A 72,089-nucleotide genomic window follows, 5' to 3' on the forward strand; every position below is an offset into this window, starting at 1 on the left:
CACCCATGCTAAAGGAGGCCGATACCGATATTTTATACAGTCCTCACTATCACCCATGCTAAAGGAGGCCGATACCGATATTTTATACAGTCCTCACTATCACTCATGGTAAAGGAGGCCGATACCGATATTTTATACAGTCTTCACTATCACCCATGCTAAAGGAGGCTGATACCGTTATTTTATATAGTCCTCACTATTACCCATGCTAAAGGAGGCTGATACCGATATTTTATACAGTCCTCACTATCACCCATGTTAAAGGAGGCTGAGACCAATATTTTATACAGTCCTCACTATTACCCATGTTAAAGGAGGCTGATACCAATATTTTATTTTAGTCCTAACTATCACCCATGCTAAAGGAGGCTGATATCGATATTTTATACAGCCTTCGCTATCACTAATGCTAAAGGAAGCTGATACCGATGTTTTATACAGTCCTTACTATTACCCATGTTAAAGGAGGCTGATACCGATATTTTATTTTAGTCCTAACTATCACCCATGCTAAAGGAGGCTGATACCGTTATTTTATATAGTCCTCACTATTACCCATGCTAAAGGAGGCTGATACCAATATTCTATTTTAGTCCTAACTATCACCCATGCTAAAGGAGGCTGCTACCAATATTTTATACAGCCTTCACTATCACTAATGCTAAAGGAAGCTGATACCGATATTTTATAGTCCTCACTATTATCCATGGTAATGGAGGCTGATACCAATATTTTATACAGTCCTCACTATCACCCATGCTAAAGGAGGCCGATACCGATATTTTATACAGCCTTCACTATCACCCATGCTAAAGGAGACTGATACCAATATTTGATACAGTCCTCACTATCACCCATGCTAAAGGAGGCTGATTCCGTTATTTTATATAGTCCTCACTATTACCCATGAAAAAGGAGGCTGATACCGATATTTTATACAGTCCTCACTATTACCCATGTTAATGGAGGATGATACCGATAGTTTATTTTAGTCCTAACTATCACCCATGCTAAAGGAGGCTGCTACCGATATTTTATACAGCCTTCACTATCACTAATGCTAAAGGAAGCTGATACTGATTTTATACAGTCCTCACTATTATCCATGGTAAAGGAGGCTGATACTGATATTTTATACAGTCCTCACTATTATCCATGCTAAAGGAGGCTGATACCGATATTCTATACAGTCCTCACTATTATCCATGCTAAAGGAGGCTGATACCGATATTTTATACAGCCTTCACTATCACTAATGCTAAAGGAAGCTGATACCGATATTTTATACAGTCCTCACTAATATCCATGCTAAAGGAGGCTGATACCGATATTCTATACAGTCCTCACTATTACCCATGTTAAAGGAGGCTGATACTGATATTTTATTCAGTCCTAACTATCACCCATGCTAAAGGAGGCTGTTACCAATATTTTATACAGCCTTCACTATCACTAATGCTAAAGGAAGCTGATACCGATATTTTATACAGTCCTCACTATTAGCCATGCTAAAGAAGGCTGCTACCGATATTTTATACAGTCCTCACTATTACCAATGTTAAAGGAGGCTGATACCGATATTTTATTCAGTCCTATCACCCATGCTAAAGGAGGCTGCTACCAATATTTCATACAGTCTTCACTATCACTAATGCTAAAGGAAGCTGATACCGATATTTTATACAGTCTTCACTATCACCCAAGCTAAAGGAGGCCGATACCAATATTTTATACAGGCCTCACTATCACTAATGCTATAGGAGGCCAATACCAATATTTTATACAGTCTTCACTATCACCCAAGCTAAAGGAGGCTGATACCGTTATTTTATATAGTCCTCACTATTACCCATGCTAAAGGAGGCTGATACCAATATTCTATTTTAGTCCTAACTATCACCCATGCTAAAGGAGGCTGCTACCAATATTTTATACAGCCTTCACTATCACTAATGCTAAAGGAAGCTGATACCGATATTTTATAGTCCTCACTATTATCCATGGTAATGGAGGCTGATACCAATATTTTATACAGTCCTCACTATCACCCATGCTAAAGGAGGCCGATACCGATATTTTTTACAGCCTTCACTATCACCCATGCTAAAGGAGACTGATACCAATATTTGATACAGTCCTCACTATCACCCATGCTAAAGGAGGCTGATTCCGTTATTTTATACAGTCCTCACTATTACCCATGCTAAAGGAGGCTGATACCGATATTTTATACAGTCCTCACTATTACCCATGTTAATGGAGGATGATACCGATAGTTTATTTTAGTCCTAACTATCACCCATGCTAAAGGAGGCTGCTACCGATATTTTATACAGCCTTCACTATCACTAATGCTAAAGGAAGCTGATACTGATTTTATACAGTCCTCACTATTATCCATGGTAAAGGAGGCTGATACTGATATTTTATACAGTCCTCACTATTATCCATGCTAAAGGAGGCTGATACCGATATTTTATACAGTCCTCACTATTATCCATGCTAAAGGAGGCTGATACCGATATTCTATATAGTCCTCACTATTATCCATGCTAAAGGAGGCTGATACCGATATTTTATACAGCCTTCACTATCACTAATGCTAAAGGAAGCTGATACCGATATTTTATACAGTCCTCACTATCACCCATGCTAAAGGAGGCTGATATCGTTATTTTATACAGTCCTCACTATCACCCATGTTAAAGGAGGCTGATACCAATATGTTATACAGTCCTCACTATCAACCATGCTAAAGGAGGCCGATACCGATATTTTATTTTAGTCCTAACTATCACCCATGCTAAAGGAGGCTGATACCGTTATTTTATATAGTCCTCACTATTACCCATGCTAAAGGAGGCAGATACCGATATTTTATACAGTCCTCACTATCAACCATGCTAAAGGAGGCCGATACCGATATTTTATACAGCCTTCACTATTACCTATGCTAAAGGAGGCCGATACCGATATTTTATACAGTCCTCACTATCACCCATACTAAAGGAGGCTGATACCGATATTTTATACAGTCCTCACTATCACCCATGTTAAAGGAGGCTGATACCGATGTTATACAGTCCTAACTATCACCCATGCTAAAGGAGGCCGATACCGATATTTAATACAGTCTTCACTATCACCCATGCTAAAGGAGGCCGATACCGATATTTTATACAGTCCTCACTATCACCCATGCTAAAGGAGGCCGATACCGATATTTTATACAGTCCTCACTATCCTCCATGCTAAAGGAGGCCGATACCGATATTTTATACAGTCCTCACTATCACCCATGCTAAAGGAGGCCGACACCGATATTTTATACAGTCCTCACTATCACCCATGCTAAAGGAGGCTGATACCAATATGTTATACAGTCCTCACTATCACCCATGCTAAAGGAGGCTGATACCGATATTTTATACAGTCCTCACTATCCTCCATGCTAAAGGAGGCCGATACCGATATTTTATACAGTCCTCACTATCACCCATACTAAAGGAGGCTGATACCGATATTTTATACAGTCCTCACTATCACCCATGTTAAAGGAGGTCGATACCGATATTTTATACAGTCCTCACTATCACCCATGCTAAAGGAGGCTGATACCGATATTTTATACAGTCCTCACTATCACCCATGCTAAAGGAGGCTGATACTGATATTTTATTCAGTCCTAACTATCACCCATTCTAAAGGAGGCTGTTACCAATATTTTATACAGCCTTCACTATCACTAATGCTAAAGGAAGCTGATACCGATATTTTATACAGTCCTCACTATCACCCATGCTAAAGGAGGCTGATACCGTTATTTTATACAGTCCTCACTATCACCCATGTTAAAGGAGGCTGATACCAATATGTTATACAGTCATCACTATCAACCATGCTAAAGGAGGCCGATACCGATATTTTATTTTAGTCCTAACTATCACCCATGCTAAAGGAGGCTGATATCGATATGTTATACAGCCTTCACTATCACCCATGCTAAAGGAGGCCGATACCGATATTTTATACAGTCCTCACTATCACCCATACTAAAGGAGGCTGATACCGATATTTTATACAGTCCTCACTATCACCCATGTTAAAGGAGGCTGATACCGATGTTATACAGTCCTAACTATCACCCATGCTAAAGGAGGCCGATACCGATATTTAATACAGTCTTCACTATCACCCATGCTAAAGGAGGCCGATACCGATATTTTATACAGTCCTCACTATCACCCATGCTAAAGGAGGCCGATACCGATATTTTATACAGTCCTCACTATCCTCCATGCTAAAGGAGGCCGATACCGATATTTTATACAGTCCTCACTATCACCCATGCTAAAGGAGGCCGACACCGATATTTTATACAGTCCTCACTATCACCCATGCTAAAGGAGGCTGATACCAATATGTTATACAGTCCTCACTATCACCCATGCTAAAGGAGGCTGATACCGATATTTTATACAGTCCTCACTATCCTCCATGCTAAAGGAGGCCGATACCGATATTTTATACAGTCCTCACTATCACCCATACTAAAGGAGGCTGATACCGATATTTTATACAGTCCTCACTATCACCCATGTTAAAGGAGGTCGATACCGATATTTTATACAGTCCTCACTATCACCCATGCTAAAGGAGGCTGATACCGATATTTTATACAGTCCTCACTATCACCCATGCTAAAGGAGGCTGATACCGATATTTTATACAGTCCTCACTATCACCCATGTTAAAGGAGGCTGATACCGATATGTTATACAGTCCTATCACCCATGCTAAAAGAGGCCGATACCGATATTTTATACAGTCTTCACTATCACCCATGGTAATGGAGGCCGATACCGATATTTTATACAGTCCTCACTATCACCCATGCTAAAGGAGGCCGATACCGATATTTTATACAGTCCTCACTATCACCCATGCTAAAGGAGGCCGATACCGATATTTTATACAGTCCTCACTATCACCCATGCTAAAGGAGGCCGATACCGATATTTTATACAGTCCTCACTATCACTCATGCTAAAGGAGGCCGATACCGATATTTTATACAGTCTTCACTATCACCCATGCTAAAGGAGGCTGATACCGTTATTTTATATAGTCCTCACTATTACCCATGCTAAAGGAGGCTGATACCGATATTTTATACAGTCCTCACTATCACCCATGTTAAAGGAGGCTGAGACCAATATTTTATACAGTCCTCACTATTACCCATGTTAAAGGAGGCTGATACCGATATTTTATTTTAGTCCTAACTATCACCCATGCTAAAGGAGGCTGATATCGATATTTTATACAGCCTTCACTATCACTAATGCTAAAGGAGGCTGCTACCAATATTTTATACAGCCTTCGCTATCACTAATGCTAAAGGAAGCTGATACCGATGTTTTATACAGTCCTTACTATTACCCATGTTAAAGGAGGCTGATACCGATATTTTATTTTAGTCCTAACTATCACCCATGCTAAAGGAGGCTGATACCGTTATTTTATATAGTCCTCACTATTACCCATGCTAAAGGAGGCTGATACCAATATTCTATTTTAGTCCTAACTATCACCCATGCTAAAGGAGGCTGCTACCAATATTTTATACAGCCTTCACTATCACTAATGCTAAAGGAAGCTGATACCGATATTTTATAGTCCTCACTATTATCCATGGTAATGGAGGCTGATACCAATATTTTATACAGTCCTCACTATCACCCATGCTAAAGGAGGCCGATACCGATATTTTATACAGCCTTCACTATCACCCATGCTAAAGGAGACTGATACCAATATTTGATACAGTCCTCACTATCACCCATGCTAAAGGAGGCTGATTCCGTTATTTTATACAGTCCTCACTATTACCCATGAAAAAGGAGGCTGATACCGATATTTTATACAGTCCTCACTATTACCCATGTTAATGGAGGATGATACCGATAGTTTATTTTAGTCCTAACTATCACACATGCTAAAGGAGGCTGCTACCGATATTTTATACAGCCCTCACTATCACTAATGCTAAAGGAAGCTGATACTGATTTTATACAGTCCTCACTATTATCCATGGTAAAGGAGGCTGATACTGATATTTTATACAGTCCTCACTATTATCCATGCTAAAGGAGGCTGATACCGATATTTTATACAGTCCTCACTATTATCCATGCTAAAGGAGGCTGATACCGATATTCTATACAGTCCTCACTATTATCCATGCTAAAGGAGGCTGATACCGATATTTTATACAGCCATCACTATCACTAATGCTAAAGGAAGCTGATACCGATATTTTATACAGTCCTCACTAATATCCATGCTAAAGGAGGCTGATACTGATATTTTATTCAGTCCTAACTATCACCCATGCTAAAGAAGGCTGCTACCGATATTTTATACAGTCCTCACTATTACCAATGTTAAAGGAGGCTGATACCGATATTTTATTCAGTCCTATCACCCATGCTAAAGGAGGCTGCTACCAATATTTCATACAGTCTTCACTATCACTAATGCTAAAGGAAGCTGATACCGATATTTTATACAGTCTTCACTATCACCCAAGCTAAAGGAGGCCGATACCAATATTTTATACAGGCCTCACTATCACTAATGCTATAGGAGGCCAATACCAATATTTTATACAGTCTTCACTATCACCCATGCTAAATGAGGCTGATACCGATATTTTATTCAGTCCTATCACCCATGCTAAAGGAGGCTGCTACCAATATTTCATACAGTCTTCACTATCACTAATGCTAAAGGAGGCCGATACCAATATTTTATACAGTCCTCACTATCACCCATGCTAAAGGAGGCTGATACCGATATTTTATACAGCCTTCACTATCACCCATGCTAAAGGAGGCTGATACCGATATTTTATACAGCCTTCACTATCACCCATGCTAAAGGAGACTGATACCAATATTTGATACAGTCCTCACTATCACCCATGCTAAAGGAGGCTGATACCGTTATTTTATATAGTCCTCACTATTACCAATGTTAAAGGAGGCTGATACCGATATTTTATTCAGTCCTATCACCCATGCTAAAGGAGGCTGCTACCAATATTTCATACAGTCTTCAGTATCACTAATGATAAAGGAAGCTGATACCGATATTTTATACAGTCTTCACTATCACCCAAGCTAAAGGAGGCCGATACCAATATTTTATACAGGCCTCACTATCACTAATGCTAAAGGAGGCCGATACCAATATTTTATACAGTCCTCACTATCATCCATGCTAAAGGAGGCCGATATCAATATTTTATACAGTCTTCACTATCATCCATGCTAAAGGAGGCTGATACCGATATTTTATACAGCCTTCACTATCACCCATGCTAAAGGAGACTGATACCAATATTTGATACAGTCCTCACTATCACCCATGCTAAAGGAGGCTGATACCGTTATTTTATATAGTCCTCACTATTACCCATGCTAAAGGAGGCTGATACCGTTATTTTATAAAGTCCTCACTATTACCCATGCTAAAGGAGGCTGATACCGATATTTGATACAGTCCTCACTATCACCCATGTTAAAGGAGGCTGAGACCAATATTTTATACAGTCCTCACTATTACCCATGTTAAAGGAGGCTGATACCGATATTTTATTTTAGTCCTAACTATCACCCATGCTAAAGGAGGCTGATACCGTTATTTTATATAGTCCTCACTATTACCCATGCTAAAGGAGGCCAATACCGATATTTTATACAGCCTTCACTATTACCCATGCTAAAGGAGGCAGATAGCGATATTTTATACAGTCTTCACTATCACCCATGCTAAAGGAGGTTGATACCGATAATTTATACAGCCCTCACTATCCCCCATGCTAAAGGAGGCTGATACCGATATTTTATACAGTCCTCACTATCACCCATGCTAAAGGAGGCTGATACCGATATTTTATACAGTCCTCACTATCACCCATGTTAAAGGAGGCTGATACCGATATGTTATACAGTCCTATCACCCATGCTAAAGGAGGCCGATACCGATATTTTATGCAGTCTTCACTATCACCCATGGTAAAGGAGGCCGATACCGATATTTTATACAGTCCTCACTATCACCCATGCTAAAGGAGGCCGATACCGATATTTTATACAGTCTTCACTATCACCCATGCTAAAGGAGGCCGATACCGATATTTTATACAGTCTTCACTATCACCAATGCTAAAGGAGGCTGATACCGATATTTTATACAGTCCTCACTATCACCCATGTTAAAGGAGGCTGAGACCAATATTTTATACAGTCCTCACTATTACCCATGTTAAAGGAGGCTGATACCGATATTTTATTTTAGTCCTAACTATCACCCATGCTAAAGGAGGCTGATATCGATATTTTATACAGCCTTCACTATCACTAATGCTAAAGGAGGCTGCTACCAATATTTTATACAGCCTTCGCTATCACTAATGCTAAAGGAAGCTGATACCGATGTTTTATACAGTCCTTACTATTACCCATGTTAAAGGAGGCTGATACCGATATTTTATTTTAGTCCTAACTATCACCCATGCTAAAGGAGGCTGATACCGTTATTTTATATAGTCCTCATTATTACCCATGCTAAAGGAGGCTGATACCAATATTCTATTTTAGTCCTAACTATCACCCATGCTAAAGGACGCTGCTACCAATATTTTATACAGCCTTCACTATCACTAATGCTAAAGGAAGCTGATACCGATATTTTATAGTCCTCACTATTATCCATGGTAATGGAGGCTGATACCGATATTTTATACAGTCCTCACTATCCCCCATGCTAAAGGAGGCCGATACCGATATTTTATACAGCCTTCACTATCACCCATGCTAAAGGAGACTGATACCAATATTTGATACAGTCCTCACTATCACCCATGCTAAAGGAGGCTGATTCCGTTATTTTATACAGTCCTCACTATTACCCATGCTAAAGGAGGCTGATACCGATATTTTATACAGTCCTCACTATTACCCATGTTAATGGAGGCTGTTACCAATATTTTATACAGCCTTCACTATCACTAATGCTAAAGGAAGCTGATACCGATATTTTATACAGTCCTCACTATTAGCCATGCTAAAGAAGGCTGCTACCGATATTTTATACAGTCCTCACTATTACCAATGTTAAAGGAGGCTGATACCGATATTTTATTCAGTCCTATCACCCATGCTAAAGGAGGGTGCTACCAATATTTCATACAGTCTTCACTATCACTAATGCTAAAGGAAGCTGATACCGATATTTTATACAGTCTTCACTATCACCCAAGCTAAAGGAGGCCGATACCAATATTTTATACAGGCCTCACTATCACTAATGCTATAGGAGGCCGATACCAATATTTTATACAGTCTTCACTATCACCCATGCTAAAGGAGGCTGATACCGATATTTTATACAGCCTTCACTATCACCCATGCTAAAGGAGACTGATACCAATATTTGATACAGTCCTCACTATCACCCATGCTAAAGGAGGCTGATTCCGTTATTTTATACAGTCCTCACTATTACCCATGCTAAAGGAGGCTGATACCGATATTTTATACAGTCCTCACTATTACCCATGTTAATGGAGGCTGATACCGATAGTTTATTTTAGTCCTAACTATCACCCATGCTAAAGGAGGCTGCTACCGATATTTTATACAGCCTTCACTATCACTAATGCTAAAGGAAGCTGATACTGATTTTATACAGTCCTCACTATTATCCATTGTAAAGGAGGCTGATACTGATATTTTATACAGTCCTCACTATTATCCATGCTAAAGGAGGCTGAAACCGATATTTTATACAGTCCTCACTATTATCCATGCTAAAGGAGGCTGATACCGATATTCTATACAGTCCTCACTATTATCCATGCTAAAGGAGGCTGATACCGATATTTTATACAGCCTTCACTATCACTAATGCTAAAGGAAGCTGATACCGATATTTTATACAGTCCTCACTAATATCCATGCTAAAGAAGGCTGCTACCGATATTTTATACAGTCCTCACTATTACCAATGTTAAAGGAGGCTGATACCGATATTTTATTCAGTCCTATCACCCATGCTAAAGGAGGCTGCTACCAATATTTCATACAGTCTTCACTATCACTAATGATAAAGGAAGCTGATACCGATATTTTATACAGTCTTCACTATCACCCAAGCTAAAGGAGGCCGATACCAATATTTTATACAGGCCTCACTATCACTAATGCTAAAGGAGGCCGATACCAATATTTTATACAGTCCTCACTATCATCCATGCTAAAGGAGGCCGATATCAATATTTTATACAGTCTTCACTATCACCCATGCTAAAGGAGGCTGATACCGATATTTTATACAGCCTTCACTATCACCCATGCTAAAGGAGACTGATACCAATATTTGATAGTCCTCACTATCACCCATGCTAAAGGAGGCTGATACCGTTATTTTATATAGTCCTCACTATTACCAATGTTAAAGGAGGCAGATACCGATATTTTATTCAGTCCTATCACCCATGCTAAAGGAGGCTGCTACCAATATTTCATACAGTCTTCACTATCACTAATGATAAAGGAAGCTGATACCGATATTTTATACAGTCTTCACTATCACCCAAGCTAAAGGAGGCCGATACCAATATTTTATACAGGCCTCACTATCACTAATGCTAAAGGAGGCCGATACCAATATTTTATACAGTCCTCACTATCATCCATGCTAAAGGAGGCCGATATCAATATTTTATACAGTCTTCACTATCACCCATGCTAAAGGAGGCTGATACCGATATTTTATACAGCCTTCACTATCACCCATGCTAAAGGAGACTGATACCAATATTTGATACAGTCCTCACTATCACCCATGCTAAAGGAGGCTGATACCGTTATTTTATATAGTCCTCTCTATTACCCATGCTAAAGGAGGCTGATACCGTTATTTTATATAGTCCTCACTATTACCCATGCTAAAGGAGGCTGATACCGATATTTGATACAGTCCTCACTATCACCCATGTTAAAGGAGGCTGAGACCAATATTTTATACAGTCCTCACTATTACCCATGTTAAAGGAGGCTGATACCGATATTTTATTTTAGTCCTAACTATCACCCATGCTAAAGGAGGCTGATATCGATATTTTATACAGCCTTCAATATCAGTAATGCTAAAGGAGGCTGCTACCAATATTTTATACAGCCTTCACTATCACTAATGCTAAAGGAAGCTTATACCGATGTTTTATACAGTCCTCACTATTACCCATGTTAAAGGAGGCTGATACCGATATTTTATTTTAGTCCTAACTATCACCCATGCTAAAGGAGGCTGATACCGTTATTTTATATAGTCCTCACTATTACCCATGCTAAAGGAGGCAGATACCGATATTTTATACAGTCCTCACTATCAACCATGCTAAAGGAGGCCGATACCGATATTTTATACAGCCTTCACTATTACCTATGCTAAAGGAGGCCGATACCGATATTTTATACAGTCCTCACTATCACCCATACTAAAGGAGGCTGATACCGATATTTTATACAGTCCTCACTATCACCCATGTTAAAGGAGGCTGATACCGATGTTATACAGTCCTAACTATCACCCATGCTAAAGGAGGCCGATACCGATATTTAATACAGTCTTCACTATCACCCATGCTAAAGGAGGCCGATACCGATATTTTATACAGTCCTCACTATCACCCATGCTAAAGGAGGCCGATACCGATATTTTATACAGTCCTCACTATCCTCCATGCTAAAGGAGGCCGATACCGATATTTTATACAGTCCTCACTATCACCCATGCTAAAGGAGGCCGACACCGATATTTTATACAGTCCTCACTATCACCCATGCTAAAGGAGGCTGATACCAATATGTTATACAGTCCTCACTATCACCCATGCTAAAGGAGGCTGATACCAATATTTCATACAGTCTTCACTATCACTAATGATAAAGGAAGCTGATACCGATATTTTATACAGTCTTCACTATCACCCAAGCTAAAGGAGGCCGATACCAATATTTTATACAGGCCTCACTATCACTAATGCTAAAGGAGGCCGATACCAATATTTTATACAGTCCTCACTATCATCCATGCTAAAGGAGGCCGATATCAATATTTTATACAGTCTTCACTATCACCCATGCTAAAGGAGGCTGATACCGATATTTTATACAGCCTTCACTATCACCCATGCTAAAGGAGACTGATACCAATATTTGATAGTCCTCACTATCACCCATGCTAAAGGAGGCTGATACCGTTATTTTATATAGTCCTCACTATTACCAATGTTAAAGGAGGCAGATACCGATATTTTATTCAGTCCTATCACCCATGCTAAAGGAGGCTGCTACCAATATTTCATACAGTCTTCACTATCACTAATGATAAAGGAAGCTGATACCGATATTTTATACAGTCTTCACTATCACCCAAGCTAAAGGAGGCCGATACCAATATTTTATACAGGCCTCACTATCACTAATGCTAAAGGAGGCCGATACCAATATTTTATACAGTCCTCACTATCATCCATGCTAAAGGAGGCCGATATCAATATTTTATACAGTCTTCACTATCACCCATGCTAAAGGAGGCTGATACCGATATTTTATACAGCCTTCACTATCACCCATGCTAAAGGAGACTGATACCAATATTTGATACAGTCCTCACTATCACCCATGCTAAAGGAGGCTGATACCGTTATTTTATATAGTCCTCTCTATTACCCATGCTAAAGGAGGCTGATACCGTTATTTTATATAGTCCTCTCTATTACCCATGCTAAAGGAGGCTGATACCGTTATTTTATATAGTCCTCACTATTACCCATGCTAAAGGAGGCTGATACCGATATTTGATACAGTCCTCACTATCACCCATGTTAAAGGAGGCTGAGACCAATATTTTATACAGTCCTCACTATTACCCATGTTAAAGGAGGCTGATACCGATATTTTATTTTAGTCCTAACTATCACCCATGCTAAAGGAGGCTGATATCGATATTTTATACAGCCTTCAATATCAGTAATGCTAAAGGAGGCTGCTACCAATATTTTATACAGCCTTCACTATCACTAATGCTAAAGGAAGCTTATACCGATGTTTTATACAGTCCTCACTATTACCCATGTTAAAGGAGGCTGATACCGATATTTTATTTTAGTCCTAACTATCACCCATGCTAAAGGAGGCTGATACCGTTATTTTATATAGTCCTCACTATTACCCATGCTAAAGGAGGCAGATACCGATATTTTATACAGTCCTCACTATCAACCATGCTAAAGGAGGCCGATACCGATATTTTATACAGCCTTCACTATTACCTATGCTAAAGGAGGCCGATACCGATATTTTATACAGTCCTCACTATCACCCATACTAAAGGAGGCTGATACCGATATTTTATACAGTCCTCACTATCACCCATGTTAAAGGAGGCTGATACCGATGTTATACAGTCCTAACTATCACCCATGCTAAAGGAGGCCGATACCGATATTTAATACAGTCTTCACTATCACCCATGCTAAAGGAGGCCGATACCGATATTTTATACAGTCCTCACTATCACCCATGCTAAAGGAGGCCGATACCGATATTTTATACAGTCCTCACTATCCTCCATGCTAAAGGAGGCCGATACCGATATTTTATACAGTCCTCACTATCACCCATGCTAAAGGAGGCCGACACCGATATTTTATACAGTCCTCACTATCACCCATGCTAAAGGAGGCTGATACCAATATGTTATACAGTCCTCACTATCACCCATGCTAAAGGAGGCTGATACCGATATTTTATACAGTCCTCACTATCCTCCATGCTAAAGGAGGCCGATACCGATATTTTATACAGTCCTCACTATCACCCATACTAAAGGAGGCTGATACCGATATTTTATACAGTCCTCACTATCACCCATGTTAAAGGAGGTCGATACCGATATTTTATACAGTCCTCACTATCACCCATGCTAAAGGAGGCTGATACCGATATTTTATACAGTCCTCACTATCACCCATGCTAAAGGAGGCTGATACCGATATTTTATACAGTCCTCACTATCACCCATGTTAAAGGAGGCTGATACCGATATGTTATACAGTCCTATCACCCATGCTAAAGGAGGCCGATACCGATATTTTATACAGTCTTCACTATCACCCATGGTAAAGGAGGCCGATACCGATATTTTATACAGTCCTCACTATCACCCATGCTAAAGGAGGCCGATACCGATATTTTATACAGTCCTCACTATCACCCATGCTAAAGGAGGCCGACACCGATATTTTATACAGTCCTCACTATCACCCATGCTAAAGGAGGCCGATACCAATATGTTATACAGTCCTCACTATCACCCATGCTAAAGGAGGCTGATACCGATATTTTATACAGTCCTCACTATCCTCCATGCTAAAGGAGGCCGATACCAATATTTTATACAGTCCTCACTATCACCCATGCTAAAGGAGGCCGACACCGATATTTTATACAGTCCTCACTATCACCCATGCTAAAGGAGGCTGATACCAATATGTTATACAGTCCTCACTATCACCCATGCTAAAGGAGGCTGATACCGATATTTTATACAGTCCTCACTATCCTCCATGCTAAAGGAGGCCGATACCGATATTTTATACAGTCCTCACTATCACCCATACTAAAGGAGGCTGATACCGATATTTTATACAGTCCTCACTATCACCCATGTTAAAGGAGGTCGATACCGATATTTTATACAGTCCTCACTATCACCCATGCTAAAGGAGGCTGATACCGATATTTTATACAGTCCTCACTATCACCCATGCTAAAGGAGGCTGATACCGATATTTTATACAGTCCTCACTATCACCCATGTTAAAGGAGGCTGATACCGATATGTTATACAGTCCTATCACCCATGCTAAAGGAGGCCGATACCGATATTTTATACAGTCTTCACTATCACCCATGGTAAAGGAGGCCGATACCGATATTTTATACAGTCCTCACTATCACCCATGCTAAAGGAGGCCGATACCGATATTTTATACAGTCCTCACTATCACCCATGCTAAAGGAGGCCGATACCGATATTTTATACAGTCCTCACTATCACCCATGCTAAAGGAGGCCGATACCGATATTTTATACAGTCCTCACTATCACTCATGCTAAAGGAGGCCGATACCGATATTTTATACAGTCTTCACTATCACCCATGCTAAAGGAGGCTGATACCGTTATTTTATATAGTCCTCACTATTACCCATGCTAAAGGAGGCTGATACCGATATTTTATACAGTCCTCACTATCACCCATGTTAAAGGAGGCTGAGACCAATATTTTATACAGTCCTCACTATTACCCATGTTAAAGGAGGCTGATACCGATATTTTATTTTAGTCCTAACTATCACCCATGCTAAAGGAGGCTGATATCGATATTTTATACAGCCTTCACTATCACTAATGCTAAAGGAGGCTGCTACCAATATTTTATACAGCCTTCGCTATCACTAATGCTAAAGGAAGCTGATACCGATGTTTTATACAGTCCTTACTATTACCCATGTTAAAGGAGGCTGATACCGATATTTTATTTTAGTCCTAACTATCACCCATGCTAAAGGAGGCTGATACCGTTATTTTATATAGTCCTCACTATTACCCATGCTAAAGGAGGCTGATACCAATATTCTATTTTAGTCCTAACTATCACCCATGCTAAAGGAGGCTGCTACCAATATTTTATACAGCCTTCACTATCACTAATGCTAAAGGAAGCTGATACCGATATTTTATAGTCCTCACTATTATCCATGGTAATGGAGGCTGATACCAATATTTTATACAGTCCTCACTATCACCCATGCTAAAGGAGGCCGATACCGATATTTTATACAGCCTTCACTATCACCCATGCTAAAGGAGACTGATACCAATATTTGATACAGTCCTCACTATCACCCATGCTAAAGGAGGCTGATTCCGTTATTTTATACAGTCCTCACTATTACCCATGAAAAAGGAGGCTGATACCGATATTTTATACAGTCCTCACTATTACCCATGTTAATGGAGGATGATACCGATAGTTTATTTTAGTCCTAACTATCACCCATGCTAAAGGAGGCTGCTACCGATATTTTATACAGCCTTCACTATCACTAATGCTAAAGGAAGCTGATACTGATTTTATACAGTCCTCACTATTATCCATGGTAAAGGAGGCTGATACTGATATTTTATACAGTCCTCACTATTATCCATGCTAAAGGAGGCTGATACCGATATTTTATACAGTCCTCACTATTATCCATGCTAAAGGAGGCTGATACCGATATTCTATACAGTCCTCACTATTATCCATGCTAAAGGAGGCTGATACCGATATTTTATACAGCCTTCACTATCACTAATGCTAAAGGAAGCTGATACCGATATTTTATACAGTCCTCACTAATATCCATGCTAAAGGAGGCTGATACTGATATTTTATTCAGTCCTAACTATCACCCATGCTAAAGAAGGCTGCTACCGATATTTTATACAGTCCTCACTATTACCAATGTTAAAGGAGGCTGATACCGATATTTTATTCAGTCCTATCACCCATGCTAAAGGAGGCTGCTACCAATATTTCATACAGTCTTCACTATCACTAATGCTAAAGGAAGCTGATACCGATATTTTATACAGTCTTCACTATCACCCATGCTAAATGAGGCTGATACCGTTATTTTATATAGTCCTCACTATTACCCATGCTAAAGGAGGCTGATACCAATATTCTATTTTAGTCCTAACTATCACCCATGCTAAAGGAGGCTGCTACCAATATTTTATACAGCCTTCACTATCACTAATGCTAAAGGAAGCTGATACCGATATTTTATAGTCCTCACTATTATCCATGGTAATGGAGGCTGATACCAATATTTTATACAGTCCTCACTATCATCCATGCTAAAGGAGGCCGATACCGATATTTTATACAGCCTTCACTATCACCCATGCTAAAGGAGACTGATACCAATATTTGATACAGTCCTCACTATCACCCATGCTAAAGGAGGCTGATTCCGTTATTTTATACAGTCCTCACTATTACCCATGCTAAAGGAGGCTGATACCGATATTTTATACAGTCCTCACTATTACCCATGTTAATGGAGGATGATACCGATAGTTTATTTTAGTCCTAACTATCACCCATGCTAAAGGAGGCTGCTACCGATATTTTATACAGCCTTCACTATCACTAATGCTAAAGAAAGCTGATACTGATTTTATACAGTCCTCACTATTATCCATGGTAAAGGAGGCTGATACTGATATTTTATACAGTCCTCACTATTATCCATGCTAAAGGAGGCTGATACCGATATTTTATACAGCCTTCACTATCACTAATGCTAAAGGAAGCTGATACCGATATTTTATACAGTCCTCACTAATATCCATGCTAAAGGAGGCTGATACCGATATTCTATACAGTCCTCACTATTACCCATGTTAAAGGAGGCTGATACTGATATTTTATTCAGTCCTAACTATCACCCATGCTAAAGGAGGCTGTTACCAATATTTTATACAGCCTTCACTATCACTAATGCTAAAGGAAGCTGATACCGATATTTTATACAGTCCTCACTATTAGCCATGCTAAAGAAGGCTGCTACCGATATTTTATACAGTCCTCACTATTACCAATGTTAAAGGAGGCTGATACCGATATTTTATTCAGTCCTATCACCCATGCTAAAGGAGGCTGCTACCAATATTTCATACAGTCTTCACTATCACTAATGATAAAGGAAGCTGATACCGATATTTTATACAGTCTTCACTATCACCCAAGCTAAAGGAGGCCGATACCAATATTTTATACAGGCCTCACTATCACTAATGCTATAGGAGGCCGATACCAATATTTTATACAGGCCTCACTATCACTCATGCTAAAGGAGGCTGATACCGATATTTTATACAGCCTTCACTATCACCCATGCTAAAGGAGACTGATACCAATATTTGATACAGTCCTCACTATCACCCATGCTAAAGGAGGCTGATTCCGTTATTTTATACAGTCCTCACTATTACCCATGCTAAAGGAGGCTGATACCGATATTTTATACAGTCCTCACTATTACCCATGTTAATGGAGGCTGATACCGATAGTTTATTTTAGTCCTAACTATCACCCATGCTAAAGGAGGCTGCTACCGATATTTTATACAGCCTTCACTATCACTAATGCTAAAGGAAGCTGATACTGATTTTATACAGTCCTCACTATTATCCATGGTAAAGGAGGCTGATACTGATATTTTATACAGTCCTCACTATTATCCATGCTAAAGGAGGCTGATACCGATATTTTATACAGTCCTCACTATTATCCATGCTAAAGAAGGCTGATACCGATATTCTATACAGTCCTCACTATTATCCATGCTAAAGGAGGCTGATACCGATATTTTATACAGCCTTCACTATCACTAATGCTAAAGGAAGCTGATACCGATATTTTATACAGTCCTCACTAATATCCATGCTAAAGAAGGCTGCTACCGATATTTTATACAGTCCTCACTATTACCAATGTTAAAGGAGGCTGATACCGATATTTTATTCAGTCCTATCACCCATGCTAAAGGAGGCTGCTACCAATATTTCATACAGTCTTCACTATCACTAATGATAAAGGAAGCTGATACCGATATTTTATACAGTCTTCACTATCACCCAAGCTAAAGGAGGCCGATACCAATATTTTATACAGGCCTCACTATCACTAATGCTAAAGGAGGCCGATACCAATATTTTATACAGTCCTCACTATCATCCATGCTAAAGGAGGCCGATATCAATATTTTATACAGTCTTCACTATCACCCATGCTAAAGGAGGCTGATACCGATATTTTATACAGCCTTCACTATCACCCATGCTAAAGGAGACTGATACCAATATTTGATACAGTCCTCACTATCACCCATGCTAAAGGAGGCTGATACCGTTATTTTATATAGTCCTCACTATTACCAATGTTAAAGGAGGCAGATACCGATATTTTATTCAGTCCTATCACCCATGCTAAAGGAGGCTGCTACCAATATTTCATACAGTCTTCACTATCACTAATGATAAAGGAAGCTGATACCGATATTTTATACAGTCTTCACTATCACCCAAGCTAAAGGAGGCCGATACCAATATTTTATACAGGCCTCACTATCACTAATGCTAAAGGAGGCCGATACCAATATTTTATACAGTCCTCACTATCATCCATGCTAAAGGAGGCCGATATCAATATTTTATACAGTCTTCACTATCACCCATGCTAAAGGAGGCTGATACCGATATTTTATACAGCCTTCACTATCACCCATGCTAAAGGAGACTGATACCAATATTTGATACAGTCCTCACTATCACCCATGCTAAAGGAGGCTGATACCGTTATTTTATATAGTCCTCACTATTACCCATGCTAAAGGAGGCTGATACCGTTATTTTATATAGTCCTCACTATTACCCATGCTAAAGGAGGCTGATACCGATATTTGATACAGTCCTCACTATCACCCATGTTAAAGGAGGCTGAGACCAATATTTTATACAGTCCTCACTATTACCCATGTTAAAGGAGGCTGATACCGATATTTTATTTTAGTCCTAACTATCACCCATGCTAAAGGAGGCTGATATCGATATTTTATACAGCCTTCAATATCAGTAATGCTAAAGGAGGCTGCTACCAATATTTTATACAGCCTTCACTATCACTAATGCTAAAGGAAGCTTATACCGATGTTTTATACAGTCCTCACTATTACCCATGTTAAAGGAGGCTGATACCGATATTTTATTTTAGTCCTAACTATCACCCATGCTAAAGGAGGCTGATACCGTTATTTTATATAGTCCTCACTATTACCCATGCTAAAGGAGGCCGATACCGATATTTTATACAGCCTTCACTATTACCCATGCTAAAGGAGGCAGATAGCGATATTTTATACAGTCTTCACTATCACCCATGCTAAAGGAGGTTGATACCGATAATTTATACAGCCCTCACTATCCCCCATGCTAAAGGAGGCTGATACCGATATTTTATACAGTCCTCACTATCACCCATGCTAAAGGAGGCTGATACCGATATTTTATACAGTCCTCACTATCACCCATGTTAAAGGAGGCTGATACCGATATGTTATACAGTCCTATCACCCATGCTAAAGGAGGCCGATACCGATATTTTATACAGTCTTCACTATCACCCATGGTAAAGGAGGCCGATACCGATATTTTATACAGTCCTCACTATCACCCATGCTAAAGGAGGCCGATACCGATATTTTATACAGTCCTCACTATCACCCATGCTAAAGGAGGCCGATACCGATATTTTATACAGTCTTCACTATCACCAATGCTAAAGGAGGCTGATACCGATATTTTATACAGTCCTCACTATCACCCATGCAAAAGGAGGCTGACACCGATATTTTATACAGTCCTCACTATCACTCATGCTAAAGGAGGCCGATACCGATATTTTATACAGTCTTCACTATCACCCATGCTAAAGGAGGCTGATACCGTTATTTTATATAGTCCTCACTATTACCCATGCTAAAGGAGGCTGATACCGATATTTTATACAGTCCTCACTATCACCCATGTTAAAGGAGGCTGAGACCAATATTTTATACAGTCCTCACTATTACCCATGTTAAAGGAGGCTGATACCGATATTTTATTTTAGTCCTAACTATCACCCATGCTAAAGGAGGCTGATATCGATATTTTATACAGCCTTCACTATCACTAATGCTAAAGGAGGCTGCTACCAATATTTTATACAGCCTTCGCTATCACTAATGCTAAAGGAAGCTGATACCGATGTTTTATACAGTCCTTACTATTACCCATGTTAAAGGAGGCTGATACCGATATTTTATTTTAGTCCTAACTATCACCCATGCTAAAGGAGGCTGATACCGTTATTTTATATAGTCCTCATTATTACCCATGCTAAAGGAGGCTGATACCAATATTCTATTTTAGTCCTAACTATCACCCATGCTAAAGGAGGCTGCTACCAATATTTTATACAGCCTTCACTATCACTAATGCTAAAGGAAGCTGATACCGATATTTTATAGTCCTCACTATTATCCATGGTAATGGAGGCTGATACCGATATTTTATACAGTCCTCACTATCACCCATGCTAAAGGAGGCCGATACCGATATTTTATACAGCCTTCACTATCACCCATGCTAAAGGAGACTGATACCAATATTTGATACAGTCCTCACTATCACCCATGCTAAAGGAGGCTGATTCCGTTATTTTATACAGTCCTCACTATTACCCATGCTAAAGGAGGCTGATACCGATATTTTATACAGTCCTCACTATTACCCATGTTAATGGAGGCTGTTACCAATATTTTATACAGCCTTCACTATCACTAATGCTAAAGGAAGCTGATACCGATATTTTATACAGTCCTCACTATTAGCCATGCTAAAGAAGGCTGCTACCGATATTTTATACAGTCCTCACTATTACCAATGTTAAAGGAGGCTGATACCGATATTTTATTCAGTCCTATCACCCATGCTAAAGGAGGCTGCTACCAATATTTCATACAGTCTTCACTATCACTAATGCTAAAGGAAGCTGATACCGATATTTTATACAGTCTTCACTATCACCCAAGCTAAAGGAGGCCGATACCAATATTTTATACAGGCCTCACTATCACTAATGCTATAGGAGGCCGATACCAATATTTTATACAGTCTTCACTATCACCCATGCTAAAGGAGGCTGATACCGATATTTTATACAGCCTTCACTATCACCCATGCTAAAGGAGACTGATACCAATATTTGATACAGTCCTCACTATCACCCATGCTAAAGGAGGCTGATTCCGTTATTTTATACAGTGCTCACTATTACCCATGCTAAAGGAGGCTGATACCGATATTTTATACAGTCCTCACTATTACCCATGTTAATGGAGGCTGATACCGATAGTTTATCTTAGTCCTAACTATCACCCATGCTAAAGGAGGCTGCTACCGATATTTTATACAGCCTTCACTATCACTAATGCTAAAGGAAGCTGATACTGATTTTATACAGTCCTCACTATTATCCATGGTAAAGGAGGCTGATACTGATATTTTATACAGTCCTCACTATTATCCATGCTAAAGGAGGCTGATACCGATATTTTATACAGTCCTCACTATTATCCATGCTAAAGGAGGCTGATACCGATATTCTATACAGTCCTCACTATTATCCATGCTAAAGGAGGCTGATACCGATATTTTATACAGCCTTCACTATCACTAATGCTAAAGGAAGCTGATACCGATATTTTATACAGTCCTCACTAATATCCATGCTAAAGGAGGCTGATACCGATATTCTATACAGTCCTCACTATTACCCATGTTAAAGGAGGCTGATACTGATATTTTATTCAGTCCTATCTATCACCCATGCTAAAGGAGGCTGTTACCAATATTTTATACAGCCTTCACTATCACTAATGCTAAAGGAAGCTGATACCGATATTTTATACAGTCCTCACTATTAGCCATGCTAAAGAAGGCTGCTACCGATATTTTATACAGTCTTCACTATCACCCAAGCTAAAGGAGGCCGATACCAATATTTTATACAGGCCTCACTATCACTAATGCTAAAGGAGGCCGATACCAATATTTTATACAGTCTTCACTATCACCCATGCTAAAGGAGGCTGATACCGATATTTTATACAGCCTTCACTATCACCCATGCTAAAGGAGACTGATACCAATATTTGATACAGTACTCACTATCACCCATGTTAAAGGAGGCTGAGACCAATATTTTATACAGTCCTCACTATTACCCATGTTAAAGGAGGCTGATACCGATATTTTATACAGCCTTCACTATCACTAATGCTAAAGGAAGCTGATACCGATATTTTATACAGTCTTTACTATTACAAAACACGACATTTGTAGTATCCTTACTTGCTTCCTGATCCCGCAGATGTCTTATAGAAAAGCTGTGTTCAGAGTTGGCCTTTGGAAATTCCACAAGTAGTTTCTCCTACTATATTACTGATACATACGGAAAAGACCTTGAAAATGAAAACCATTCATAGGGCATACATGTCTCAGTGCCAGAGGCAACATTTCATTCAGGGAGAATGGGTGTTGTATAAGAGATGGACAGTAATTAGTTAGACAATGTCTAGATCAGTGGTCAGGGAACAGGGGTAAATTACCCCACAAGGGGTAAATATGAAATACCTGGGGGTAATGGACGAACAGCCAGGCATGCATATGAACCATGCTATAATATAGAATGAATCATATGCATGCCCGGCTGTTCCCCAGGGAAGCTCTAAGCCGGACGCCCGCTGAGATGTTATTACCAGCGGGCGCCCGGCTCCTTCCCTGCAGCGCCGCATTAGCCGGAGGCTGGAGTTCTCTTCTGAACTCCAGCTTCTGGCTCTCTCCATGTGCACTATGGGAGAGATGTCATGACGTCTCTCCCATAGTTCCGTGGAGCAGCCAGGCGGACAGGACGGCGGCGGATGCAGGAGCGGGGATTAAGGTAAGTGTTTTTTTTTTGTTTTTTGTACAAGCGGCACTATAGGGGCATTATATGGGGGCACTACTACAGGGGCATAACTATGGGGGCACTACTACAAGGACATAACTATGGGGGCACTACTACAGGGGCATTATGAGTTGTATCATATAATATTTCTGCCAGTTGCTAATTCAGACATGGTTCATTTGTTAATGCTGAAATGAATGGCACGATATCCTGTATAATTTATTTTTTGTGTCAATAAAAAATGTGTTGAAAAAAAAAAAAATATATATATATTCTATGAAAGATCTGTTTTGGGATCACCAATGACTGTGAAATAAATAGACATAAGAGTACAGAGAATAAAACACTGATCAATATTGGGGAATTTGGAATAAAGAATGTATTATTACAATATATAATGATATACAACAAGTGAGAAAGACACGTATATATAAACATAAATATGAGCAATTAATGGTACGACTCAGAATTTCCTTATTACCTTATTACACACGCTTCATTCTATATTCACATTTCTAATTCTATTAATGTATTACTGACTGCATATAATCTATGCATGTTACCGCTAACAATAAAAGTTATATATTATACATGTGCATCAATGACAGACAACCTCTTCTAGTTCTTCCTTGGTGTTAGCAGAACAAGGCAGTGACCCTCCTGATGAGTAGAGACCATTGGGAGCAGTGGTATAACTAGGAGGGGTCGAGCATGAAACATGAAGAATGATTCTTCCTTCCCCGGGGCTCTCTCTGCTCGAGTCACCGCAGGTATGTATTGGTGGGGCTAAGCTGTCGTGGTAAGGGGATGGGAGATCACCGCTCACCGCAAGTGTGTATTGGGGAAGGGGGACAGAGGGGAACAAGCTGCCGCAGAGGGGGGGGGGGGCAAACCTCACATGACAGTAGTTGTGTGTTAATTGTATCATGTGTGGTGCCAGGGAGGGGAGGGGGGCTACATTTGTGTGAAAGAGGTGTGTGTGTTGGTGTAGGCTTTCTCAATGTGTATGTGTGTATCTGTGTCAGTGCGTGTCTGTGCGCTGAGAGACAACGCAGGGGGGAGGTGATGGTTTGCTGAGAGACGATGCAGGTGGGGTAGGTGATGGTGTTATGAGAGACGATGCAGGGGGAAGGTGATAGTGTGGCTGAGAAACAACACAGGTTGGGAGGTGATGGTGTGCTGAGAGACGACGCAGGATGGGAGGCGATAGTGTGGCTGAGAAACAACACAGGTTGGGAGGTGATGGTGTGCTGAGACGATGCAGGTTGGGAGGTTATGGTGTGCTGAGAGACGATGCAGGGGGGAGGTGATAGCGTGGCTGAGAGACGTCGCAGGGGGGGAGGTGATAGTGTGGCTGAGACGACGCAGGGGGGAGGTGATAGTGTGGCTGAGAGATGATGCAGGGGGGAGGTGATAGTGTGCTGAGACGACGCAGGGGGGGAGGTGATACTGTGGCTGAGAGATGATGCAGGGGGAGGTGATAGTGTGCTGAGATGACGCAGGGGGGGAGGTGATAGTGTGCTGAGACGACGCAGGGGGGAGGTGATAGTGTGGCTGAGAAACAACACAGGTTGGGAGGTGATGGTGTGCTGAGACGATGCAGGTTGGGAGGTTATGGTGTGCTGAGAGACGACGCAGGGGAGGGAGGTGATAGTGTGGCTGAGAGACGCAGGGGGGAGGTGATAGTGTGGCTGAGAGATGAGGCAGGGGGGAGGCAATAGTGTGGCTGAGAAACAACGCAGGTTGGGAGGTGATGGTGTGCTGAGAGACGACGCAGGTTGGGAGGTGATGGTGTGCTGAGAGACGACGCAGGGGGGGAGGTGATAGTGTGGCTGAGAGACGTCGCAGGGGGGGAGGTGATAGTGTGGCTGAGAGATGTCGCAGGGGGGGAGGTGATAGTGTGGCTGAGAGATGATGCAGGGGGGAGGTGATAGTGTGGCTGAGAGATGACGCAGGGTGGTAGGTGATACTGTGGCTGAGAGATGATGCAGGGGGGGAGGTGATAGTGTGCTGAGAGACGACGCAGGGGGGAGGTGATGGTGTGCTGAGAGACGACGTGGGGGGGAGGTGATGGTGTGCTGAGAGACGATGCAGGGGGGGAGGTGATAGTGTGCTGAGACGATGCAGGGGGGGAGGTGATAGTGTGCTGAGACGACGCAGGGGGGGAGGTGATAGTGTGGCTGAGAGATGATGCAGGGGGGGAGGTGATAGTGTGGGTGAGAGATGATGCAGGGGAGAGGCGATAGTGTGGCAGAGAGATGATGCAGGGGGGAGGTGATGGTGTGCTGAGAGATGACGCAGGGGCAGATTGTGTGGCTGAGAGCCTCAGGGGGAAGTTACACTGGGGAACGAGTCTGGTTGAACCGCTGTTGTATGATAACCTTGTTAATATTCCTATACAAACAGGCATCATCCGGACGTGTGACCTACATGAATATTGAATACCGTCTGAAGACGCTGTCGTCCCAGGGAGGATACGTCAGAGGTTCCACATTGTGAGAAACCACCATATCGGTAAGGTGTATATGGAATGGAATGTTCCCAGAGTGACAGAAATGGCTGGCATGTCATGTTGGCGCACCCCTTCCGGTATGTGACCACTTTCATTTTTTTGCTGTATTTTACTACATGGTGGTGGTGGGGGGTGCCAATGTTAAACTTGCCCTGGGCTCCGAAGACCCTAGTTACACCTCTGATTGGGAGAGGCTGAGCGAAGAGGTTAGAGAGAGTAGTTTAGAGGCATGAGGTGATTGTGGGCTGTCAGTAGCGATACTGATATCACCCATGATGATGATGGAGATATCTGAGGATAGGAAGTGAGGGAGCCAGACAGAAATATGTTCCGGAAATTGTTAGGGTGGCCCAGGTGGGTGATAGACAGCAACAAGCAGAGAGAAAGGGGTAACAGTCCTGATAGAATGTACAAAAGATGTAATGTGAGTGATGGTACCTGTGGGAGAACTGTGTATGTGATAGATTGGGACAGTAATATTCCTACCCCACCTCCTTTACTATTACCAGGCCTGGAGGTGTGGGTGACGTGTAGGTCAACATGTGACAGTGCTGCAGGGGAGGGAGTGTCTGATTGTGTGATAGTGCTGCAGGGGAGGGAGTGTCTGATTTTGTGACAGTGCTACAGGGGAGGGAGTATCTGATTGTGTGACAGTGCTGCAGGGGAGTGTCTGATTGTGTGACAGTGCTGCAGGGGAGGGAGTGTCTGATTGTGTGACAGGGCTGCAGGGGAGGGAGTGTCTGATTGTGTGACAGTGCTGGAGGGGAGGAAGTGTCTGATTGTGTGACAGTGCTGCAGGGGAGGGAGTGTCTGATTGTGTGACAGTGCTACAGGGGAGGGAGTGTCTGATTGTGTGACAGTGCTGCAGGGGAGGGAGTGTCTGATTGTGTGACAGTGCTGCAGGGGAGGGAGTATCTGATTGTGTGACAGTGCTGCAGGGGAGGGAGTGTCTGATTGTGTGAGCCATGTTTCTGTTATCGCCAGAAGGTTGAGGTTCTATGAGATAGAGGTCATGGATGGATGTAAATTTGTTGCAGACAGAGCAGCATTCCATAAGGCACATTGTAGTGACTCGGAGGGTGATGGGAAGAACATGATGTTTATGAGGTTAGCTGGATTTATATTCCATAATGAGTGGGGCCTGGAATTGGAGATTTGTCACCAGCTAATAGAAGCAGGAGAGAGATAATTATAGTTGTAGGAGGTCTATGAAAGATTTTTATGGCGACAGGTTAAGGATGTTTGTCAGTGTATATAGATAAGAAAATAGCTCATGTGTGTATATAATAGGGGAGTATAGTAATGAGGAGGCAATGTGTACAGAGGGGTGAGATACAGGGAGAGTGACGGGTGTAATAGCCTTAGAGAAGATACCATGGAGTGATATAGGAAAAAGCTCATGTGTGTATATAAGAGGGGAGTAGAGTAATAAGGTGGCAATGTGTACAGAGGGGTGAGATACAGGGAGAGTGACGGATGTAATAGCCTTAGAGAAGATACCATGGAGTGATATAGGAAAAAGCACATGTGTGTATATAAGAGGGGAGTAGAGTAATGAGGTGGCAATGTGTACAGAGGGGCGATATACAGGGAGAGTGATGGATGTAATATCATTAGAGAAGATACAATGGAGTGATATAAGAAAAATATTTTAAACATGTTCATTTTGGAATAAAAGTTGAAATTTGCAGGATACTACATAAAGAAATGTCAAGTTTGATTATGAAATTACCTGGTCACAGATGGTGTTCAAAATTTAGAAAACCCACTTAGTTACTCCACACTCTGTGTATTACCAGTTAGTCGCCCCCTCAGCTAGCTGCCCCCTAAGACTGAATGGTAAGAAATAGTCTGGCTGATAAGACACAGGCCTACATCTGACCTAATTGGTCAGTGGAATGAAATGCAGAGTGATGAAAGGACATACATTGCACTGTGTGTGTGAGTATATAACAGGCAGTGTGCTACTATAATCTATGCTTCACTGATCCCCATCACACACAGGTAATGACAAATATAAGCAACTCTTTACATCACATACGTCTAAATCAGATGGAAGATGTGATGTTCTCTACGATGGACTGACATTGGGAAATTGTCTCCACATGGTTCTCTTGGCTAGAAGTTCAAGGACACTGAGGACTACTTGCTTTTGGTTAGCAACACAATAGACATCTTTCCCTCCCTGTTCTTTCTTTTGTCTGTTCCCTTCTGTTCTCCATGACTGTGTAATATATACTTCCCTTTATTATAGGTTGATTGTTGTTGGAAAATGTACCAATGTTAAGCTTACTGACTGCACTGTGTATTGTCCATTCTGCTACTGCTTGTACTCAGAACACAAAAGATTAGCCAAAAGATGTGAAGAGTATGAATTATTTAAGTATTGTGTATTATGTATATCAGCTCATTTATTTTGTGTTATTTGATGTGTAACAAGATCTGAATTCTTTGAAAAACATTTCTTACACTGAGAGCATGGAAATGGTTTCTCCCCTGTGTGACGTTTTTGATGTCTGACAAGATCTGATTTCTGTTTAAAACATTTTCCACACTCAGAACATGGAAATGGTTTCTCACCTGTGTGACTTCTCAGATGTTTAACAAGATCTGATTTTTCTGTAAAACATTTCCCACACTCAGAACATGGAAATGGCTTCTCACCTGTGTGATATCTCTGATGTACAACAAGATGTGATTTCTGTGCAAAACATTTCCCACACTCAGAACATGAAAATGGCCTCTCACCTGTGTGACTTCTCTGATGTATAACAAGATCTGATTTCTGTGTATAACATTTTCCACACTCAGAACATGGAAATGGTCTCTCACCTGTGTGATTTTTCTTATGTCTAACAAGTTCTGATTTGTGTGTATAACATTTCCCACAATCAGAACATGAAAATGACTTCTCCCCTGTGTGAGTTCTCTGATGTGTAACAAGACTTGCTTTGCTTGTGAAACATTTCCTACACTCAGAGCATGGAAATGGTTTCTCCCCTGTATGAGTTCTCTGATGTATAACAAGATGTGATTTACTTGTAAAACATTTCCCACACTCAGAACACAGACAGTTTTTATCACCTCTGTGAGCTGTACTGTGTGTAGCAGTAATGGAAGTATCAGGGGAACATTCCTCATGATAAGAGGGATCAGATGATATATCTGCACTGTGAGATATTGGATGCAAGTTTAGAGTAATAGGAATGTCTCCTGGAGAACCCTGTATGATGTTATTTTCTGTTTTAAAATGTGGACACAAAATGAGATCTCCCTCTGAGGAATTCTTGATTGTGCGTCCATCTGTTGGAAATAAAAAACAAAAATGTATGGAAATAGAATTATTTCCATTTTATTTTAACTAGCAACAGATCTTCCTACTATTACAAGTTCTCAATGCTTAGTGATTTTATTTAGTTTTCCAGATTACAAGTACTTACGATACATTAACAAAATTAAAAAAAAGATGACTCTCGTCTTAAAATATACAATACTGTGCAAAAATTTTATGCAGGTGTGAAACAAATGCTGCAAATTAACAATGCTTTCAAAAATAGTGTTAATATTTTACTTTTATTAAATAACAAAATGCAAAGCTACTGAACAGAAGAGAAATCTAAATCAAATCAATATTCAGTGTGACCACCCTTTGCCTTAAAAACAGCATCAACTCTTCTAGGTACACTTGCACAAAGTCAGAGATTTTGTAGGGTATAGTCAGGTGATTGATAAACAATCATACCAACATGTTATAATGATCATCATTTTCATATGTAGGTTGAAACACAGTCATTAACTGAAACAGAAATAGCTGGGTAGGAGGCTTAAAACTGGGTAAAATACAACCAAACTCTGCTACAAAGGTGACGTTGTGGAAGACAGTTTCATATCACAGGTCACACACTGGCAAGGCTGAGCACAGCAACAAGACACAAGGTAGTTATACTACATCAGCATGGTCTCTCCCAGGCAAAGATTTCAAAGCAGACTTGGGTTTCAATATGTGCTGTTCAAGCTCTTTTAAAGAAGCATAAAGAAACGGGCAACATTGAGGACCTTAGACGCAGTGGCCGGCCAAGGAAACTTAGTGCCTGAGATGAAAGACTCATTGTGAGGATACAGGGTTCTCTCAATCACCCAGACACCGAGCAGATGAAACCAAAGTGATGGTTTATTTTTTCACAGCACACAGAAATAGATAAAATATAAGGACAAGAGGTAAATACAGTGAACAAGCAATATGCAGGTAGCAGTCCAGATAGGGCCAGTCTCACTAGGGGATAAAGTCCCAAGACAAGTCCACAAAATAGCTAAAGACACACAGTAGAAACTATTACCAGATCCACATAGCGGTAATAGTGTAGGGTCCACACAGAATGTCCAAAGTATAAATCCACACAAGCGTTTCTTGGATACCCCCCCAGTCAAAATTATCACCGATCACACAGCAGTGAATAGCGTATACATCCCCACAAGTGTTTCCGGGATACCACAAAGTCAAAACTACCACACACAGCAGTGGAGAGTTCAAGTCCACACCAGAGAACGAAGATCTCCACCCAGGAGTTTCCAGTTGTATACGTCCATAAAGGACTGGCAATGCGTTCCACTAAGCACCTTGGCAGAAATTCCCTTCTTAGTCAAGGCCAGTGACTAACACAGAGCTGCTTCGGTGACTTCTTTTGAAAGCTTCCAATTTCCCACGGTCCTTGTGACCACCCAGGGGAGTTGCACCGTTTCTTGATTGGTGTGAGGCCCTTATCCTCTAACTTCCTCTTACCTCCCCCAGATATTACTTCCCTGACAAACATCTAGGTTGGCTCCGTGTAGTCTGCCAGACTCCAGTGAGGGACAAAGGCAGGCAAATGGAAGGAGGTGTAGGTCCTGAGTGTCCCCTGCAGAGGTGGAAAATTAACCTACAAGATGTTTTGTTCTGTGAGGTGTTACATTGCTCTACTGGTTATGAATAAAACAGGCATATGGACAAGGCTAAACATCAATGCTTACAAAGTATTAAAAATGACATTTCCTTACATTATTACAGTATAGAATATACCTGCTACTGCAAAAGTCCTGTGAATGAACACACATACACTAGCAGACAGATAGGAGAACACAAAGGGCAAAAAAGTTCATTAATTGCTGCAGGGACTGAGATGCTGCAAATACATTTTTAACACACATCTCATGTCCTTACATTCATCATGCTTACTGCAGTTCGAAATCAGAAGATGTCCAGCATTGCCATCAGCTCAAAACTGGCAGAAACCACTGGGATTCAGGAACACCCATCTACTGTTCGGAGAATTCTGTCCAGAAGTGGTCTTCATGGAAGAATTGCGGCCAAAAAGCCAAGTGACTCAACTATGCATGAAAACATAGGAACTCGGGTGCTGAAATTTGAGAAATACAGGCAGGTACTTATCCTTCATGCAATACCACCAGGGAGGTGTCTGGTTGGCTCTAAATATATTCTGCAGCAGGACAATGACCCCAAACATACAGCCAATATCATTAAGAACTATCTTCAGCATAAAGAAGAACAAGGAGTCTTGAAAGTGATGAAATGGCCCCCACAGAGCCCTGATCTCATCATCATCAAGCCTGCCTAGGATTACATGAACAGACAGAAGGATCTGAGCAAGTCTACATCCACAGAAGATCTGTGGTTAGGTCTCCAAAATGTTTAGGACAAGCTCCCAGACAAGTTCCTTCAAAAACTGCGTGCAAGTGTACCTAGAAGAATTTATGCAGTTTTGAAGGTAAAGGAGGGTCACACCAAATATTGATTTCATTTAGATTTCTCTTCTGTTCATTCACATTGCATTTTGTTAATTAACAAAGCAAACTATTAACATTTCTATTTTTGAAAGTATTCTTACTTTGCAGCATTTTTTACACACATGCCTAAAACTGTTGCACAGTACTGTAAAGGGAAGCACATCACTCAGCTGTAACAGCCTTTGACAGTTGGAATTGAGGGTGAGGGGTATAGACAGCACCTAAGGGGTGTATAGTAGTACTGTGCAGCATATACTGTGGGTGAGGGGTATAGGCAGCACATAAGGGGGTGTATGTAGTAATGTGCAGCATATACTGGGGGTGAGGGGTATAGACAGCACATAAGGGGGTGTATAGTAGTACTGTGCAGCATATACTGTGGGTGAGGGGTATAGACAGCACATAAGGGGGTGTATAGTAGTACTGTGCAGCATATACTGTGGGTGAGGGGTATAGACAGCACATAAGGGGTTGTATAGTGGTAATGTGCAGCATATACTGTGGGTGAGGGGTATAGACAGCACATAAGGGGTGTATAGTAGTAATGTGCAGCAAATACTGTGGGTGAGGGGTATAGACAGCACATAAGGGGGTGTATAGTAGTAATGTGCAGCATACACGGTGGGTGAGGGGTATAGACAGCAAATAAGGGGGTGTATGTAGTACTGTGCAGCATATACTGTGGGTGAGGGGTATAGGCAGCACATAAGGGAGTGTATAGTGGTAATGTGCAGCAAATACTGTGGATGAGGGGTATAGACAGCACATAAGGGGGTGTATAGTAGTAATGTGCAGCAAACACTGTAGGTGAGGGGTATAGTAGCGTTCCCGCTAGGCTGTTTTAGCGGGGCGCGGTGCCCTGCCCTCCAAAACGCACCCTGCCCTCCAGAAGGAGGGCAAAAAGCTCCCTGCCCTCACAGCCTGCGGGTGCCGTCTTCACCCGCTGGACGCAGTGTCCCGCGGGTGGAGAAATGTGCGGTAACCCGGTCAACGCCGGAGAATAGATGCTGGGCGCATGGGGGTTGATGGATCCTGATGTATGAGATACACCAGAGAGTGTGGGGAGGAGACTGGTCAGATCTCTGGGCTGGTGACACACAGTGACATGACGTAAGGGGGAGAGCAGGAGTATAATAGGGGCTGATGGCTCCTGATGTATGAGATACACCAGAGTGTGGGGAGGAGACTGGTCAGATCTCTGGGCTGGTAACACACAGTGACATGATGTGAGGGGGAGAGCAGGAGTATAATAGGGGATGATGGCTCCTGACATATGAGATACACCAGAGAGTGTGGGGAGGAGACTGGTCAGATCTCTGGGCTGGTAACACACAGTGACATGACGTGAGGGGGAGAGCAGGAGTATAATAGAGGCTGATGGCTCCTGATGTATGAAATACACCAGAAAGTGTGGGGAGGAGACTGGTCAGAACTCTGGGGTGGTAACACACAGTGACATGATGTGAGGAAAGCAGGAGTATAATAGAGGCTGATGGCTCCTGATGTATGAGATACACCAGAGAGTGTGGAGAGGAGATTGGTCAGATCTCAGGGCTGGTAACACACAGTGACATGACGTGAGGAGGAGAGCAGGAGTATAATAGGGGCTGATGGCTCCTGATGTATGAGATACACCAGAGAGTGTGGGGAGGAGACTGGTCAGATCTCTGGGCTGGTAACACACAGTGACATGATGTGAGGAGGAGAGCAGGAGAATAATAGAGGCTGATGGATCCTGATGTATGAAATACACCAGAGAGTGTGGGGAGGAGACTGGTCAGATCTCTGGGCTGGTAACACATAGTGACATGATGTGAGGAGAGCAGGAATATAATACGGACGGATGGCTCCTGACTCCGCCACTGGGCAAACACATTTCCCTCATTACTTTGTACTATTGTAGTGACTGAGCAAGAAGAATATATGACACTTTTCTGAGTGTTTATTACTCACTTGTGCTGATATCTGCAGGGATTTCCTCCTCCTTACACTTCTGATCATCCTTCACATACGTCTCTTCTCCCTCTATATCTTCTGCCTTTATATCAGTCACATACGTCTCTTCTCCCTCTATATCTTCTGCCTTCATATCAGTCACATACGTCTCTTCGTCTCCCTCTATATCTTCTGCCTTTATATCAGTCACATACGTCTCTTCTTCTCCCTCTATATCTTCTGCCTTTATATCAGTCACATACGTCTCTTCTTCTCCCTCTATATCTTCTGCCTTTATATTAGCCAGACTTTCACCCTAAGTTCACCCACAAAACAATAAAATAACAGTTTAAAAATGTCAGATTTCATTAAATCACATTAATTAGAAGAATTTTGGTTAAAGACACACACGGCTTCTCAACATATCACATAAAGACACTTTGGTATATTGGTGTGACCCTAAATCCCAACTACCTGATGCTCCTGTGGGGTCCTGTGATTCTCCTCAGTACAATCTGGTGAATAAAGAGGACGGGGACATCTCTTTGGGGTATTTCTGTGACTGGGTCCATCTGTAGGAAACACACAGTGACTGAGTACATTGTATATATGTGATTATGTGTGTATATAGGGGGCCCCCATTCCTGCTCTCCCCAGTACAATAAATGACAGTCTCCTCTCACCCAGTGATGTGAGGGGCCGGTGAGTCTCCATCATCACGTCCTTGTACAGACCCTTGTGTTCCTCTATATACTCCCCCTCCTGCATGGAGACATAGACAGTGACATCCTGACACCTTATAGGAACCTGACACACACAATGATACAGTCATCACCCAGACACATCCCGTGGTGTTACTGTATAATGTCCCATTCCCAGCAGTCACCTCTCCAGTCATCACCCAGACACAACCCCTGGTGTTACTGTATAAAGTCCCATTCCCAGAGTCACCTCTCCAATCAACCAAACACATCCCATGGTGTTACTGTATAATGTCCCATTCCCAGCAGTCACCTCTCCAGTCATCACCCAGACACATCCCCTGGTGTTACTGTATAATTTCCCATTACCAGCAGTCACCTCTCCAGTCATCACCCAGACACATCCCATGGTGTTACTGTATAATGTCCCATTCCCAGCAGACACATCCCCTGGTGTTACTGTATAATGTCCCATTCCCAGCAATCACCTCTCCAGTCATCACCCAGACACATCCCCTGATGTTACTGTATAATGTCCCATTCCCAGCAGTCACCTCTCCAGTCATCACCCAGACACATCCCCTGGTGTTACTGTATAATGTCCCATTCCTAGCAGTCACCTCTCCAGTCAGCACCTGAATGATCCTGTTGGTGAGTTCCAGGATCTTCTGGTCATTGTGTCTCTCATGTATCAGTGAGTGAGGTGGAGGCACCGTGATGGGGCTCTGGGTCCTGCTCAGTCCTCCTGACACACAGGGACGGCTGCTGGATGTCTCACACTCACCGGATGTCTTCTTCACTACTGTGTAATCCTGTGTATTGGAAGAGATATCAATAAAAGGGTAAAATTATACTCATGTAGCAGTTTGTCATCAGTGCACAATATGCAAGAAAGGTCAGTCTTACAAATAAAACCCTTATTCTGTAACTGTATACTATATATATGAAAGTGGACAGAATGTAGCATATCTCCTGCCATCTTCTTTTCAGTGATAGAAAAGAAACAAAACAAGATGCCGTGAGCAATGTGATATATCCCAGCTCCTGTGAGTACTGAGGCACTGATACCATATCTCCCTGTATTATTACTATAGATATAAGTGATGTCACTGTGACACTCCCAGATCCCCTCACCTCCCCAGTCATGTCCCTGTATTATTACTATAGATATAAGTGATGTCACAGTGATACTCCCAGATCCCCTCACCTCCCCGGTCATGTCCCTGTATTATTACTATAGATATAAGTGATGTCACTGTGACACTCCCAGATCCCCTCACCTCCCCAGTCATCTTCCTGTATTATTACTATAGATATAAGTGATGTCACTGTGACACTCCCAGATCCCCTCACCTCCCCAGTCATGTCTCTGTATTATTACTCTAGATATAAGTGATGTCACTGTGCCATCTCCCAGATCCCCTCACCTCCCCAGTCATGTCCCTGTATTATTACTATAGATATAAGTGATGTCACTGTGACACTCCCAGATCCTCTCACCTCCCTGGTCATGTCCCTGTATTATTACTATAGATAAGTGATGTCACAGTGATACTCCCAGATCCCCTCACCTCCCCAGTCATGTCCCTGTATTATTACTATAGATATAAGTGATGTCACTGTGACACTCCCAGATCCTCTCACCTCCCTGGTCATGTCCCTGTATTATTACTATAGATAAGTGATGTCACAGTGATACTCCCAGATCCCCTCACCTCCCCGGTCATGTCCCTGTATTATTACTATAGATATAAGTGATGTCACTGTGACACTCCCAGATCCCCTCACCTCCCCAGTCATCTTCCTGTATTATTACTAAAGATATGTGATGTCACTGTGACACTCCCAGATCCCCTCACCTCCCCAGTCATGTCTCTGTATTATTACTCTAGATATAAGTGATGTCACTGTGCCATCTCCCAGATCCCCTCACCTCCCCAGTCATGTCCCTGTATTATTACTATAGATATAAGTGATGTCACTGTGACACTCCCAGATCCTCTCACCTCCCTGGTCATGTCCCTGTATTATTACTATAGATATGTGATGTCACTGTGACACTCCCAGATCCCCTCACCTCCCCAGTCATGTCCCTGTATTATTACTATAGCTATAAGTGATGTCACTGTGACACTCCCAGATCCTCTCACCTCCCCAGTCATGTCCCTATATTACTATAGATATAAGTGATGTCACTGTGACACTCCCAGATCCCCTCACCTTCCCCAGTCATGTCCCTGTATTATTACTATAGATATAAGTGATGTCACTGTGACACTCCCAGATCCTCTCACCTCCCTGGTCATGTCCCTGTATTATTACTATAGATATGTGATGTCACTGTGACACTCCCAGATCCCCTCACCTCCCCAGTCATGTCCCTGTATTATTACTATAGCTATAAGTGATGTCACTGTGACACTCCCAGATCCTCTCACCTCCCCAGTCATGTCCCTATATTACTATAGATATAAGTGATGTCACTGTGACACTCCCAGATCCTCTCACCTCCCCAGTCAGCAGGTAGATGATCTCCAGGGTGAGATCTAGTATTCTCTCAGTCATGTGAATATTGTCCTTGTCCATCCTCAATGATTTATACAGGACTCTCACGTGAAGTTTAGTATGGACTCTCTGGTTCCTTACAGATGAATTATCTAGAAATTAAAATATTATTTACAATAAATATCAGAGTACATGTCACATACACAGGTAGGAAACACCATGTGACCAGTAAGCCCTCCTCCCCGAGCTATGGAGATCTTGGCAATGTTTCTGAGATCCAGCTACATAAGGCGCCTTAGATGCAGTCACACAATCCTATGTGGCTAAAGGACAAACCACCACAAATGGCGGCTTGGGGCTAGAATTAGCCGGCTGACAACTCCCTGCAGTTCAGATCCAGAAATATAAAACGACAAGGTCCCAGGAGCATTGTTCCTCCCAGACACCTCTTTTATTCAAATTGCTCAACTTTAATTTTGTTACAAAGGGATGAATTAAAAAGAGAATTATTATTTTTGCCTTTTGTTATATCATTCCAGAAAATTTTAGATTTTCCCACTATAGTTTTTTTGTAATCTCTTATTATTTATAATTTTTGATAGTGTATGCATCACAAATATTAACACACACAAAAAATTATTTGAATAATCAACAATTCAAATATATCAAATATTATATACAAAAAATAAAACTTCACAGAAATCCACATCAATCAAATTTTTGATTTGTTACAAAAATACATAAAACAAAAAAAAAAATATACAGAAGAATAAAAGAAGAAAAGAGGGGGAGGGTAGGATTAAAGAAAGGCAAACTACGGTATAGTATATCACTCCCGAAAAGTCAAAATCACTCCATTCCGGACAACTGTCTATGAAATGCAGAGTACCAAGGGCCCCAGGTAGCATGAAACTTATTCACTGAATCGTGAAGGAGTACAGTGATATATTCCATAGAAGCCAAGTACCATATTTTATTTAACAATGAGGCTATTGCCGGGGCTTCAGTTTGTTTCCAGTTTGTGGCGATCAACAGTTTGGCAGCATTATAGATATGACCTCAAAGTTTGTTCTGAGGTTTGGAGAGGGAGCCAGTGGGTTTGCATAAAAGCATATGTAGAGGGTCTCTAGGGGGAGAAACATTGAGCACCTTGAACACCAAAGATGTGACTTTGTCCCAATATTTGGATATCACAGGGCAGTCCCACCCATACATGTAAATAAGAACCTATTTGGCCACATTGTCTCCAACATAAGTCCGAAGACCCTGGGAAAATCTGATGTAGTTTTGCAGAAACCATGTACCAGCAAGAATAAACTTTGAAGGAATTTTCCTTAATATTAGTGTTAATGGAGGACTTAGCCACCCATTGCCTGATATCTGCCCAGTCGTCGTCCTCCAAGCTAATCCCTAGGTCTCGTTCCCAGGTCTGTTCAAATGGTTTCCTAAATTCAAGAGATGAGGGGGCTAACATCGAATACAAAATAGATATTGATCACTTGCAGCCAGGGTTGTAAATGCATTTGCACTCGAATGTGGTAGGTTCTCGCAGTTTGTGAGGTTTGCTGAGTGAGCGAATGAAACTCCAAATTTGTAAGTATGCAAATTGAAAATTAGAAGATAAACCATATTTTTCGCTCAGGTCTGCAAAATTTTTGGGGGCAAAATCACCTAGAACATGCATAAGTCTAGTTAACCCAGCTGATATCCAAGGATGCATATAAGAGTACACGCACCCCAATGGGAAGTGAGGATGGCGCCATAGTGGAGTCAGGGGGGATGGATATGGTGCCAATTGTAGGCGTTTATTTAGTTTATCCCAAACTTGTTTCAAATTAGGGGGTAGCCGAGGAAGGGAACTAGCCGAATGGGTGCCCACCAGTTCATTTTCAAGCATTACCCAGTTCATTTTCAAGTATTGCTCATTCCCCTACTCCCCTCTTCCGAAGTCCATGATGTAATATGGCTCAGTTCTGCTGTGGAAAAGTATCTATGTATCAAAAATGGGAAGGCCCAAACCACCATTAATCGTCGATTTGGACAAACAGGTCCTACTAAGTCTTGTTTTTCTACCTGATCACACGAAAGAGCCACATACTGATTGAACCTCATGAAGATAAGAGTTCGGTACCACAATCGGGAGCATTTGAAATAGGTATAATAACCTAGGAAGGATGGACATATTAACTGCATTAACACGACTTGTCCATGAGACGCAGAGTGGAGCCCATCTGGACAGATCCTGTTTAATTAATTGCAGTAGAGGGATATAGTTAGCCTGAAATAAGTGTTCATATTTCTTAGTAATAGTAATCCCTAAATATCTGAAGGATTTAGGTCGCCAGGTGTAATCAAAATTAGTCTCTAAAAGCTTCTGTGATGGAAGAGGGAGGTTGAATGCCAAGGCCTCCGATTTGGTGCTATTTATTTCCGAGTATTTACCATAAGCATTTAATTCAGCCTATAAATTAGGGAGCAAAGTCATAGGTGATGTCATAGTAAGCAGTAAATCGTCTGCAAACAAAGATATTATGTATTGTGAGCTTCGCACAGACACCCCCTTAATATGAGGATTACTCCAAATTTTAGCCGCAAGAGGTTCTAAGGCGAAAGTGGGCATCCTTGTCTTGTACCGTTACCCAAAACAAAAAACGGTGAGGAGAGGCCATTAGTTGATACTATAGCCGATGGTTTACAGTATAGAGCCTTGATGGCCGACAAAAAACTACCACAAAAACCGTATGTTTGTAGAGTTTGAAACATAAAAAGGCCAAGATAACCTATCAAAGGCCTTTTCTGCATCGAGTGACAACACTACGGCTGGTATCTTACGTTTATTTATGTAGGAGATCCAATTAATCGTCCGTCTGGTGTTGTCTAGGGCCTGTCTCTTGGGAACAAAACCGACTTGGTCAGCATCAATCAACTGTAACAAGTCCAAATTCAGTCTATTGGCAAGAATCTTTGCGAGCAGCTTAATGTCAGCGTTTAACAAAGATATTGGCCTGTAGTTAGTCCGACAAGTGGGATCTTTTTGTGGTTTGGGAAGTACTATTACAATAGATTAGAGAGAGTCAGGATGAAAATGTTCCCCCTCCAATATCCTATTATAAACTGCAATCAGGTGAGGAGAAAGCAATGCAAAAAATGACTTATAGTACACTGAGGGTAAGCCATCAGGGCCAGGAGCCTTAGAGGATTTCTGTGATTTCAGGGCTAATTCCAACTCCTCCCCGGTGACAGGCGCGTTCAAGTCTGCCTTGGCTGTGTCCGAGAGTTTAGGAAGTCTACATGAATCAAGATACTCCTGCACGACCGAAGGAGGGAGCAATGCCCGGTAAGGACCTTGAAAGTTGTATAATGCCTTATAATAATAGTAAAAAGAGCAGTTAATTTCTACAGGGTCGTAGGTAATAGCTCCCTGATGGTTTTGAATAGCTGCTATAGTTTGAGATGCTCTTCTAGCCTTCACCTGTGATGCCAACAGAGTATCAGATTTGTTACTTTTTTCATAAAATTTTTGGTTTGCCCACCTTAATGACTTTTCAGTCTGCTCAGCCAATACAGACTGCAGTTCACCTCTGACACTCTGCAGTTGCCTAAGCACCGAGGGAGAGTGGGAACGCTTGTGGGAATGTTCCAGCTGCTCTAGTTCCCACACTGTAGGGTAAGGGACTTCTTGACTGACATTAAGATCAAAATATTCTTTAATGTGCTTGTGGAGGTAATCTTTAAATTTAGGGATGCGGAGAAGGGTCTCATTTAATCTCCAGGAAGGGCAACCTCATTCAGAGAGTAATAAGTCCATATGAGCTACAGAATGGTCTGACCACATAATAGGTACAATCTCAAACTTGACTAGCATTTTCAGTATCCCACTACAACCCAAAATCATATCTATCCTAGAATAGGAGTCATGCGGGGTCGAATAAATTGTGTAATCCCTTGAAGTCGGATTATGGGCCCTCCAAGTATCAAAAAGACCAGCCTCAGTGGTTGTCTTGCGAAGAGTGCCATACGGTAAACGAGGAGGGTGGGCGAGTTTTGAGGTGCTTTTATCCAAATCAGGTGACAAAATTGCATTAAAATTCCCCTCCCATTAATAGGCCTCTGCGTACTTTAGAGATTTCTCCTAACAGGGTGCGGAAAAACCGGGCTTGGCCTGCATTGGGGGCATACAAGTTCACAATAGTTAAGATTTGATGGCCTAGTTGCACAACCAAAATAAGGTATCTCCCATCTGAGTCACTCTTAGAGGAAAGAAGCTGGAAAGGGACCGATGAACGGATCATAATAGCCACCCCGTTTTTTGGAGCTGTGGGTAGAATGGAAAACATTGTGGTATCGTTTTGATACTAGAGGATGAGATATCTTTTTAAAGTGGGTCTCTTGAGATTGAATTGTGTTAAACAAAAGTGACCTTTTATGGGGAGTATTAAGGCCCTTTACATTAAGAGATAACACAGTTACCGTCATGATTCAAAACCATTAACCTGTTACCTTTAGAAACCAATAATTTTGCCTAAAACAGGGATAAAAATAAATAGAATAAATAAAAATAAAAAAAAGGAAAAAAAGGGGGGGCGGGAGATAGAAAAACAATAGAAAAGTGAACAATTCAATCCCCAAAAAAGAAAAAATTGAAGGATGAAGCTCATAATTAGTATGCCCTTTAGAAAAATAAAGGTATGAAGTACTTCAAAGTAGAAACACTTCTAATGGGCGCTATATTTGGGAGGGCAAAAATACTACTTATATGATAACTAATGAATGGTGACAGATACCTCTCATTAGTCCCACGTAGCGCTGGGGGTGTGGTATGAAAATGAGTGGATGAGGAACTGTCCACCCGGTACCATCAATCAATACAGTTAAACCATACACAATGCCAGTTCAAGGAAAACGATAAAAGATAAACATATGCAACACAATTTTAGCGCATATTATAGTCCAGGTATCCTAGAAGGAACAAACAACATGTTAATATAACCTTTGAGGAAAGCATAGAAAAGACAGGAACGGAACTCCATCTCAGCCCATAACTCAGGGAGCGGGATCATGAAAAGTATGGGTGTCGGTATCAGATAGTTGGAGTTTATGTAAAAGTTCTCTGTCTTCCTTAGCGTCGTGCAGAGAGAGTTGTCTGCCATATACCTCCACAATCAATCGAAAGGGAAAGCCCCACCTGTATTTGTACTCATTGTCCCATAACACTTTGGTAACGTTGCGCAAATCTCTACATTTAAGGACATTTGATGGGGCTAAATCTTGAAAAATGTGTAAGTGAGAACCCTCAAAAAAGATCTGTGAAGTAGATCTACTGGCAGCAACAATTTGGTCCTTAATTTTAAAGGACAGAAACTTTAGGATAACGTCTCTCAGAGGGGCATCTTCTATTGGTTTTGGTCTGAGAGCTCTGTGGGCCCTCTCTATAAGCAGTGAGTGCTCAGGGAGAGAGGGTACCAGCATCAGATAAAAACGTTTCAGATACGGTTCAAGAGACTGGGGAGAAATTGTTTCAGGAATATTGCAGATTCTCAAGTTATTCCGTCTTTCCCTGTTTTCAAGGTAATTTTTGTCTCTAAGAGACTCCACTTCACGGTGCAAAAAATCTATGTCATGTGAGGTATCATTCAAACCCCTAGAGAGTGATTCCGTCTTGGCTTCCACTGCTGAAGTGCGTTTAGATAGAGAAGCAAGTTCGTTGCGGAGGTCTGCGGAGAGTTGTTGGAAGTTAGAAGTGAGTGTTTTATTAAGTTCCGCCAACATAACTCGAATGTCATTTTTAGTAGTGTATACAGCGTCTATAGGTTCAGCAGTAGCGAGTGGACCCCCAGGGGATATCGGGGGAGACAATGAGGTTTGGTGGGAATCAGAGCGAGATAAATGTGGTAATATACCTTGTAGGGTGTTCTTCTTCCCTTTGTTAACGTTTCGATTCATTTTGTGTAGGAAGTATAAATGTAAACCGATCAGGTATTGCAATTTAAATGAAGGTCCGGGTGGACAGTAATATTACGACCTCAGAACATGGTTCTGTTCCCGACTGCAGCCATCAAATTGTAGAAATACAGCAAGGCAGCAATCCAATATTAGAAAGTTATACAAATCCTGAAGAAACTTTCACTTGTAATAATACCGAATATCCACAAGATGGCGAAAAGTCACTGGACTAGAGAATTGCTATTTATAGAAATTATGTAATGCTCACCAAGCAATAATGATATGATATAAAACTATAAACACAGTCCAGGAATCAGAAAAAATTGTGGAACAATCAAAAGGCACAAATCTAATTGTTGGCCTCCTTTACCCTTTTATTTGTGTTACCAACAGTATAGATGTAATGCCCACTGAGTGTAGCCCAAGCTGGGAGAAGGCAATATGCTGCCAAGGCTGCAATTAAGGTAAAGACACCGGCTATTTTAACAGAGGCAGGTAAAATACAGGTGAATCAGGCTTGAATCAGACTAATTAGGACAACCTGTCCAACCTTCTGAGTCCAATGCAGGGGTCCAGTATGCAGGGGACGCTCTACACAGCAGCTTGAGGTGCAAGGAGGAGAAAGCACCTCAGAAGTACTCCAGGTGGGTAAGTGCGGCAGCGGTAATATCCCCGCCAGGGTTACTGGAGTTCCTGGCACCAATTAGCAGATGGGCACAGCCGCGTCCAAGTCGGCTTGCCAAAGGCTCTACGCGGAGTTGCTCGCTTTAGGCGACCATCGGCAGGGGTCTCGCAGCCCCAGGAGAGGACCTCCAAACAAAGCGGATCGGATCGGAGCGGCGATTGTTGCCGGCAGCAGCGGCTCACTGGGGATGAGGGCTAAATTGAGGCCGCGGCTTCCCGTCTGATGTAGGCCGCTGCGGTAGTCGGGCAGCGGAGGTCCCGCGAGCAATATAGCAGGGACTCAAGGAGCCGGGAAATCGAAGGGGTCCCCTCGGGGAGGGTCAGCATTAGGAAGGGGCAAGAATAAGTGCCTTTTTTTGTGCCCTGCAGATGGAGCCCACGTGAAGCATGTCCACTCTAGTGCTCAGCCAGGCCACACCCCCCCAAAATTATAGATTTTCATTTCCTCAATCACATTAAGAGGAGCATTCAATTAGACACAATATGCTTCTTTTCATGAAAAATGGCTTATGGTGCAAATAAATACTTATCGTGCAATCCTATTAGATGCGCTTTTCACGGGTGCGAATTCTACATAACAATTTTTGCGAATTAGTTATTATCACCTCCTAAGCAGGTAAAAAACGGTGGATAATCCCTATATAAAGGTAAAATGTCAGGACTTGGTTAAGAAACAATGGGACACCCTCCTTAAGGACTTATTTGGCAATATGAATTTTTTAAATAACGTAACTTACCCAATAATTACATGTTATTTTTGGAGTGATAAATTGCAAAGTGGAGGAAAATGACATAATTGATGTGTACTGTACAGTCCCTTATCCCCTATTTAATAATAATACCACATATCAGTGTGTGCTGGGAGCTGTGTTATTCCCCTTCATGTATCACTGTGCAGTCACCTCCCCCTATATAATAATAATACCACATATCAGTGTGTGCTGGGAGCTGTGTTATTCCCCCTCATATATCACTGTGCAGTCCCCTCTCCCTATATAATAATAATAATACCACATATCAGTGTGTGCTGGGAGCTGTGTTATTCCCCCTCATATATCACTGTACAGTCCCCTCCCCCTATGTAATAATAATACCACATATCAGTGTGTGCTGGGAGCTGTGTTATTCCCCCTCATATATCACTGTACAGTCCCCTCCCCCTATATAATAATAATACCACATATCAGTGTGTGCTGGGAGCTATGTTATTCCCCCTCATATATCACTGTACAGTCCCCTCTCCCTATATAATAATACCACATATCAGTGTGTGCTGGGAGCTGTGTTATTCCCCCTCATATATCACTGTACAGTCCCCTCCCACTATATAATAATAATAATAATAATAATACCACATAGCAGTGTGTGCTGGGAGCTGTGTTATTCCCCCTCATATATCACTGTACAGTCCCCTCCCCCTATATAATAATACCACATATCAGTGTGTGCTGGGAGCTATGTTATTCCCCCTCATATATCACTGTACGGTCCCCTCTCCTATATTATAATAATAATACCACATGTCAGTGTGTGCTGGGAGCTGTTATTCCCCCTCATATATCACTGTACAGTCCCCTCTCCCCTATATAATAACAATATAATATATACAGTACACGTTACCTGGCTCTGGCTGTTAGGAGTGTATATGACAAAATGGCAGCTAAACACCATGTGTCCCCGCCCCCTCTGCTCTGTGACTACCGGTAGTAGACTATAAGAATATGGCCGCCGGTCACTGTACATGAGGACACCATTAGACTATAAACTGTTACTCTGGTGATGAAGCTGTGAGCGGCAGGTGCAGGTGGCTGCTTAGTTACAGGACGTCCATCCTACTTTGTGCCGCCTGATTGGCTACTCGCTGCTGCCAATCAGCGCACTGAGGGAAATGGGAGGAGGACGGGCATGATAAGAGGGGCGGGGCAGACAGGAGCCATAGCTACACGGAGATGAGAGGGGCGTGGTTATGTATAGGGGGCGTTTTTTCTATTACAGGAAGAGGCAGAGAGCGGCTGGGAGCAGGTAATGGTATTTATTATTATTATTATTATTATACAGGGGGAGCAGCCTGTGGTGTCCTGTTATTATTATTATACAGGAGGAGAAGACTGTGGTGTCCTGTTATTATTATTATACAGGGGGAGCAGCAGCCTGTGGTGTCCTGTTATTATTATACAGGAGGAGAAGACTGTGGTGTCCTGTTATTATTATTATACAGGGGGAGCAGCCTTTGGTGTCCTGTTATTACTCTTATAAAGGAAGAGCAGCCTGTGGTGTCCGGTTATCATTATTATACAGGGGAGCAGCCTGTGGTGTCCTGTTATTATTATACAGGGAGACCAGCCTATGGTGTCCTGTTGTTGTTATCATTATTCAGGGGGAGCAGCCTGTGGTTTCCTGTTGTTATTATACAGGGGGAGCAGCCTAAGGTGTCCTGTTATTATACAAGGGAAGCAGCCTGTGGTGTCCTGTTATTATTATTTTTATACAGGGGGAGCTGCCTGTGGTGTCCTGTTATAGCAGCAGCTGCAGAGTAATAATAACAGTAATGAGTGGTCGGGGAATAACACATAATAGGTGTTATAATAACAGGAGCTGGGGAAGGATGTGTGAGAAGGACACAGACAGGCCATGTAACAAAGGGCTGCACTCCCTGAGCTGAGACTGTCTGTCAGGGCGTCTTGTTATCCTGAGCAATAGAGACTCTCTCAGAGACAGCCAGTGGCTGTGACAGTCCCCAGATCCTCAGAGTATCACTGATTATCCCCCAGGACATGTCTCACCCCACCCTACGCTGCACACACACGGCCGGCAGGCTGGTCACACATGTAACATACATCTGAGGTGCGGTCATTTGTCATTTCATCATTTGTGCAGAGTGACTGATGGAATTCTGTATTGCTTAACCCTTTGTTTGTCCCCTGGGCTGCCTGCTGTCCTATCCCTGTGTTATTAACTTCTTCTGTTATTAACCCTCCCCTGTGTTACTGACACCTCTGTACAGCTGTTACACCCCCTGTTGTACTGTTCACTCTAGCTCCGGCGCGAGGCAGGGCGCCGGAGCTAGAGAGGGCACGTTCGTGCATGCGCCGCAGGCGCGTGCGACCGAGAAGGGGGTGTGGTCATCGAAAAGGGGGCGTGTCTATAAGACGCATCCCCTTTTCGTCATTCTTGGGGGCGTGCCCAGCACTTACGGACACGCCGGGCAGCCCCCAAGCCCTGCAGACAGGGAGAATAGATGCCGGGCGCATGCGCCCGGCGTCTATTCTCCGGCGGTGACCGGGTCACCACACATTTCTTCACCCGCGGGACACTGCGACCCGCGGGTGAAGACGGCTCCCGCAGGCTGTTAGGGCAGGGCGCTTTTTGCCCTCCTTCTGGAGGGCGGGGCGCTTTTTGCCTTCCAGAAAGAGAGCAGGGCGCCGCGCCCCGCTAAAACAGCCTAGCGGGAACGCTACTGTTGTGCGCTGACATGACTGGGGAGGTGAGGGGATCTGTGCTCAGTGATATTTGATCTGGGAGTGTATGCAGTGATTTTCATGTCTCCCCCAATACACAGGGCTACACAGTAGTGAAGAAGACATCCGGTGACCCAGCAGCCGTCCCTGTATGTCAGGAGGACTGAGCAGGACCCAGCGCTCCATCACGGTGCCTCCACCTCACTCACTGATACATGAGAGACACAATGACCAGAAGATCCTGGAACTCACCAACAAGATCATTCAGCTTCTGACTGGAGAGGTGACTGCTGGGAATGGGACATTATACAGTAACACCAGAGGAGGTGTCTGGGTGATGACTAGAGAGGTGGCTGCTGGGAATGGGACACTATACAGTAACACCAGGGGATGTGTCTGGGTGATGACTGGAGAGGTGACTGCTGTGAATGGGATATTATACAGTAACACCAGGGGATGTGTCTGGGTGATGACTGTTGAGGTGACTGCTGGGAATGGGACGTTATTCAGTAACAGGGGATGTGTCTGGGTGATGACCGGAGAGGCGACTGCTGGGAAGGGGACATTATACAGTAACACCAGGGGATGTGTCTGGGTGATAACTGGAGAGGCGACTGCTGGGAAGGGGACATTATACAGTAACACCAGGGGATGTGTCTGGGTGATGACTGGAGAGGCGACTGCTGGGAAGGGGACATTATACAGTAACACCAGGGGATGTGTCTGGGTGATGACTGGAGAAGTGACTGCTGGGAATGGGACATAATACAGTAACACCAGGGGATGTGTCTGGGTGATGACTGGAGAGGTGACTGCTGGGAAGGGGACATTATACAGTAACACCAGGGGATGTGTCTGGGTGCTGACTGGAGAGGTGACTGCTGGGAAGGGGACATTATACAGTAACACCAGGGGATGTGTCTGGGTGATGACTGGAGAGGCGACTGCTGGGAATGGGAAATTATACAGTAACATCGGGGGATGTGTCTGGGTGGTGACTGGAGAGGTGACTGCTGGGAATGGAACATTATACAGTAACACCAGGGGATGTGTCTGGGCGATGACTGTACCATTGTGTGTCAGGTTCCTATAAGGTGTCAGGATGTCACTGTCTATGTCTCCATGCAGGAGGGGGAGTATATAGAGGAACACAGGGGTCTGTACAAGGACGTGATGATGGAGAATCACCGGCCCCTTACATCACTGGGTAAGAGGAGACTGTCATTTATTATACAGGAGAGATTAGGTATGAGGCCCCCCATATACACACATCACCTGATAATCACATATATACAATGTACTCAGTCACTGTGTGTCTACTATAGATGGACCCAGTAACAGAAATACCCCAGAGAGATGTCCCCGTCCTCTTTATTCACAGGATTGTACAGAGGAGAATCACAGGATCCCACAGGAGCATCAGGTAGGTGGGATTTAGGGTCTCCTCAAATAGCAATATACGAAGAGACTTTCTATGTCAGTACTCCATGGCAGTCCCCACAAAGGGTTATGTCTATATTGATGCTTCTCCATGTCACCTGTATCTTTTCCTGTCTAGGTCAGTTAGTGTGGGTGGGCTCTGAAACAGAGGTTTACTTCTCTCATCATTCTCAGTTGCAACTGAGGCTTACCTCTCTCATCGTTCCGGGCTCTAACATAGGCTTACTTCTCTCATCATTCCAGGCTGTAACAGAGGCTTACCTCTCATCATTCCAGGCTGTAACAGAGGCTTACCTCTCATCGTTCCCGGCTGTAACAGAGGCTTACCTCTCTCATCGTTCCGACTAACAGAGGCTTACCTCTCTCATCGTTCCTGGCTGTAACAGAGGCTTACATCTCTCATCGTTCCTGTCTGTAACAGAGGCTTACCTCTATCATCGCACCCGGCTGCAACAGAGATTTACCTCTCATCATATCCGGCTGTAACAGAGGCTTTCCTCTCTCATTGTTTCTGGCTGTAACAGAGGCTTACCTCTTTGTTCCCAGCTGTAACAGAAGCTTACCTCTCTCAAGGTTTATGGCTTTAACAGAGGCTTATCTCTCTCATGGTTTATAGCTTTAACAGAGGCTTACTTCTCATGTTTCCTGACTGTAACAGAGGCTTACCTATCTCATTGTTTCCAGCTGTAACAGAAGCTTACCTCTCTCATTGTTTCTGGCTGTAACAGAGGCTTACCTCTCTTTGTTCCTGGCGTTAACAGAGGCTTATCTCTCTTATTGTTCCTGGCAATGCACCATGTTAGATCTATAAGCTGAGGATGGGCAGTCTGACCCGCATGCATCACTGCCAGTGAGTGATGTAACATATAGCACCTGAACTAAACAGATCGATGCACTGAGGATGCACATGCTCCGCGACACGTTGGTAGCGCCTGGCAGGATGTGAGAAGCCGGGAACCTTGAGCTCTCTACAGTCCTCCAGTTCTGGCTGCAAGGGTGGAAGATACCATGTCTGGAAGCCGGTTGGAGATGAAGCCTGATCTCACAACTTGGAAGTCCCCCTCCCAAGGTAATTCCTTAAATTAGGGGGTGTCCATATGCTGTATCCTGATACATAGTGATTAGTGTTTCTCTTCAGTGCCAGTGCAGAGTCTTTGGGGGAGAAGACAAACAAGTGACCACATAATAAGCTCTGTGCAGCCTGTGATGGGAGGTTTCCTGCACATAATGAAGGAGTACTGTGTAGCACACGCAGATCCCAGAATAAGGGATGGAACCAGCCTCCAGAGCAATTTATAGAATAACTTGTATGAATGGGATAAGCTTTTATTACTAAGGAAGATCTTTGTTACACAGGGAGGCTAGAAGAACAAGGGGAAGATGTATCAAACAGGGCTGTGGAGTCTGTAACCGAAACCTTAGATTCTGAGTCCTTGATTTTACTAAAAAGTCAGTGTTGAAGGTTTGTTTTACCGACTCCATAGGTAAATGCTGATTGGTTGCTATGGGCAACTTCTCTACTTGACCACACTTAAGAAGCTTTGATACATCTCCCCAAAGCCTGGACTCAGGGATTCCCCTGATTAGTAGAAGATTCCTCTATAGCTGGATCTGATGACAGTGAGGAAATACTGATGATCTTTAGCTTAGATAATGAGGAATCTTTGCTGAGTAACATGAATCTATGGGAATGACGGCACTAATAACACCCACATTAGCCGGAGAATCTCTGAGGATTGCAGCCACAAGAACAGAGGTTCCCGGGAACATCAAGAGGTGGAAGATTTAGTCATTTGGGAATGGGATCACATGGAAAACACCAGTATAATGCTAAAAGACTTGTATGTATCCATATCTGTGTGAAGCTATTTTAAGCACCACAGCTTCATCATGAAGATCAGCATTAGTGGCCAGATGAACCACCTAGTTAAGTTCTTTTGCAGCTGTTATCCAATCAGAGACCTTTTGGATAATCTGCTTATTGCATAAAACCTTTTAGTCTAAGGAAAACTGGATAATGAAACCCTCTGGAGAAAAATCTTCTGAAAAGATCCCAGCTCTTCTAGGCTCTCTCCTCATGTTTACAATTCCTTCTACCTCAGCCCTTTTGGATCTTAAAAATTAAGACTAATAGGCCAAAGCGTAGAAACCCACAATGTCTATTGTTATCCAATCTAACACCTGTAGGAGGCAGATTTTGTACTATGCACACATAGTTTATATGGATAATAGTTTCCTCAGTGTATCTAGTCCCCAGGGAATCTCCAGTCCCCACAGTGTCCCTCCAGCCCCCAGTTTATCTCGAGTCCCCAAACTGTACAGAATCCAGAAATAAATGTTTTTATACAAACTAAGAATCCTTCAGAATTCATGGAACTAGACAATCTACAGAACTGCCTACAATCTTTACTAAGAACAGCAACAGTTGTCCCAGTTCCTTCAGGACAGAAGAGCAAAGACTTTTCCTTATAGGAGTACATCAGGATTCTTTTAGAGGAGACTAAACAACTATGTCAGTATCAGACCACTTTGCATGGAAATAGTGAATTTGAGCCTCTCTGTTATCAGCCAGGAGGATTTCCTCACACCCATAGACCTGCAGGACGCTTTCTCTTATGTTGTAGTATAGCACAGGAAGTGTCTCAGGTGCTGGATCAGGGACACCATTACCAGCTCACCGGCCTTCCTTTTGGCCTGGCAACTTCTCTATGAACCTTTATGGAAATGCTGGTGCAGGTGCAGAACTAAGAGATCTGGGGGCTAGATGTAGGAGAATCAGAACATGTGACAGACATCAAGAAAATACAGGTGATGACCTTATTGCAGAAACATGGCCGGATTGTGGTCAGGACAGAAAGATAGCTTGTTCCCTCACAGCAAATGCAATGTCTGGGAGCACAAATACCATACAGTACACAGTAACTCTGTCATAGGAAAGGTGTCTCACACAACAGCACTTAGTGCATGATGTACGGATTCATCACTGGCCAACAATGAGGAGAGTGCTGCAATTATCGGGCATGTTTTCAGCCATAGGGATAGTTCCTTGGGCAAGATGGCACCTGCACAGTCTCCAGCTGTGATATTTTACTCTCTGGTATCACAGCTGGAGACTGTGCCTGTGCCTGTCATCACCTACCAGGAGAACCTCTAATCTGGTGACAAGAGCCAGGACTGAGGACACCGGGTATGTCACTCTCAGATCCATGGGCAACATCGATGACAGATTCCAGCTCATGTAACTAATATGATCACACAAAGGACTTGGTCACAGAAAAAAAGGAGACTCTATGGAGATGTACTAGAAATAAGAGCTGTATGGAATGCAGTTCAGCAATTTCATCCATAGTTACTGGAAAAGTTCTCAGGAGTATTTATAGAGAAGATACCTGGGGTGTCCATCATACATCACCAAGGAGGCACCAGAAGCAAAACTGTGATGTTGGAAGTAGAAAAACTAATAACCTTGGGCAGAAGCAACCCTACGATCTCTTTCAGAGTTCCATGTCTCAGGCAAGGAGGATACTATGACAAATTGTCTGAGCCGTAGGTAAGTGGCCCCAGGAGAATGGTCCTTGCACATGCACAGATGAACTTCCATAATGCTGGAGACTAGTGCTGCCCTGATTACACTTCCTCTCAGCCAGCAGCTTTCTCACCAGCTTCTCATAGTGCCCAATTGGTACAGTTTACACAAAGCATCGGTAACACATTCTGACATGGGAGGAGGAGCCGCATTATGGACCTAATTCAGCACTGATCGCTAATGGAAACGTGGTTCTGCTGCGAAATTATGCAAATGAATGTGATCACAACGACGCCGCAGCACGATATAAAGATGCCAACTTCCCTTTACTCACATCCGTAAAGTCTGCAAAAACATCGGTAACATCGAGTAGCATCTGAGCCTCCCGCACAAGGACAGAACTTACTCAGAAACTGTTAAACTTCCTGTACGCAGTGAGACCTCAGGCTGCGTATGCCATCGCAAGGGCTAATTTATGCACGCCCCTGTAACGGCATTCAAACGCACTGGCTAGCCTGCATTTCGCCAACCACCCCCACGGTACTTTGTCAATCACTTTGTCAATCGCATAGCGCTCGCGAACGGGTCCGAATCAGGCCCTGTGTGCGTCTATTACACTAATATTCTACTAGATAATCTCAATTAATGGAAAAGAAATTACTAACGTGTCATTTTATTATTTTATGGGTTATTTAGAGTGAAAATATGAGTGATAATAAGGCCGAGGATATGGAGGGAGAAGAAGAGACGTATGTGACTGATATAAAGGCAGAAGATACAGAGGGAGAAGAAGAGACGTATGTGACTAATATGAAGGCAGAGGATATGGAGGGAGAAGATGAGATGTATGTAACTGATATAATGGCAAAAGATACAGAGGAAATAGAAGAGACGTATGTCAGGGGTGATCTGCAGTGTAAGGAGGAGGAAATCCCTACAGATATCAGCACAGGTGAGTAATAAACACTAATTACAGAAGAGCGTCAAACATTTTCTCTATTTCAACCAGTGTCTTATATGTGTAGAGTTTGTATGTACTCCTGTTTTTTTGTATACCTTTGCTTCCCCAGTCCAAAAATATACTTCTATGTTAATGATTCAGCCCATACAATAATCTTTTTCTACACTCTCTTCAGCCCCTATTATACTCCTGCTCTCCCCCTGACATCATGTCACTGTGTGTTACCAGCCCAGAGATCTGACCAGTCTCCTCCCCACACTCTCTGGTGTATCTCATACATCAGGAGCCATCAGCCCCTATTATACTCCTGCTCTCCCCCTCACATCATGTCACTGTATGTTACCAGCCCAGAGATCTGACCAGTCTCCTCCCCACACTCTCTGGTGTATCTCATACATCAGGAGCCATCAGCCCCTATTATACTCCTGCTCTCCCCCTCACATCATGTAACTACCAGTCCATTGAAACATCTAGGTCCTATTGTGCAACACTATTACACATTTCATCTTGTTCCCTTTCTTCTCCAGATATAATCACATGGACATAGACCATTATTTATGTAACATCTAGTGCACTATCGCCCTCATTCAGAGCTACTCGCTCTGAATGAGGGCAGCCGCTTTTTTTTCTTTAAAGCCGGCCTCCTGGCTGCTCACTAAGCTGTTGGTGACCACCCACAGCTTTTGCGAGCGGCCAGGTGATGGTCGCGATGGTCGGGTCTCATCTGCCGCAAGCTCCAGTGAGCTTCCGGCTCTAATAGAGCAGGAAGCTCATAACTGACATCACTGGTGATGACAGTAGGGCTGCCCACAAAAAGCAGGCGTTCCTTCAGGAATGCCCCGTTTGTCCAGCCACCCCCCCCACCCCGCCTACAAAACCTGGCGAGCTGTCGATCAACATCGACAGCCGCCCCATTTGTAGCAAGCCCCGGAGCAAGTGAATTTCTCACTCGCTACGGGGCTTATGCACAACCATCGACCAGCTTGTGAGCAGGTCTGAATGAGGCCCTATGTCCATGTGATTATATCTGGAGAAGAAAGGGAACAAGATGAGATGTGTGATAGTGCTGCACAGTAGGTATTAGATGTTAGACCATTATTTATGTAACCTCCAGTGCACTAACATCTAGGACCTACTGTGCAGCACTATCATACATCTAATTTTGTTCCCTTTTTCTCCAGATATAATCACATTGACATAGATCAGATTCAGATCTGGTCGCAAGCGCTGAGCGCTCGCAACCGGGTCGATGGTGGCCCACAGCGCATGCGCACGAAGGAGCCGGCTCCGTCGTGCGCATGCGCGAGACCCGGCTAGCGACGGGCAATCCGTCGCTCCGGGTCTCGCACCAAAAGGGGCGAGCTGTCGATGTTGAGTGACAGCTCGCCCCCTTTGGTGGGCGGGCCGGGGGGGTGGCTGCCCAAACTGAGGCGTTCAGAGCTTCCGGCTCTGTTAGAGCCGAAAGCTCTCTGGGGCTTGCGATGAACGAGACCCTACCACAAGGGTCTAAGACTATCGCGACCATCATCATGGCCGCTCACTATAGCTGTAGGTGGTCACCCAGAGGAGAGCGCTCCAAAAATAAAAAAAAAACGCCCTGATTCAGAGCGAGTGCTCGCGTCCAGCTATGAATCAGGGCCATAGTGCACTGGATGTTACATAAATAATGGTCTATGTCCATGTGATTTTATAAGGGGAAGAAAGGGAACAAGATGAGAAGTGTGATAGTGCTGCACAGTAGGTCCTAGATGTTAGACAATTATTTATGTAACAGTGCACTAATACCTAGGACCTACTGTGCAGCACTATCACACGTCTTAACGATACTGCTTTTGAACCTTATGAATACCCCTGCCTATACTGTCGCGTCTGAGACTGGAATAGAAGACGTGGAGGGCCTAGGTTGTGGGAGGAAGCGGAGACAGGGGGCCTGGATATATGTTCTCCTCATCCACAGGTCTTGAGTGTTGGCGAGACCTGGGCAAAGGTGCGGAATCTAACCCACAGGATGGTGTTCGCCAGTGACCCCCCCAATTGGGATTTGGGCTTAGCTGCACCCCGTGAGCAGGTCGCGGTCCTTTGACCAGGTACCCAAGCCCTGCGGGAATAGAGATACAACACCCGTGGCCCAGAGAGGTAATGCCTGGATGGTATACACTGCTGCACGATATTCACCAGAGACTGGAGACACACAGGTAGAAATGGTAACACTGCTGCTGTAAGGGAGGTTAGGAACCTGGACCGGGAACTCTCTAAGGCACGCTAGGTGACAACCGTTGTTCAGGCAACTTCCTGGAACCTGTGGAACAGTTATATACCCAGGGGAACCCTTTGATAGATGCACAGCGTCAGCTGGTCACTCACCTATCCTGGGAAGAAGATACTGTCACATGGGCCAACTGTCATGGCGGCGCCCATGTCCGGAATTGCGATGCCAGACACCAGCCCACCAGGAAGCCACTGCATGTGGGGAGAATGCTCAGCTTCTCCCCCGCCGCCGCGCCAGCTGCCCGACCACCCAGGTTGACAGGGGAAGCCGGCGGCGCGGTAAGCGGGAGTCGATCCCCGGCTGAGCCCTGACAGTGCCCCCCCCTTTCAGGGTGGGCACTGAACACCCATCAGGTTTATCTGGAAATCTATGAAAACTCTGGATCAGTCGCGGAGCGTGCACATCAGAGGCTTTGATCCAGGCCCTTTCCTCGGGGCCGTAGCCCTTCCAATCAATGAGATATTGAAGGGTGTTAAGTCTGTGCCGAGAATCTAGGATCCTCTCCACCTCAAATTCAGTGCCTTGTAACGTCTTAACTTGAGGTAATTTAGGAGAACAACTCTGAAAACGATTGAGCACCAGAGGTCGTAAAAGAGAAACGTGAAAAGTGTTTGAAATCTTCATTTGAGGGGGAAGTTCCAATTTATAGGTTACTGGACTGATTACCTTAAGGACACGATATGGCCCAATAAAACGTGGGGCGAGTTTCATGGACGGTACTCTTAACCGAATATTCTTGGAGGACAACCAAACCCTGTCCCCAACTCTCAACAGTGGAACAGCCAAACGTCTCCTGTCCGCAAATTTCTTGTAATTTTTTGAAGATTGCTTTAATGATTTGTGAATTTTACTCCACAAAACTGAAAAGGATTGGATATCCTGGTTCACAGCCGGAACATCCATAGATGGAAGCTTTTGGAAATCTGAAACTCGTGGGTGTCTACCAAAAACCGTAAAAAAAGGAGTGGATTTAGAGGAAGAATGGTACTTAAAATTATGAGAAAACTCTGCCCAGGGTAGGAGGTCCACCCAATCATCCTGGGAGGATGACACAAAGAGCCTAATGAAGGTCTCCAGCTCTTGATTGACCCTTTCCGTTTGACCATTCGACTGTGGGTGGTAGGCCGAGGAAAAGTTCAGTTTGATTCCACAAGTATTACATAGGGCTCTCCAGAATTTGGCTATAAATTGAACACATCGATCAGAGACTATTTCCTTTGGGAGACCGTGTAATCTGGAGATGTCTCGAATAAAAATTTTTGCTAATTGAGGGGCTGAAGGAAGACCAACCAGCGGGATAAAATGTGCCATTTTAGAAAAGCGATCCACGACCACCCATACCGTGTTATGCCCTTTGCACCGAGGTAATTCAGAAATGAAATCCATTGAGATGTGGGTTCATGGCGCAGCTGGGATAGAGAAGGGACGTAGAGGACCAACCACCTTTCTACGTGGAGTCTTATGTTGGGCGCATTTAATACAGGACAGGACAAACTCTCTGACATCCTTCTTCATGGTAGGCCACCAGTAAGATCGAAGTAAGAACTGGTAGGTTTTGGTGATTCCAGTGTGACCTGTGAACAAGGATGCATGAGCCCAAACCAGTAGTTTTTTGCGTAAATTAGGAGGTACAAAAATTTTTCCAGGTGGTAGAGACACTACTTGAGTAGGAGCAAACACAATTGGGTCCAAAATGAAACAAACTTGAGAACACTCCTCCTCCTCCAACTTAGTCATAAAGGAGCGAGATAATGCATCAGCTTTTTTGTTCAACACACCTGGACGAAACTGAAGTTTTAAATTAAACCTAGAAAAGAAGAGTGACCATCGTGCCTGCCTGGCATTCAACCGGTGTGCAGTTTGCAGATAGATCAGATTCTTATGATCTGTAATAATCATGACAGGAAATTTAGCCCCTTCAAGAAGATACCGCCATTCCTCTAAGGCTAAACGCATAGCTAAAAGTTCTTGGTCGCCTATAATATAATTCCTTTCTGCAGGAGAAAATTTTTGGGAGAAAAATCCACAGGGACGAGTTTTCCCGTCTTCAGCAGTCTGAGATAATACCGCCCCTACTCCAACAGAGGATGCGTCCACCTCCACAATGAATGGTTTGTCTATTCGAGGCTGGCAGAGGATTGGAGCTCTAGAAAAGGCCTTTTTTAGGTTTTGAAAGGCTTGTACTGCTGGAACAGACCATTTAGCAGGATTGGCTCCTTTCCTTGTGAGAGAAGTAATGGGTGCTACCAGCGTAGAAAAGTGTGGAATAAATCTCCTATAATAGTTTGCGAATCCTAAGAAGCGCTGAGTACCTTTTAAAGAAGTAGGCAGGGGCCACTCCGAGATTGCTTTTAGTTTATCAGGATCATCTGGAGACTCCTCCCGGAGATTATATGACCCAAAAAAGGTACCGAAGTTTGATTAAACACACATTTGGATAGTTTTCCAAAGAGGTGATAACACGAAGGCGGGACAATACCTCCCGTACATGAAGACGATGGCTCTGTAAATCTCTGGAAAAAATTAAGATGTCATCGAGATAAATCACAACAAATTTATGAAGAATATCCCGGAAGACCTCGTTGACATAACCTTGAAAAATAGCTGGTGAATTGCAAAGACCGAAGGGCATTACAAGGTACTCGAAGTGCCCGTCTCTGGTATTGAACGCGGTTTTCCACTCGTCCCCCGCTTTCATTCGAATCAAGTTATACGCGCCACGTAGATCCAGCTTGGTGAAGACCTGAGCCCCTTGGACTTTGTCAAAAAGTTCTGAAATTAAAGGTAAGGGGTACCGATTCTTTATGGTGATCTGATTTAAGCCTCGGTAATCTATGCAAGGACGGAGTCCTCCGTCCTTTTTCCCTACAAAAAAGAAACATGCCCCTGCAGGAGAAGAAGAGGGCCGAATGAACCCTTTAGCAAGGTTTTCCTTAATGTATTCTTCCATGGCCGCGGTCTCTGGCACGGACAAGGGGTAAACACGGCCACGTGGAGGACTTTTCCCGGGAAGTAAATCGATAGCGCAATCCCATGGTCGATGCGGAGGAAGTTCATCTGCGGCTTGTTCACAGAATACGTCAGCAAACTCTTGATAAGCCTCAGGTAATCCCGGCTGGGAGGGGTGTCTTGGAGACTCAGGACGGAGGAACTTCATAGCTGGGTTGGAAACCGTTGCTTGGTTACATACTGGAATGACCTTGGTCAAACAATTTTGAAAACAATGTGAGCCCCAGGATAGGATTTGCATAGCATCCCAGTCGAAGACAGGATTGTGTTTTTTCAACCAGGGCAATCCTAATACCAGCTCGTAGGAGGATTCGGGTAATACAAAAAATTCTAGCATTTTCTGATGTAAGCATCCAACTCGGACACTCACAGGATAAGAGAGCGAAGAAATGGGTAGCCCCACCAGGGTCTTACCCTCTAGACCGGACAGTAACAATTTATTAGGTAGGGGGACGACTGGAACACCCAAAGTGTGAATCAATTTTTCTGCAATAAACTTACCAGCGGCTCCAGAATCAATTAAAGCATGGACCTTTCTTGTCCTGGACTTATGGGAAAGTAACACTACTAGAAGACTTTCTGATAATTGGGATGGCTTGAGAATGACCCCCAACTGAATGCTCCCTACTTCAGTCAGGGTCTCGCATTTCCCGCAAGTAGAGGACAATTCTTCAGAATGTGGTTAGGTGCAGCGCAATAAATACACAGCTTATTTTGGAAGCGTCTATTGCGCTCTGCCGGGGTGAGTTTGGTTCTATTGACCTGCATCGGTTCCTCTTCACTAGCTGAGGTGGGCATAGGCGTATTGGCAGCAGAAGAACGAGCTGGTAGACGTTCACCTCTTCCCCTACTAGCCCACCTTTCCCGGTGACGAAGATCGATTTTGATACAGAGAGAGATAACGTCAGCGAAGGATTCTGGCAAATCTCTGGAGGCAAGTTCATCCTTCATCCTCTTAGAGAGTCCATGAAGAAAGGACGCTTTAAGAGCTTCCTCGTTCCATTTTAATTCCGATGCCAGGGTCTGAAACTGGACTACATACTGCCCTATGGATCGTGTGCCCTGACGCACACGAAGAAGATCAGAAGATACAGATGCAGAACGGCCTGGCTCATCAAAAATTCTCTTAAATGCTAAAACGAATTCCTCGTAAGTAGATACGATGGGGTCAGCCCGTTCCCATAGAGGGGAGACCCAGTCTAACGCTGCTCCTGTTAACCGTGATATAACATATGCCACCTTCGCCTGAGACGTGGGAAAATTCTGGGGAAGGCACTCAAATTGGATCTCACATTGGTTAATGAATCCGCGGCACCGCCTGGGATCACCGTCAAACCTTTCCGGAGTAGCTAACTGGAGTCAGGGTTTGGGGGTAGGAGCCACCAGTGGAGGAACTGATGGAGAAGGTGCAGGAGCTGCAGCCGGAGGAGCCGGGAGAATAGAAGCCAACGTGGTTTGAATAGAAACCAGTTGCCTCGAGAGCTCCTGTAAATACTGAGCCACTTGTTGTTGGGCCGCCTCTTGGTTGTCCATCCGAGAGGTCAACTCCTGCAGCCTCCATTGGGCCTGAAAAAACTGTCACGTCTGAGACTGGAATAGAAGACGTGGAGGGCCTAGGTTGTGGGAGGAAGCGGAGACGGGGGGCCTGGATATATGTTCTCCTCATCCACAGGTCTTGAGTGTTGGCGAGACCTGGGCAAAGGTGCGGAATCTAACCCACAGGATGCTGTTCGCCAGTGACCCCCCCAATTGGGATTTGGGCTTAGCTGCACCCCGTGAGCAGGTCGCGGTCCTTTGACCAGGTACCCAAGCCCTGCGGGAATAGAGACACAACACCCGTGGCCCAGAGAGGTAATGCCTGGATAGGCACTAGCAATACCCTAACCGTACAATAACTACACCTTGACACGTAGATCAAATATCAAGTGGTTACTTGAGAAATCGCCAGAGATAGAAGGCACACAGGTAGGGATGGTGTACACTGCTGCGCGGATATTCACCAGAGACGGGAGGCACACAGGTAGAGATGGTATATACTGCTGCACGATATTCACCAGAGACGGGAGGCACACAGGTAGAGATGGTATACACTGCTGCACGATATTCACCAGAGACGGGAGGCACACAGGTGGAGATGGTATACACTACTGCACAATATTCACCAGAGACGGGAGGCACACAGGTGGAGATGGTATACACTGCTGCACGATATTCACCAGAGACGGGGGGCACACAGGTAGAAATGGTAACACTGCTGCTGTAAGGGAGGTTAGGAACCTGGACCGGGAACTCTCTAAGGCACGCTAGGTGACAACCGTTGTTCAGGCAACTTCCTGGAACCTGTGGAACAGTTATATACCCAGGGGAACCCTTTGATAGATGCACAGCATCAGCTGGTCACTCACCTATCCTGGGAAGAAGATACTGTCACATGGGCCGACTGTCATGGCGGTGCCCATGTCCGGAATTGTGATGCCAGACACCAGCCCACCAGGAAGCCACTGCATGCGGGGAGAATACTCAGCTTCTCCCCCGCCGCCGCGCCAGCTGCCCGACCACCCAGGATGACAGGGGAAGCCGGCGGCGCAGTAAGCGGGAGCCGATCCCCGGCTGAGCCCTGACATATACCTTCTAATATCCTTCCTATAAACCTCTAAGGATGACGCTATTTTGCTTATGCAGTCATACAGTAAATAAAGACTCCAGACCTAGAACCTGTGGTTGCAAAGCACAAAGTATTATTCAAGTAAAAGTACAGCAGTTACACGCTATGATCCTCATATAATCTTTGGCACAAAGGAATTATACAGACAGAGTACAGTTATACATACGCAGCGCTCTCTGGTCCAGATGTAGGCATCAGCAAGAAACCCCTCGTCTATTAGCATTCAGCACGAAGACTAGGAACCCAGGGTCAGAGCACACATATTTATACCCCCCAGTAATAAACAACATAATAGAGAAGTTTGTTGCTAATACCATTGGTCCTAAAGGAGAGGGCATATGTTACAAGGCATTTAACAGGTTGGTTCAAATAGACACAGTCCAGCCTCTAACAACTGGTGGTCTCTGGTTTCCCGCCTCATGCAAATCCTAACAGTTGTTCATATAATGTACATAATGTTGCTTGAAGCCTCTGCGGTCCATAAGTTCTGTATGCATGTTGCGATCTCTCCATCGATATTACCGGAATACTGTTGAGAGAGTACGCATCAGTACAATACCAAACATGGCTTACTTATCACGTATAAAACCTTAGTTACGAAATAATCTTTATTTCCTAAAGATTATAGTAAATGTGCATACTTGAATCTTATACCTTAAAGCTTATGGAACCTTGTATGTGAATATGAAATGTGTGAGTATGTGGGGTTTGATGTAAAGACGCTAGTTAACTTGGGGCAGATGCGTGTGCATGAAGCTAATAGTTGGCGTTTTCATACAGAATCGTATGCATTCGCTAATATGCGACTAGTTAACAGCGCTATTGTGCATATTAATATGTGTATGAGAAATGGTGTAAGATGCAATCGCATGATGCTAATAGTAATATCGCCACATGTACTAAAGTGTGAGTTTATCTAAAATGGCGTTTAGGCGGCCATTCGCAAAATGGCGTCTTGCGATCTCATTTCCAAGATGGCGTCTTGCGGCCAGTCGCAAGATGGCGTCGCTGCGATCCAATTTTAAACTGTTCTTGTCTCAGCAAATTATCCAGCTTCGACAGTCTCATCTTGTTCGCTTTCTTCTCCAGATATAATCACATGGACATAGTGCACTGGAAGTTACATAAATAATGGTCTATGTCCATGTGATTATATCTGGAGAAGAAAGGGAACAAGATGAGAAGTGTGATAGTGCTGCACAGTAGGTCCTAGATGTTAGTGCACTGGAAGTTACATAAATAATTGTCTATGTCCATGTGATTATATCTGGAGAAGAAAGGGAACAAGATGAGACCTGTGATAGTGCAATAAATAATTGTCTATGTCCATGTGATGCGATCTGACGGGGGCTGCCTGTCACCCACTGCACTGTGTTCTGGCTCTCCCCTTCTCCCCTGAGTAGCCTTCAGGCAAGCGACCTGGCCACTGTACAATGTGGGTTTTTGTTGGCACCTGGTGGACTCGCCATGCTGCTTCCTTGCATTCTGCAGTAGTCTTACTCCATGTACCTCTCCTCAGCTTTTCAACAGTTTTCGTTGGACCCTGGACAGCTCCTGTTCATTTCAGCTGGCCTCTCTTCCTCAGTTGTCTGCTGCCTGTCCTCTCCTAGTCCTGTTTTGGGGTGTTTCTCCTTTTCCCTGTACAGCTCTATGCCACTAAGGACTTTTATGCTAGTTTTATTGTTTTCCCTTGGAAGCCCTCCCATGAGGTTTACCTAACTCCTCTCACCTGAACGTCTTTTTGTCCTGATGCCTCTGCGATATTTTTCTTTTCTACTTCAGGGTCCATAGGGTATCCACAGGATACCTTGGGGTATAGGTGATGACGTCAGGCACGGACATCACAGAGTTAAATTTTCAGCCTCCCAGGATGCACCAGGGTCCCTCTCCTATACCCCACCCCCAAGCCAAGGCAATTCAGTTTCGTGGGTGTCCGGCCAGAGGTCGGATCACATTCACAGAGGGGGCTGTAATAGCCCCAGAAGATTTCTTCAGAGTGCAGCTGTGGCTGCACAAGATGAGCCTTACAGCATAGGACAGTCAGTACTGACGTCCATGCTGTCGCTCCTACACCCCGCTGGTACCAGAACGCCGGTACCGATCCGGGGATGCTGGTAGGTAGCTGGGGTCACAGCTAGCAGTGACCCCGGCTACCTGGACTGTGGCCGGATGTACGGGGGACAAGGTAAGCGGCGGGGTCCCGCGGTGCGCACCTGCCGGTAACACAGTCATTTTTGGTCCCCAGGCAGGGGGCTCCCTGGGGACCGGCTGCGCGTGGGGTCAGGTACTGATCCTGCGCCTTCCACTAGACCACCAGGGACAGCGGACCACAGCATGTGCGGTACAGCGCGGCATCCCAGGGGTTAATAGCAGGCGAGGGGAGAACGCCTACCCTGTCTCACAGCCGGCGTCTCCCCCACTGCACAGTGCCATTCCACAGCGGTCTGAGCGGGCTGTGTCAGCGCTCCTCCCCCGGGCCCGCCTCCTCTCTGCTCCTCGGTGGCCATTTTCTCTCTGCATGTGCTGGGGATGGCAAACGCTGCTGGAAGCTGATACAGGTGCCATTCCGGTCCAGGTCCCCCGCATACCTCTCCTTCAATTAAGGTCAGTGTATGCAGCACTGTTTCCTACCAGGCTCTGGTCTGTGTAGGTGATCGCAGTGCTTGTAATGCAGGATGTTATCTTTGCATTGTATGTGACTTAAATGCTAGCGCTTTGCCTGTACTTTCATTTCTGACTGTCAGCCTTTTTCCTATCCCTGTTCATCTTCTGCTACAGCCCTTGCGGTGCGGTGTTGCAGGGTGTTTATTACCTCACAGTAAACGTGGTTTTTCTGTGTGGGAATCCCATACGCTCCGTTCACTCTCCTCATGTCGGAAAGTGAACGAGGATATCCTCTGTGGTTACTACAATGTATCATTTATTATACTCCTCATATGTATACTGTATATTCTGCAGGTCATATACACTCTGTGGTTACTACAATGTAAGATGGTTTTCAAGGCATTTCTTAAAGAGGTCGGATACCCTGTCCAATTGCATTATTTAATGCAATCATCCTGCAGACTTGGAAGCAGTGGGGTGCACTTGCAGAACAGGTAGCCATTCTGAATGGATGAAAAATGGCATAATTGGCTCACAATAACTTACGAGATGCCTAATTGTGTCTGCCAATACCCAGGCAATTGCTCAATGTCATGATCCTGTGCTGTTGACACCATAAGAAGAAAACCCAAAGCATGGGGTCCTCCTGTCACCTAGTCCAAGCATATTCTGCAGGGGATGTGTGCCTCTCCCTAGAAAAAAAAACAGCCAGAGGCATCACTAGGGTCTTTGGAGCCTAGGGCAAGTTGAGAAGAACTGCGTGCCCCCCCCCCCCCCGATCCCCCCATAGACACATAGAGAAAAGCATTTCTGCGCGCCTCTGGCGTGCAGCAAAAAATGGGTGTGGTCACATACCGAAGGGGCGTGACCACTAAAAATGGGGCGTGCCAACATGACACGCCACCCATTTCTCGTCACTCTGGGAACATTACTTTCTATTCCATATACACCTTACCGATGCGGTGGTTTCTCACAATGTGGAACCCCTGAAGAAATATATCCTCCATGGGAAGACAGCGTCTGCAGTCGGCATTCATTATTCATGTAGGGCACATCGTCCAGAAGATGCCTGTTTGTGTGGAAATATTAACAAGGTCATCAACTTACAACAGCGGTTCAACCACACTCATTCCCCCTGTGTATTTCCTGCCCCCTGCATCTCTTAGCCATTCCATCTCCCCCTGCATCGTCTCTCAGCACATCATAACCTCCCCAGAGACACACACACTGACAAAAGCGTACACAGACACGCACACCTCTTTCACAAAAATGCAGCCAGCCAAATAAATAAAACGGCTTGCGTATGCAGGCACTTTTAGCACTACAAGTGCCTGCATACCCATGGCTGAAAAAGCATGGTGAAGCTTGAAGAAATCACCCAGGACCTGCTGGGACCTGTAGTGCCACAGAAAAAAACACATATAAACTAGATATGCGTGCCAGACCATTTTTGCTGGATTTGGATTTGGCTCTGATTCGTCGTCCGGCCTTGGATTTGGATTTGCCAAAGCGCCATGACTGGTTTTGGATTTGAATTTAGATTTGGATTTTTTTTACAAAAATTGACAAAGAAAGCTAAAATCACATAATTTGGGCATTTTTTTGTTCCTAGAGTATTATTAACCTCAATAACATTCATTTCCAGTCATTTACAGTCAATTTAGACCATCTCACAATATTATTTTCACCATGATTGGCCAAAGGCTGCAGTGAGCTGGCAGGTTACTAAGCGACAGAGTGGCGGCACAGACACCGCAGTTTAAAGCACATCTATGAAACATTGCCACTGACTACTGAGTCACAGTACTTGTGTGTTACGGACACACAGAGGGCTAAGGCCCAATGAGTCACGGTGCATGTAAACACAGTGGGCTATGGCCCAAGGAATCACAGTACTTGTATACACAGTGGGGTACAGCTCAAGGAGTCAAGGTGCTTGTATACACAGTGGGGTACAGCACAAAAAAAAAAGTGTTTTTTTTTACTTTTTAAACTTTTAAATCTCTTCAATTTTTTTTTTACTTTTAAACTTTGTTTTTTTTGCACACACAGCCACTTGTGAGTCTGGACACAGCCCCTTTAATCAGAATATAGCGCAGCATACATCAGCGAGCAGTGTCCCCCCTTACACAGTCACTTTGCCAGCACAGCCAACTCTAAATGACCCCCAGAGTGTACGTATATTTAGCACAGTGGGCCTATTCTGTATAGTGGCCAAGCATAACAGGGATATATTGCATACTGATCAAAAGTTACATTAGGCTAAATTGAATATTTATCAATCCTAAAAGTCTACTGTATAATGGGCAAAATCGGTCCTCCACTGTATATTCATCATTGCCAATTCTATTCTATACTGGGAACAGAGACTATTGGGGAGATTCAAAAAGAAGCACGTTTCCATCAGAATATTGCACGCTGATGTAATGCTGGTCATCCTGCAGGAAAACCTCGCTCGGCTTTGCTCACACCTATAGAGGTGCAGAAATAACTAGCCTTGGCCTAGCTATTAATGTCATTTCAATTTATAAACATCCTAGCAGTATTTTCATATTAATTGTGTTTTTTATTTTCATTTAATCCCTTGCTTGTTTTCTACCCAAGTAGCAGTCTTGAAAAATAAAAATTGGACAGAAGCAGCAGGTTAATGAAATGAGAAAGAGCTGATAGGAACTGATTGATTAAATGAGTGGATGCAGTAAAAGAGAACTTTGGCGAATAAGGAGAAGGCAAAGGGACAGATGTGTAATAATAATAATAAATGGCAGGTGTATCATGGGAAGCAGAGGTGATGGAGAATATAAAAATATCACACATCAGTAGAGATTATTTTGTGCACTTCTCCTTTAAGGAATGTAGAACACGAGTGAGGTCATGCTGTGATGTCATAATGGTAACTCTTTGCCGTTGCTCACTCTTAACCGCCCAGGACACTGACATAGCATTATCATTGCTGGCATTAACATACTCCAAATACATCTCTTGCACCCAGCCCACTGAGGGAAAAATATCCTCTTGAGGTAAGTATCTCATCAAAGACAAGGGCGTTTCACTTGGATGTGCCTGCAGACTTGGAGCTTGACTACCCTATAATATGACCTTGAGCTTGTTTATTTCTATAATTGGAGGCTCTAGCAGCACAGCACATCTATCGCAATGTAGTAGCCATTCGGGTAAACTCGGTGCTTCTCAAAAGGGGATGACCAACCTCTTCAGAAAATTGCGCAGCTTTGTGAGGAATGTAAATTGGGTAATGTCAGGAGATGTGGACAGGAACTATATTAATGACGTCAGCCAATGTTATTTATTAATGTGGTAAACTGTATACTGTATTTTAGTGTCAAATGTTCATACAGTATTTTAAATAAGTTTGGAAATCTAACTCTGCATAGCCTCCTAGTGCCCAGAGGGACGGGCAATCCTTCAAGCCATGGGTCCCCAGAGGTTTCCTCCACAGGGGGTTTTTCCTCTCCTGAGTGAAAAATGGCATAATTGGCTCACAATAACTTACGAGATGCCTAATTGTGTCTGCCAAGACCCAGGCAATTGCTCAATGTCATGATCCTGTGCTGTTGACACTATAAGAAGAAAACCCAAAGCATGGGGTCCTCCTGTCACCTAGTCCAAGCATATTCTGCAGGGGATGTGTGCCTCTTCCCTAGGAAAAAAAACAGCCAGAGGCATCACTAGGGTCTTTGGAGCCTAGGGCAAGTTGAGAAGAACTGCGTGCCCCCCCCCCCGACCCCCCCATAGACACATAGAGAAAAGTATTTCTGCGCGCCTCTGGCGCGCAGCAAAAAAATGGGTGTGGTCACATACCAAAGGGGCGTGGCCACTAAAAATGGGGCGTGTCAACATGACACGCCACCCATTTCTCGTCACTCTGGGAACATTACTTTCTATTCCATATACACCTTACCGATGCGGTGGTTTCTCACAATGTGGAACCCCTGAAGAAATATATCCTCCATGGGAAGACAGCGTCTGCAGTCGGCATTCATTATTCATGTAGGGCACATCGTCCAGAAGATGCCTGTTTGTGTGGGAATATTAACAAGGTCATCAACTTACAACAGCGGTTCAACCACACTCATTCCCCCTGTGTATTTCCTGCCCCCTGCATCTCTTAGCCATTCCATCTCCCCCTGCATCGTCTCTCAGCACATCATAACCTCCCCAGAGACACACACACTGACAAAAGCGTACACAGACACGCACACCTCTTTCACAAAAATGCAGCCAGCCAAATAAATAAAACGGCTTGCGTATGCAGGCACTTTTAGCACTACAAGTGCCTGCATACCCATGGCTGAAAAAGCATGGTGAAGCTTGAAGAAATCACCCAGGACCTGCTGGGACCTGTAGTGCCACAGAAAAAAACACATATAAACTAGATATGCGTGCCAGACCATTTTTGCTGGATTTGGATTTGGCTCTGATTCGTCGTCCGGCCTTGGATTTGGATTTGCCAAAGCGCCATGACTGGTTTTGGATTTGAATTTAGATTTGGATTTTTTTTACAAAAATTGACAAAGAAAGCTAAAATCACATAATTTGGGCATTTTTTTGTTCCTAGAGTATTATTAACCTCAATAACATTCATTTCCAGTCATTTACAGTCAATTTAGACCACCTCACATCTCACAATATTATTTTCACCATGATTGGCCAAAGGCTGCAGTGAGCTGGCAGGTTACTAAGCGACAGAGTGGCGGCACAGACACCGCAGTTTAAAGCACATCTATGAAACATTGCCACTGACTACTGAGTCACAGTACTTGTGTGTTACGGACACACAGAGGGCTAAGGCCCAATGAGTCACGGTGCATGTAAACACAGTGGGCTATGGCCCAAGGAATCACAGTACTTGTATACACAGTGGGGTACAGCTCAAGGAGTCAAGGTGCTTGTATACACAGTGGGGTATAGCACAAAAAAAAAAGTGTTTTTTTTTACTTTTTAAACTTTTAAATCTCTTCAATTTTTTTTTTACTTTTAAACTTTGTTTTTTTTGCACACACAGCCACTTGTGAGTCTGGACACAGCCCCTTTAATCAGAATATAGCGCAGCATACATCAGCGAGCAGTGTCCCCCCTTACACAGTCACTTTGCCAGCACAGCCAACTCTAAATGACCCCCAGAGTGTACGTATATTTAGCACAGTGGGCCTATTCTGTATAGTGGCCAAGCATAACAGGGATATATTGCATACTGATCAAAAGTTACATTAGGCTAAATTGAATATTTATCAATCCTAAAAGTCTACTGTATAATGGGCAAAATCGGTCCTCCACTGTATATTCATCATTGCCAATTCTATTCTATACTGGGAACAGAGACTATTGGGGAGATTCAAAAAGAAGCACGTTTCCATCAGAATATTGCACGCTGATGTAATGCTGGTCATCCTGCAGGAAAACCTCGCTCGGCTTTGCTCACACCTATAGAGGTGCAGAAATAACTAGCCTTGGCCTAGCTATTAATGTCATTTCAATTTATAAACATCCTAGCAGTATTTTCATATTAATTGTGTTTTTTATTTTCATTTAATCCCTTGCTTGTTTTCTACCCAAGTAGCAGTCTTGAAAAATAAAAATTGGACAGAAGCAGCAGGTTAATGAAATGAGAAAGAGCTGATAGGAACTGATTGATTAAATGAGTGGATGCAGTAAAAGAGAACTTTGGCGAATAAGGAGAAGGCAAAGGGACAGATGTGTAATAATAATAATAAATGGCAGGTGTATCATGGGAAGCAGAGGTGATGGAGAATATAAAAATATCACACATCAGTAGAGATTATTTTGTGCACTTCTCCTTTAAGGAATGTAGAACACGAGTGAGGTCATGCTGTGATGTCATAATGGTAACTCTTTGCCGTTGCTCACTCTTAACCGCCCAGGACACTGACATAGCATTATCATTGCTGGCATTAACATACTCCAAATACATCTCTTGCACCCAGCCCACTGAGGGAAAAATATCCTCTTGAGGTAAGTATCTCATCAAAGACAAGGGCGTTTCACTTGGATGTGCCTGCAGACTTGGAGCTTGACTACCCTATAATATGACCTTGAGCTTGTTTATTTCTATAATTGGAGGTTCTAGCAGCACAGCACATCTATCGCAATGTAGTAGCCATTCGGGTAAACTCGGTGCTTCTCAAAAGGGGATGACCAACCTCTTCAGAAAATTGCGCAGCTTTGTGAGGAATGTAAATTGGGTAATGTCAGGAGATGTGGACAGGAACTATATTAATGACGTCAGCCAATGTTATTTATTAATGTGGTAAACTGTATACTGTATTTTAGTGTCAAATGTTCATACAGTATTTTAAATAAGTTTGGAAATCTAACTCTGCATAGCCTCCTAGTGCCCAGAGGGACGGGCAATCCTTCAAGCCATGGGTCCCCAGAGGTTTCCTCCACAGGGGGTTTTTCCTCTCCTGAGTGCTGAAGGATGATTCTTTGTGAGTCACGAGGCTTCCACCATCTTGGTCCTCTTATAGGACAACCTTGTAAGAGCCTCCGGCTAATCTTGGGCACTAATTTATTTACAATGCAGAGTAAAAATAAAGTGTTATTTTCCTTGTGCTAAAAATTCATAATAAATATATTTTCAAATTGACTTTACTTGATGTGGTCTTTCCTTTTTTTCATAATGGAGTCTCTTAGAAGGTTAAGAGGCTGTGAGGTCTACTATCCTGTTAATAGAATTGAGATTTGATAATCTTCGCACTACATAATAGTTTAAGGTTATGACCTAATGGCAATGTGCAGGATATGGCGGTGGTACATGATGTCATTGTGGAAGTGGTCAAGTCTAGAAAGGACACAAAAAATAAAAGAGATCAGGTGAAACAGAAATAATATAAAATGTTTTCTAACATACAGTATATACTCTTCTGTGCTGGACAAAATGAAGCAAACGACATATGGAAGGTTATAGTCCCTTTAAGTAGCAAATATTTAAGATGGTTTTCAAGGCATTTCTTAAAGAGGTCGGATACCCTGTCCAATTGCATTATTTAATGCAATCATCCTGCAGACTTGGAAGCAGTGGGGTGCACTTGCAGAACAGGTAGCCATTCTGAATGGATGAAAAATGGCATAATTGGCTCACAATAACTTACGAGATGCCTAATTGTGTCTGCCAAGACCCAGGCAATTGCTCAATGTCATGATCCTGTGCTGTTGACACTATAAGAAGAAAACCCAAAGCATGGGGTCCTCCTGTCACCTAGTCCAAGCATATTCTGCAGGGGATGTGTGCCTCTTCCCTAGGAAAAAAAACAGCCAGAGGCATCACTAGGGTCTTTGGAGCCTAGGGCAAGTTGAGAAGAACTGCGTGCCCCCCCCCCGACCCCCCCATAGACACACAGAGAAAAGTATTTCTGCGCGCCTCTGGCGCGCAGCAAAAAAATGGGTGTGGTCACATACCAAAGGGGCGTGGCCACTAAAAATGGGGCGTGCCAACATGACACGCCACCCATTTCTCGTCACTCTGGGAACATTACTTTCTATTCCATATACACCTTACCGATGCGGTGGTTTCTCACAATGTGGAACCCCTGAAGAAATATATCCTCCATGGGAAGACAGCGTCTGCAGTCGGCATTCATTATTCATGTAGGGCACATCGTCCAGAAGATGCCTGTTTGTGTGGGAATATTAACAAGGTCATCAACTTACAACAGCGGTTCAACCACACTCATTCCCCCTGTGTATTTCCTGCCCCCTGCATCTCTTAGCCATTCCATCTCCCCCTGCATCGTCTCTCAGCACATCATAACCTCCCCAGAGACACACACACTGACAAAAGCGTACACAGACACGCACACCTCTTTCACAAAAATGCAGCCAGCCAAATAAATAAAACGGCTTGCGTATGCAGGCACTTTTAGCACTACAAGTGCCTGCATACCCATGGCTGAAAAAGCATGGTGAAGCTTGAAGAAATCACCCAGGACCTGCTGTGACCTGTAGTGCCACAGAAAAAAACACATATAAACTAGATATGCGTGCCAGACCATTTTTGCTGGATTTGGATTTGGCTCTGATTCGTCGTCCGGCCTTGGATTTGGATTTGCCAAAGCGCCATGACTGGTTTTGGATTTGAATTTAGATTTGGATTTTTTTTACAAAAATTGACAAAGAAAGCTAAAATCACATAATTTGGGCATTTTTTTGTTCCTAGAGTATTATTAACCTCAATAACATTCATTTCCAGTCATTTACAGTCAATTTAGACCACCTCACATCTCACAATATTATTTTCACCATGATTGGCCAAAGGCTGCAGTGAGCTGGCAGGTTACTAAGCGACAGAGTGGCGGCACAGACACCGCAGTTTA

The 72,089-nt window shown here is 43.4% G+C and overlaps 2 protein-coding genes across 3 annotated transcripts; one reads left to right on the forward strand and one right to left on the reverse strand.

Annotated features, from left to right (window-relative positions):
* Positions 1 to 27,095: 27,095 nt before the first annotated feature.
* On the reverse strand, positions 27,096 to 45,466 carry LOC148443393 (uncharacterized). 2 transcript variants are annotated; one of them, XM_088462887.1, is made up of 7 exons: positions 45,427 to 45,466; positions 37,183 to 37,331; positions 35,310 to 35,486; positions 34,657 to 34,735; positions 34,448 to 34,545; positions 33,992 to 34,289; positions 27,096 to 29,560 (listed from the first exon to the last, which is right to left on the reverse strand). In XM_088462887.1, exons 2-7 carry the CDS (start codon positions 37,258 to 37,260, stop codon positions 28,665 to 28,667), a joined length of 1,626 nt encoding a protein of 541 aa, XP_088319013.1. In that variant the 5' UTR covers positions 37,261 to 37,331; positions 45,427 to 45,466; the 3' UTR covers positions 27,096 to 28,664. The 2 variants fall into 2 exon arrangements, with proteins under 2 accessions (XP_088319013.1, XP_088319012.1); XM_088462886.1 differs by having other exon boundaries at positions 35,295 to 35,486.
* Positions 45,467 to 45,800: 334 nt separating this feature from the next.
* On the forward strand, positions 45,801 to 53,651 carry LOC148443394 (uncharacterized). The gene is made up of 5 exons (XM_088462888.1): positions 45,801 to 45,828; positions 47,366 to 47,547; positions 48,393 to 48,471; positions 48,590 to 48,687; positions 52,927 to 53,651. Exons 2-5 carry the CDS (start codon positions 47,416 to 47,418, stop codon positions 53,188 to 53,190), a joined length of 573 nt encoding a protein of 190 aa, XP_088319014.1. The 5' UTR covers positions 45,801 to 45,828; positions 47,366 to 47,415; the 3' UTR covers positions 53,191 to 53,651.
* Positions 53,652 to 72,089: the final 18,438 nt, after the last annotated feature.

Source organism: Taudactylus pleione, unplaced genomic scaffold, assembly GCF_031769625.1.
Source record: "Taudactylus pleione unplaced genomic scaffold, aTauple2 ptg001285l, whole genome shotgun sequence".
Classification (NCBI taxonomy): domain Eukaryota; kingdom Metazoa; phylum Chordata; class Amphibia; order Anura; family Myobatrachidae; genus Taudactylus; species Taudactylus pleione.

Bases quoted from the DNA above. Each gene is read 5' to 3' on its own strand.
- LOC148443393 (XM_088462886.1), bottom strand. From the start codon at position 37,260: ATGGACAAGGACAATATTCACATGACTGAGAGAATACTAGATCTCACC. The intron at 35,487-37,182 runs GTGAGAGGATCT...TCCAATACACAG, and splicing joins TCTACCTGCTGACTGGGGAG to GATTACACAGTAGTGAAGAA. The intron at 29,561-33,991 runs GTGAGTAATAAA...TATTTCCAACAG, and splicing joins CCCTGCAGATATCAGCACAA to ATGGACGCACAATCAAGAAT.
- LOC148443394 (XM_088462888.1), top strand. From the start codon at position 47,416: ATGTCAGGAGGACTGAGCAGGACCCAGCGCTCCATCACGGTGCCTCCA. The intron at 48,472-48,589 runs GTAAGAGGAGAC...TGTCTACTATAG, and splicing joins CCGGCCCCTTACATCACTGG to ATGGACCCAGTAACAGAAAT. The intron at 48,688-52,926 runs GTAGGTGGGATT...TGGGTTATTTAG, and splicing joins GGATCCCACAGGAGCATCAG to AGTGAAAATATGAGTGATAA.